The sequence below is a fragment of the Camellia sinensis genome, chromosome 8 (assembly GCF_055761805.1).
Source record: "Camellia sinensis isolate YWXY chromosome 8, ASM5576180v1, whole genome shotgun sequence".
NCBI lineage: Eukaryota > Viridiplantae > Streptophyta > Magnoliopsida > Ericales > Theaceae > Camellia > Camellia sinensis.
In genome coordinates, this window is record NC_138968.1 from 65,201,210 (window position 1) to 65,273,298 (window position 72,089).

General features: G+C 42.2%; 1 protein-coding gene across 1 annotated transcript; it reads right to left on the reverse strand.

Moving 5' to 3' along the window:
- Window positions 1–15,002: 15,002 nt before the first annotated feature.
- LOC145796961 (WAT1-related protein At2g39510-like) lies at window positions 15,003–26,502 on the reverse strand. The gene is made up of 7 exons (XM_082882785.1): window positions 26,170–26,502; window positions 25,997–26,059; window positions 25,756–25,872; window positions 22,007–22,253; window positions 16,229–16,390; window positions 15,992–16,143; window positions 15,003–15,607 (listed from the first exon to the last, which is right to left on the reverse strand). The coding sequence occupies exons 1-7, from the start codon at window positions 26,436–26,438 to the stop codon at window positions 15,400–15,402; spliced, it is 1,218 nt and encodes a 405-aa protein (XP_082738911.1). The 5' UTR covers window positions 26,439–26,502; the 3' UTR covers window positions 15,003–15,399.
- Window positions 26,503–72,089: the final 45,587 nt, after the last annotated feature.

A 72,089-nucleotide genomic window follows, 5' to 3' on the forward strand; every position in this document is an offset into this window, starting at 1 on the left:
CGTGTAGGGTACACGTGCCATCTTTTCATTCTCTTCTAGAGTCTTAGGACCCATATCAAGGCTTAGGCTCTTGCCTCTCGCAACAGGAGTGTCAATGGGTTTGCAGCTTTACATCAAGAATCGCTCTAGGATAGTCGTAATGTAAGTCTCTTGAGACAAACCAAGAAGTCTCCTAGTGCAATCCCTAAGGATCTTAACATTGAGCACATAGCTCACTTCACCTATGTCTTTCATCTCAAATATAGAGAACAACTACTTTTTAGTAGCGACAATTATCTCCTTATGATTTCCAGCCAATAATATGTCATCCACATATAATGACAATATCAGAAAAATGTCATTGGACTGTTTAACGTACACATAGTGATCTTCATCGATCATCGTAAACCCATTAGAAACAATGGCTCGATGAAATCTCAGATTCCACTGTCTGGATGATTGCTTTAAGCCATAAATAGATTGTTGAGGCTTGCAAACTTTGCGATCCTGACCTACTGCCACAAAGACTTCTGGTAGATCCATATAGATCTCTTCATCCAATTTTCCATTGCAAAATGCAGTCTTAACGTCCATTTGATATAGCTCTAAGTCCAACTGAGCTACTATGGCCAGAGTTAGGCGAATAGAGGCAAACCTCATAACTGGTGAAAAGGGTTCCTCATAGTCCACACCCTCTAATTGGGTGTAGTCTTTCGCTGCCAGTCAAGCCTTATACCTTTCTATGGAACCATCCGCCTTGCGCTTGATTTTAAGAACCCATTTGTTCTCAATAGTCTTGCGCCCTGGTGGCAAATCAACCAAGTCCCAGACATGATTTTTCTTCATAGACTCTATTTCTTCATCCATGGCAACACTCCATTCTTTACTAGTAGGGGATAAGAGAGCCTCTTTGAGATTCTTAGGCTCCATCTCATCACTCGGAGCAATCATGAATGCTTCCCCCTCAATCTCAAAATGATGACGGGGTATAGCTCCACGTTTGCTTCTACGCAGCTGAGAGTCCTGAGAATCCTCATATATTGGATCTAATCCATGGGCAGGTAAATCGCTCCCACTGTCCCTAGCAGCTTGAGGGATTATTTCCTCACCTCTACTAGGGAAGTCCTCCTCTAGGAAATCCACGTCACGTGACTCAATTTTAGTCACACTTCCGTTTAGATGCTCCCCAATAAACACATAGCCCTTAGAATGCTCATTATAGCGAATGAAGATACACTTCTTTTCTCTAGGGCCCAACTTTCCAAACTTATGAGAAGCGTTGTATATATAAGCCACCAAACCCCAAGGCCGCAAATTGCCCATATTGGGCTTTTTGCCAGTCCATATCTCATATAGGGTGGAAGGAACTAATTTTGAGGGCACACAGTTAAGGATGTAGGCAGCAATCAACAAAGCATCTCCCCAATATGAAATGGGAAGATTAGTTTGCGCCATCATAGATCTAACCATGCCAAGCAATGTGCGATTCCTTCTCTTCGCTACACCATTTTGTTGCGAAGTCCCAGGAATTGTCAATTGCCTGATAATTCTTTTTTCCTCACAGAGCACTTTAAATTACTCAGATAGATACTCGCATCCCCAATCAGTCCTTAGAGCCTTAATGCTCTTGTCTAATTGATTCTCAACCTCATTAACATACCATCTAAAGAAATCCAGCGCTTCTAACTTGTGAGAAATCAATTAGACATGGCCAAAACGCGTGCAGTCATCTATAAATATGATAAAATAAGGGGCTCCATGCCTTGCCCTCACATTCATTGGTCCACGTATATATCAGAATGAATAAGCTATAATGGGATAGATGCCCTTTTGGCTTTCCCAAATAGTTTCCTTGTTGCTTTTCCAGCAAGATAGTGCTCACAAGTAGGCAAAGTGACTCTAGCAAGTGGGCCTAAAAGGCCTTCTCTAGCAAATCTAGTCATCCTGTCTTTCCCTATGTGGCCTAATCTAGCATGTCATCTCCTAGAATCATTATCACAAATAGATGTAATATAAGAAACATAGCCATTGCCATTTTTATTAAAACTAGAATCATCCATATCCAAAACTGAGAAACCATCTAAAAGATAACCAAAATCATAAAAAATTGTTCCCAAATAAATGCTACCACTATTATTCTCAAAACAAAAGCTAAAACCAAGGCTCATCATGCTAATAACTTGTGGGAGCCGAATAATTTTGGATCAACAGGAGCGGACCAATCCAGTCCAGAACATAACTTCTATTTGACATCGACCCTATCCAATTGAGGGGCCGAATAAAAGAGCCGGCATTCCTGCCAGTGAAACAAGGGCCGTGTAGAAGTACATGGCAAGGACTTGGAGTGGGCCAGGCCCCAAGGCCCCAAGAGAATACTATAAATACAAGATCTTCAGTCCTAAAGAGGTATGTGAGAATTACTGTGCTTAACTTAGAATACAAGCTTCCTCGAGTGTAGATACTAACTTGCCCGTCGGAGTGCTAATTCCGGCACCCCCGACTGTAGTGTTTATTCTTTTTCAAGTGACCAGAAGAGGATCACGAGCGTTCCCCAGGATCCTGAAGAGTATTTCCAATCCACATCCCCACAATTGGCGCCGTCTGTGGGAATACTCAAGCACATCCATGGCGAGCGTGACGGAAGATCCTCCGACAGTCACTGTCGACCCTATACCTCATGATGAAACTACTTCAACAAACTTGCTTGGACCAGAGACTATCACCGCACGACGTGCCTTGAATTTCGCCTCACCCTCGACTTCAGAGCACGAGACAATATAGGCGATCATGGAACAAGCAAAGCAAAATGAACAGAGGCTGGAGAACATGATCGCCGAGAACGAACATCTTCATGAAGATTTGGCCTTGAAAATGGCGAAGTCCAAAAAAGCTGCGCGCCTAAATTCGGAACGATCTCCGAAGGCAAGTGGTCGACAACCTCGAGCATGACAAGACACTGATAGCGACTTCGACTCATTATCCCCGGGGCCTAAGAAGAAGGGATGACATGAAACCACCAGTTCTTCCAAAGAAAGTCCCCATACAATGCAGAAGCGAAAAAGGAAAAGTTCGGACGAAGACCAACACGATCCCTTCGTATGATGGATCGCAAAGGCTGTGCTACCAAAGAAATTTAAAGCACCGTTGTTCACCCTGTACGACGGCAAATCAGACCCCACCGACCACATCCGCCACTACAAACAGGCCATGACATTGCATGCAGACGACGAGGCCCTCATGTGCCGAATATTTCCCAGCAGTTTGGGACCGTTGGCGGTCCGGTGGTATTATAAACTGGACCCGGCTTCGATCAAAACCTTCCACCAACTACAGAAATCCTTCAGAGCCAGATTCATTACCAACGAAGTCTAGCCAAAGCAAGCCGACTCCCTCTGGGCAATGCAAATCCTACCAGGAGAAACACTAAGAGCTTATTCGGCGCGATATTGGGAATGCTTTAACCTTGTCGATGATGCTTGCAACGACTCCATGGCCATCACCGCCTTCAAAATGAGACTACACCCAGATAGTGCCCTCCACAGTTCCTTAACTAGAAGACCCCCCAAAACAGTCTGGGGGTTGATGAAGAAAGTAGAGGAATACTGCAAAGTGGAAGACGACGCCTTGCTGGTTAAAGCCGGACACATGGTCGACAAAACGGCCCCTCCCGAAATCGCTCAGCCAATAAGTTCCGCACACCTCAAAGCCCTGAACTACGACAGCGGGCTAAACGAGACAAGAGACGGGATTCTCACCGATCCAGCGATCGCTGCCCACACCAAGCCAATGAGCAACTACAGGTCGATAGCAGGTGCACAAAGCGCGCCGACAAGAAATATACGGAGCTGTCAGAGCCAATCAGCTCAATTATGCCCAAGATCCAACATCTTTCATTCTTCAAATGGCCGTCCAAGATGGTGGGACCTCCTGACACGAGAAGGCGGGACAGACGTTGTGAATATCACAAAGATCACGGTCATGATACGGACAGTTGTTATGCCTTGAAAGACCACCTTGAGGAATTGGTCCAAGATGGTCGGCTCCAGCAACACGTCCGAAAAAGCACAATCAAAACTGTCGCCCTTCGGCAGGAGTCACCTCCCCTCGGCGTTATATATATGATATATAGTCTTCCAATGCCACGTACCGTGCATGCAATCTATTCCGCCCCCCAAGAGCAACGCGCACAAACGAAACAGCCCCACCAAGCGCCGAGCATTATCTTCGATGATTTCGATCTTATCGGCATAATACTACCCCATATTGATCCATTAGTCCTTGAACTACACGTGAACCGGTTTACTGTTGAACGTGTCCTCGTTGACTAGGGGAGCACTTTGGAGGTCATGTATTACGAGACCTTCATCAAACTCGGCTTCAACGAATCAGACCTGTCTCCGGCTCCTCGTCCATTGTTCGGCTTCAACATGAATTCGGAGTATCCGTTGGGGAAAATCATGTTACCCGTTCGGGCGGGCTCCCAAACGGTGGAAGTGGAATTCCTGGTCGTCAAGCTCCCTTTGCCATATAACCTCATCATGGGGCGGACTTGCTTGCATACTATTCGGGCTGTACCAAGCACCTATCATCAGCTGCTACGCTTTCTGACCGAACACGACATTGAACAAATCTGGGGTTCCCGGCAATCCGCACAAGCATGCTATCTCCTTTCTGGAAAGACACCAACGGAGACACAGGTCAACTCCATTGAAGTGTCAAATCGAGAGTCTCGACAAAGTCGGATGGCTTCGTGATAAGAAGTCACGGAAACTGTAGGCGATACCAGTAGCAACTTCTCAAGACGTCTGATCAACGCATCCAACTGCGCCACTGCACGTCGATAAAGTTGCCCCTGAAGGTATTTTTGGACGATAGAAGGCTGGTTGATGGAGAATTAGGCACGCGACCTTGCTCCTAACGCACTTGCACGAATTCTATCACAGAACTCGACTTGTGGGAATGATATTGGTTCTAAACGGCTCACCATGTACAGTTCCCACTTCTGTAATGCAAAGATGCCTGTTTACTGACTCTGCAATCCAGTTCAAAAGCCTCCGGATTCGGAGCACCCTTCGTGGATGTCACGATTGGCCAAATCAAGTCTCCGGATTCGGAGCCCCATCGGTGCATGGCATCCTTGGGCCGATAAAGCCTCTGGATTTGGAGTGCCCTTCGTGGATGTCACGATTGGCCAAATCAAGTCTCCGGATTCGGAGCCCCATCGGCGCATGGCGTCCTTGGGCCGATAAAGCCTCCAGATTCGGAGCACCCTTCGTGGATGTCACGATTGGCCAAATTAAGTCTTCGGATTCGGAGCCCAATTGGAGCATGGCGTCCTTGGGCCGATAAAGCCTCTGGATTCGGAGCGCCCTTCGTGGATGTCACGATTGGCCAAATCAAGCCTCCGGATTCGGAGCCCCATTGGCGCATGTCGTCTTTAGGCCGATAAAGCCTCCCGATTCGGGGCGCCCTTCGTGGATTTCACAATTGGCCAAATCCAACCTCCGGATTCAGAGCAACCTTCGTGGATGTCACGATTGGCCAAATCCAACCTCCGGATTCGGAGCTCCATCGACACGTGACATCTTCGGGCCGATAAAGTCTCCTGATTCAGAGCGCCATTCTAAAATGAAAATATTTACACATCTAAGCAGGGATATGTAGGCTGAAACTAGTACAATCGCATGAACAAGACAAAACGTGCCAGCATTCAAAATAAGATGCTCAAATTAAACATACAAAAGTTCAGAATAAGATAAACTTTTAGAAGGAAACATTTTATTCAATTAAACAGTAATTACAAAAAACATTATCCGCATTCGAAGCATTACAACATCTATTCTCATACGACATCGCGCTGTACAAGCGGCAGTGCCAAATCAATGCCCGCTGATCAGAGGGCACCCGCAACTTGAAAATGCTTTGATCTGACCGCGCTTGAGTCCACGATTCACACCAACGAGATAATCGCCCTTGAGGCGGAAACCATTGGCACCATAGACAATGTCAAGGCCAAGATCCAAGACAAGAAAGGAATTCGCCATGAAAACAGTAATACTTAATGGCCGCAGAGCTACGTCGGTCCAATTTCTCGGCCGCGGTTGCGGACAACTTCGCCATCGCTGTTTCTCCTTTCGAGGTGATCTACTTTGACGACTTCAAGGTTGATGTTTCTTGAGCGCCTTGTCTCCCGTGCGAGTGTTTTCCCCGCTATGATTCGTCGCAATATCAAACTCGACCAGAGTCCGAGCTTCTTCCCTGCTGAAGAAAAGCTCCATTCGACGATCACACTTACGTAACCCCGTGCAACAAAATCGTTTTAAAACAAATCTGTGCACAGAAAGCGAAGTCACTGGAGCGACAAATCCGAGGCATTTTATTTCTAAAATCTTTACAGTGGCCCCGAAGCGATTTCATTAACACTGAACTCCAAACGACGAACACCAAGCGACATTTGCCGCAGCCACTTCATGCACTAATTTTTTCCTTGTTAAAACGGCCTAATTATATAGACGGCAATTATGGGTGAATGCCTTGAAGTCCTTGTACTGGCTGGGGTAAGGGCAGATTTATTAATCTAACCGACCGAGCATCTTGGCCCCATGCTGATCGATACGTGCCACAGCCACTTCATGCACTAATTTTTGCCTTATTAAAATGGCCTAATTATATAAACAGAAATTATAGATGGGCCGACTGTCTTCGGATTCCGAGCCCCATCGGCGCAGACGTCTTTGGGCCGAAAAAGCCTCCAAATTCGGAGCCCCATCGGCGCATGACGCCTTCAAGCCGAAAAGGCCTTCGCAGAAAATATGTGTGTGCCAAATAAAATTTTCAACGAAGCAAAGGTGAAATAAAATGAGTACAGCCTCCATAAACGAGGGCCGAAAAATGCAAGTATTCAAACAAGAATGTTCGGAATAAAATGAGTACTAATATAAATAACTAGTGCGCTACAGATTGAGAACTAAGCATTTTATTAAATTCAGCGAATAAATACATAATTTCACTTTCAATCTACGTAAGCATTACAAGGATTTCTTGGGTTCGGCGGCTTCTTCGTCATCGCTCTTCTCAATTTCGAATGCGGAGAAGGGAAAATCATTCCGTTGATACAACAGAAACGGCGAATCCAACCCTCCCGATTGGAGACTCGCAGCTTGCCGAAGCGCCTTGATCTAGCTGTGCCTAAATCCATGATATTCACATCGGCAAACTTCTTCGGCGAGTTTCTTCTTGGTCCTCTGAATTCCGACCTTTCGGCCATCATGGAAGCCTTTTTCGTAGGCCGTACCCCTCGCAGTCTCGATCGCGAACATGCTAGCCATATTACGATCGGCGATCGCATCGCTAATCAGCCTCTGAGTAACCCTCTCTTCAACAACCGGATTGGGGTGGCTAGTTGATTGGGGCCCGGCAGACTTGATTTTCCTTAGCTCGCGTTCGGTCTTCTCGGCGCGAGCTTCTAACTTCCGAATGCGTTCATCTCTCTGTTCTATGTCGCGGCGAGCAACGCGGAGACGCATGCCAATCTCATAAGCCGTGTACAGTCCCCTCACTGCCTCGTGAATGCCTTCACGAAACACTTCAAAATCCTGTCAACCTACCATGGCTGCTGAACTTCGGGCGGGAAAATCTATCGAGCAAACTCGTCTGCCTCTGTCATTAGTCTATTACCCACGAAGACTGCAAAACTCAATGGGCGAGGAGTCGCGTCAGGTTGCTTGTCGAAACCAAGCTGAGGAGACTTACGCTGTGGCTGTTTGTCCCTCTTGGGCGACCTACTTTGACGACGAGGAGATTGGCACCTCTCCTGATCCCTCGAAGTCCTACTGCCCATGCGTGGAGGTTCACTGCTTCGACTCATAGCTCCTCTTAGCTCAACTAGAGTCTTCGCTTCGCCTCTGTTGTTAAAGAAAAGTTTATTTGACATTTGCGCTTGTTCAATCTTCCTCAAACAGCTGGACTAAAATGCTTAATGAGCACATAAATAGGACCCTCGTGCACGAAGTACACGCCCATTTATTCCCTACGGGGGCAACACCTCCGAGGCAATCCCCTCAATGTTGAAGCGCCAACTACCCGGCGCCGACCGAATCATATGCCCCAATCGCATCTATTCGGTGTTCTACGATCGTGAACCCGCTGGGGTAAGGGCAGATTCATCAATCTAGTTGGCTTAAGTGTCCTAGCTGTTCCCCGAATCGATGCCTCATCACAAGGTTCTTATGGACGTGTTATTCGGCATTCTACGATCGCAAACCCGCTGGGGCAAGGGTAGATTCATCAATCTAGTCTGCTTAAGTGCCCCAGCCGTTCCCCGAATCGATGCCTCAATACAAGGTTCTTATGGACGTATTATTCGGCGTTCAACTATCGCGAACCCGCTGGGACAAGGGCAAATTCATCAATCTAGTCGGCTTAAGTGCCCCAGCCGTTCCCCAAATCGATGCCTCAACACAAGGTTCTTATGGACGTGTTATTTGGTGTTCTACGATTGCGAACCCGCTGGGGCAAGGGCAGATTCATCAATCTAGTCGGCTTAAGTGCCCTAGCCGTTCCCCGAATCGATGCCTCAACACAAGATTCTTATTGGACGTGTTATTCGGTGTTCTACGATCATGAACTCGCTGGGGCAAGGGCAGATTCATTGTTTTAATCAGATCACTAAGCTCAGTCGGTTTGTAAGTCTGTCGTCTCACGTAGTCTTGGAATTTTGTCCTAACCACTGATTCTCCTAATTGTCTACTCATACAACAAACAATACGAGAAATATCTTGAAAGCATATGAAATTTTCATTCATAAATTGGGTGCTAACAGCGGACATTTTACATATGAAAATCCAATACAGATGAAAATCTACTAAACAAAAACAGACATTGAAATTGAAAAAAATCTAACAAAACTAGAATGTCTCCCAAATCAAGTCTCAGGGTCAGACTTAAGCAGCTCAATGTCCACTTGCTCGTAGGGAATTGGTGTGGCCAATGTAACTCCAGCGGCGGCCAGGGCTGTGAGCCAGCCATGTTTGAGCCCCCGATTCTCAAATTTGGGGACTTCTTCTACATAGTCCTTAAAGGCGAAGCTCTTCCCAGCCTCGAACACTGCCAAGGACTCAGAGTTAGTTTTCTTTTTAGCCTGCTTCAACTCTCCAAACTCGGCCTCCAGCTTGGCAAGCACCTCCCTGGCTAACTTGAGCGACTCCTCGCTCGTATTTTCCCTCTCCTCGACGTCAGACCTGAGTTGATCAGCAGTTTTGGCCCTTTCCTTCTCAGCCTTGGCTCGTGCACTTTCCTTCACGGCTCTCATTGCCTCGAACTCCACCCTGCTCCTTTGACCCTCGACTTCAGATTGCAAACGGCCAATCCTTTCAACAGCGTCATGCTGGCGGCGACCCAATTCTGCGATCCTTCCAACCGTCTGCAAAACAAAGGATTGTCATGTGCCAAGAAACATCAAATGCAAACCAAACCAAAGATTTAGTCACGTATCAGAAAAGCCAACTGGGCGCCTAATGCTATTGTCGCCAAATCCGGCACGGCACGAAAGGTCGCCTTTTCAGCCGGCAAGGAGACCGAGGCAGCCAGGCTTAGTGCCATAGCTGCATCTTTCAAAGCCAACGCTTCAGAGGAGATCGGCATATTTTTTATCTTTGGCTCAATAACAAAAGGAGCAACCAAAGCCGACTCCTCCAAGTGTGGCCATTTTTCAAAGGGGCCCCCTTCGGAGTCGTCCTCACCCTTAGCGCCTCGTTTTTTGCCCCGATCCTCTGAAATCGGCCGAACTTCCGTAATCAGGCGCTCGACCTCCTTTTCTGTCTCGGCTACCACAACGTGAGCCGTTTCTTGTATTACAACGGGAGCAATAGATTTAGTCAGGACAAGTCCGGAACAGATGGCTATGGCCTTTTGTCGGGTGGCCATGCATTCGGCTTTCCTTTTTCGTGCCATCTGCATAAGATTATCCCTGGCCATATCCTCAAAGAAATCACCGGGAAGATCTTCCAAGTTCGTAAAGATATCTTCGGTGTCCCCTCGGCCTGATGTAGACGGAGGGTCCGAAGAGTTCAACCTGGCTTCCTCAAAGGCCGAATTGATGGCTTCGTCAACTTTCGCAGTGAACTCCTCTGGGTCCTCGGCGATCGGTTCGCCAACTTGTCCTTCCACGTGCTCAGAATCAGAAGATTCGAGACCAATCTGCCTCAAGTTTTTGAAGTTAGGGAAGATGAGGGCCGTCAGTTGGTTATCGCCTCGCGCGATGGGAATATTATCTGCCGCCGAGAACATCGTGTAGGTTGGCTCGTACCGCAAGAGAATGTGGGTTGCCCTCCCTTGTTTTTGAAGGTCTAGACGACCGACGAACTGTAGAACGGTTTTAATTTCTACGAGCACAACTTCGTTGTCTGAAGTCAACACTCTCTTCAAGTCGCTGTCTGCGTAGACAAAACGATTAGGTGAGCTAAAGTGCCAAATACATGCATATGTAAGTAACAGAAACAGTGATTTGGTCGGCCATCTGGTTCACCTTTTTACTTTGGCACAAGATCTAGGCGATCTTCCCCCTAGCCGAATTCCCAATTATCACGGACAACAACCATCACGTCATCGACACGCTTGCCAGAGCTAGCGAGCATGGTCACTAAGTGGTGGTCAGTGTCCTTGGCTCTAAGGAAGTAGCGTCCCAGACGGCCAGTAGACTTGGCTAAGACATAACAGTGCCAAATAGCGGGAATACCTAAATTAACTCTAAGATGCCGATTTATCTCTACAATGCCCATTATGATGCGGAAGAAGTTCACATTGGGCTGGAAAGGAATGAGGCCCCAGTACCGAAGAACGGCCCTCAAAAGTGGGTGAAGAGGAAAACAGACGCCGCCCTCAGCAATTGATAGGAGAGGAAAGACGATTGTGTTCTCGTCTTCCCTCACCATATCAGTAGTGTTGTCTGCCAAAAGTGATAGATGGACGTCGTCAGGGATGGAGAAGTGGCGTCGAAAGCCGGAGATTCAATCCATAGAAAGGAGCTCCTTCAAATGTTTCACCATTCTTGCCGACTCAAGGATTACGAAAAACTAAAAGCAGATAAAGAGGGGGGATCAAAAAATGTAGTAGAAGAAAACTTACAGGAAGCGAAGGAAAGATCGAGAAACAAGGGGTTGCAGAAGCCGCGGAATGCAGGAGTCCCACTAGAAGACGAGCCAGATATCTTCGAGTACTCAGAGCATACATTCGAAGAGACAAATTCAAATCGTATTAAATGGAGGCAGCGTACGAAGGGGCGGGAAAGCGCTATAATGACCAAGAAGTATATACGCGTTCTGATACGCATCAGGAAGAGGAATAACCGCCGGATTTCTTACCTCCAAACTAGAAGCCAAACACGCCGACTAACTGGTGCTAGTGTGTCGGCGTGTTTGGGGGGCAATTGTGGGAGCCGAATAATTTTGGATCAACAGGAGCGGACCAATCCGGTCCAGAACATAACTTCTATTCAGCATTGACCCTATCCAATTGAGGGGCCGAATAAAAGAGCCGACATTCCTGCCAGTGAAACAAGGGTCGTGTAGAAGTACATGGCAAGGACTAGGAGTGGGCCAGGCCCCAAGAGAATACTATAAATACAAGATCTTCAGTCCTAAAGAGGTATGTGAGAATTACTGTGCTTAACTTAGAATACAAGCTTCCTCGAGTGTAGATACTAACTTGCCCGTCGGAATGCTAATTCCGACACCCCCGACCGGAGTGTTTATTCTTTTTCAGGTGACCAGAAGAGGATCACGAGCGTTCCCCAGGATCCTGAAAAGTATTTCCAAACCACATCCCCACATAACTGAAACTATGTTTTGCCGAATATTCAGAGCATAAAGAACGTCATGAAGATACAAGGTGTGCCCTCGTCGCATTTCCAGCTTGTATGTGCCAATGCCAAGCACCTTCACACTAGACTTGTTTCCCATGTATACTTTTGTGCTCCCAGTAGGTAGTCGACAATACTCAACAAACCCTACTCTAATCCTCATGATGTGGTTTGTTGCTTCTGAGTCTACAACCCAAAAATGAAGAGAATGAGCAATTAATGCTTGACTAGAAACAAAGCATTGAATGAGAAAAATTAAGTAAAGGAGTACCTTCTTCTGCTCAGGGAAATCTCGAGCGAAGTGTCTTTCTTTGTTACAGTTAAAGCATGTCATTTTAGCTTTTACCTTCTTGCCACTTCTCTTATCCCTACGCTTGAAATTTCTAGCGCCATTGGGCTTTAGCTCAGCTGCTGCTTGCTTCTTGGGAGCACCTTTTGCTTTTCCATGCTTAAGCTGAGAAGTCCTACGTGAGCTTGACTCAACCACCATAGTAGAACCATCAAACTTAACTGCCTCTAGGCTCTCAGCCTCTAGCCCCAAATGAAGCGTTATGTCCTCGAGTGTTTTCACACTCTTATTATGCATCATGTTTTCTTCATCTACTCCCAAGAATTTGGCAGAAAGTGAATCACAGCTTGTACTTGTTGCTCTTGAGTTAAATTATGCCCAGCAGCTACAAGCTCACGTATCATGATCATAGCTGACATGACCTTCAAATGTTGCTTCATCGAGTGATGCTCCTTTTTTTTGAAATCTAGTTGAGCAATGCTCAAACTCACTAATCAAGTCGTTGTGCATGTTGCTCAACATGGTAAAGCGCGCACACTGATCTTTATTACTCAAAGTCTGATAGAATTCAAGATCATGACGATGTTGAGCTGTATTGCCCTGCTTAAGCTCAACCATCACTTGTTCAAGTGTGTTCAAAACTTTTTGCTCATTGAGGAGGTATTGGATCTTACGACGCCATATGTCATAGTTATCGCCATCAAATTTCTCTTTCTTAGTTAAGTCTACTACCACTATCTTAGCTGCCATTTCTACATACAAAGTAAAGAAAGAACAAATGCGCGGGGATATTAATGACAACACAAAATTATTTTGCAGCAAAAGAATCTAAATTAAATAATGATAACATTACATGTCTCAAGATCAAAAATTTTCTATGCTCGTAGTCATCTCTTACGCCTCTAGTGACAATTATCAAAATTTAGTTTAATTCCATGCAAGAAAAAAAAAAAAAAAAAAAACCTCCCACTTCTTATGGCATGTACAAAGCTTGATAATGAGTCTAATTCCATACAATAGCATCTTAATGTAAATTTACAATTAACTCATGATATATTCATTTAATAATGGAATTAAATAAAATAAAACTAATCATGTTTCTCTAATCACAACATATTGCAAACTCTCGGCACAAACAACAATATGCTGTGTTTAATGTTTAGATTATGTCATAACAGAAAGTACATCACTTCTGAAATTTTTTTGAAATTTTCTAGTATTTTCTGAAATTTTAAATAATTAACAAACACACATAAATCATAAATAAATATTCCAAAATCTGAGAAAAATCAACATTCATACCAGTAAATAGTAAACCATTACAATAGTCTACAGTAAAAATTTCAGCCCTAGAAACTTAGTCATGCAACACCAGAAGCATTTTAAAGCAAAAATAATGAATTATTATTTTAGGAAAAATATTTTTTATATTCATAAAATTTTAAAAATTTTACAGTAGATAAAAAATTTAATTTTGAGTCTAACAGTACTAACCATGCTTAAAACAAAGCTATAACGAATTACTTATGACCATTTAAAGCAATTCTGGATTTTTTAAAACAAACAAACAGAGCCTTACATCCAGCAGCCAAGTCAATCAATCCGGTGTGAAAAACAGCGCGAGGTGGCTCGGCGAGCATGTGGGCAGGGCGCTAGGCATGCGCGTAGGAAGCACGAATAACCTGCGTGGAAAGTACGCCTAGCGCGTGCGACCTGGCGGTGACGCGTGGTGCGCGTGTGGGCGGCGCTAATAGCGTCATTTGGCGCATGCTGCTCACACGCCGCCTTCCAAGGTATTTTTTGGTCCCATTTTGGTACTGTCGGATTCCATTTTTCAAAATAAAAACATTGGTAGTCTCAAAAATAACATTTAACAAACATAAAAAATGGGGTGTATTATAATCTCTCTCTAATGAAAGTGGAAGTGCAGAAACTCTACATTTCATCTTCTTTCTTAAGCCACCAAAAAATCAAAACGAATCCAAATTAGGGTTTGATTTTTCTTATCGACCGTAAGTCCAAATCTAACAAATAATATATGGTTTCGAAGGTCTCAAAATAATAATTCTAAATATATAAGATTTGTAGACTGAAATTAAAACATGTAAAACCATTATGCAAACAAAGTTTCAAGAATATAAAATGGGTCTTCATTTTTCTTGCAATCTAGCCATTGTATTTTCATGAAACTTTGCAGATATGTTTTACATGAAATGTACTATAACATATGTAAATTTCAGGTTGATCGGAGAAAGCTCGAAAAAATATTAATTTTTAATGCATATATCATGTATATATATAATTATATACATATTTTAATGCACAAAAAAGCAAGCACAAAAATACTCATTTAAGGCTCTAATACCAATGTAAGATACAGATAACACAATAGGTAAAAAGATTCAAAGCATACCTTAGGTGCTAGAATCCAAAACGAAGAACATTGTACGTAAATCACGTGCTTCACAAACCACGAACTAAGAACACCCAACAATGGAGTGATACCACAGTATGAGTATCACCCACTCTAGTCACAGTGCAAATGTTTGATCGTTAATTTAATGGAAGAGAGTTAAAGAGAGAATATGAGAAAAATCATTCGTTATTGGATTCATTCCACATCCCACATACCATATCAGATATATAGACTCACTATCTAACCATCTATCCATATCTCTTGATAAGATAAGATAAATATAGATATTGATAGTGGGTTATCCAAATAGGATAGTGATTAAATTCAAATTCAAATTAAGATGTGTAATCTAAATGGGTTATGGATCATGGCACATGGACGCCCAAATCCTGGTATCAAGAGTTGGTCAAGAATCAACCAAGGAAGAAAACAAAACCCAAATCAAAGAAAAAAACAAGAGACACTCAACAGAATATATCAATCTCTTGAACGCAGACCAAATAGCCATAGAGATCCACAAAATGTAGCCGCTTGAACAAGAGAATATTATTCCAGGTCCATTTGAAAGATAAATAAGTGAAACTTGAACACATATTTCGAAACTTGTTAAACTTTGAAGCCAAACTTAAACAACCTGCTATTTGGCTCAATTGAATCATTTACAATCCTACCTCAAAAATTAAAACTCTCCAACTTGCTAAGGTTCATTGACACAAAATTTGGAGGGAGTTACCCAAAAAGGGAACGACAAGGTAAGAAACCATATGAAAATTAAGGTTGCATATATAGAACTTGTACCTTGTTTAAAAAAAGAAAATCAAATTACATACATACATTTTATTTGTTTTGTTTGGCTCTTCAAACAACTTCATCCTCAGGCACCACTCTGGTAATACCCTTAACAAATTCAGGATCTGAAGTCTCAGTCTCCGTGTTATGATTCATGCAATCATGTTGATCAAATGACACTCTTTGGTCATTGTCTGATTTAGATGAATATTCATCTTTGCTTTTTCCCCATATTACAAGATATAAGCCGATCACTATGACAATTGCTCCAACAACACTGTAAAAAAAATATAAAAAAATTAATCAATAACTTTAGTTAACCATTTTAGTACTTCCATTTTCTTTCATTAGCATGTATTATTCTGAATATTTGTAATAAACGAATAAAATTAAACAGGTTGGATGGAATACATAAATCGATGAAATAAAAATGAAAGACTTAAATTTTTTTAATTTTTAATCTTTTATAAAGTGTCTAGAATGTTGTGTTGGCAGAGCCTCATTTACTCTTGAAGGAGCCCACGACGACTTCGTGGAGGATTGCAATATTGTTACATTGTATTCGATCTTGACATTTTTTTTATAATTTTTTTTCCAGAATTGTAATATTGCTGTCATAAAATTTATGTGATGCTAGTGGAGAAAGGACATTGATACTTACCTTCCCACATATGTTTGCTCAGCTAAAACAAAAGAGCCAATGATGGCAATAATAACCAAGCTTAGAGGATTGAATGCAGTTACAAAAACGGGTCCTTTCTCCTTCATTACTACTCCGGAAATATAATAACTAACTCCGGAACAGATTATTCCCTGCATCCAGACATCATCTATGAGTTCAACTGTAAAATCTGAAACAAGTACTATCTATATTGTGTTTGGAATAAGAATTGCTTACACCATAAAGTGCACATATGAGTTTAGTATCCCAACTCAAGGACCATATGGCCTTGTTGCCCCTTTCGACAAGGAGGGTCAATATAGTTCCTTGCAACGAACCCAACATACATATCAGAGTGGTGAGAGAGAGTTCTGCTGGGTATGACTTCAATGTGATTGCCTAACAGACATAAAAAAACCACTTTATATCTTACTTGTCATTATATCATTGGTCATTAGTAAAGTAATAATGGTTTTTTTTAAAAAAAAAGTACAGAAAATGAAATATGTAGAGTAGATTTATTTTGGTTGTGCCCCACCTTCACCACCTTTAAATTAATATTATACACTTTATTTTCTATAATTTTTTTTCTTGAATTGGTTGCATTTTCAATGGTAAAGAGATGCAACGCTTGTGAAACGAAATTCTTGTTCACTAGCTCCAAATGAATGACTTTTATGAAGCATGGATGATCTGATCAATTTAAAAATTTGCTTGTTTCGAAATATTAACTCAACACATTGACATAGTACTACTCTCAAACTAGAAACATGAGATGGTAGAGCTTATCGGATGACTAGGTTGGAGATATGTTGTCCCATTTATTCCATTTTGTAAACCATGTAATGATGCCAGCATGCAAGATTGGCTCGCTCTCAATCGCCAATGGAGATTGCTCATATGAGTGAGCCAATCTTGCATGCTGGCATCATCATCTGCTAATCATTATGAAGCAAATCGTAATAGCATCAATTTCCCATAATCTCACAAAATAAGTGATCGATTAAAAAATCACAACTATAATTTGCGCAATTCTAGATTTCAAGCATAGGTCCTATCAGCACCTTTTGCGATAAGGATATACAACGGAATTCACCATATGCGCCTCACATGAAAAGGTTCAAGATCACTACATCTTGCGCAATTACCTCTCTAAAGATATTTTAGTGACCAATTTGCGTTCATTCAAGCTGCGTCTAACTAGTGCATTGAATCTTACATGTAGCAAATTTATATACTACTAGTAGAGCATCTTATCCACTGTCTAATGTGTAAGGTCAATGTCCAAACTACTAAGTTAACCATTTATAAAAGATAATACTTATCATGCTAAATACGAACACATAAGGCACTTCAAGCTCCCGCAACAAAAGATCCAGGAATATACGTGATCTATTTATCCTAAAGACAATCTAAGAATTATCCATGGATTTGATTTGAGCATAAAAGGTATGTTGAATCCGTTTATTTCCGCTGTGTGTTATTTCTTATTTTTCCTACACCTCTCCTTGCAAAACCCCCCTATCTATCTCCCTCTCACTTTGTAATTTTAGGTTATTTTTTAATTTTGCTAACGAAATTGATGTTTTGTTAAATTTTTTAATTTTATTTTATTTTTTATTAACAAAAGAGAAATTTTATTATCACATTTCGGGTTAATAATGACGAAGGAGAAAGCTTCATGGAAAAAGGAACATCCCAAGAAGTTGGCATGCACCCTAAACCAATCCTAAGCAAACACATAATCACAAGATGGTAGAGCTTATCGGATGACTAGGTTGGAGATATGTTGTCCCATTTATTCCATTTTGTAAACCATGTAATGATGCTACTGTGATATTCCATGAATAATTTTTAATGAGGTCCTCAAATGATAGTAGCAGAAATTAGATTTTTTTGACGGTGCCACTAGCAGAAATTACCAAACGAGTGACATATGACGGTGCCACTAGCAGAAATTAGATTTTTTTGAGACAGTTTTATTTGTGACCACAAATTTAATATTGTAAATAAACTTTTTTTTTCTTTTTTGAGACCCGATAAATTTCCATTGTTAATTGCACTTTTTGTAATAGAAAACACCATCATAAATAAAACGATCACAAAAAACAACATATTTGCTTGTGATAACAATTGTACCATTGCAATTATTAGTCATAAAAAGTCCATTATTTTTCTTGTGTCTACAACCATTTTTATCGCAAATAATGAAAAACAATACTACCATCGCAAATAATGTGTATGAAAATAATGGTAATTTGTCTATTTAGTTCCCAAGTCTGACCTCTTATCTCTCTCTCTCTCTCTCTCTCTCTCTCTCTGGCCACCATTAGTGTTCACTGCCACCATTCTACTTCCCTCTACCATCTCTCTCCACCATCCTGCTACTCCTCTCCACCATCTCTCTCAACTCTCTATCACACATTTGTTTTGGCTTTTCTTGTGCCTCTACCACTAGAGCACGACTACCATTACAAAAGCTCCGCCTTGCACCTTCACTTAAGCACTGCTACTAATAGGGAGACAACCCGGTAATGTCTAGGTCTTCCCTCTCTCCTCTCCTCTCCTCTCTCTCTCTCTCTCTCTTAATATGTTTCAACAACATGAATTTAATTTTTTTTATTGTGATTTTGATTACATGTTTTCCATTAGCACCCCTTCTATGATCCATGTTTACTCTATTTGAGTTTTGACCGAGGTGGCGAGTATTTATTTGAATGTTTTTTAAAAGCTCTGTGAAGAGAAAATGATGCTTAGAAAATTGATTATTCCTAATATTCAGCAACACAATTGTATAGTAGAGATAAGAAATTAAGTATTGTTTATATTAGGTGAATGATGGCAAAATATGTTTCTCAATTGAGAATTGCACTTTAGTTTGTTGTGGGCGATCTGTAATCATCAAGTAGCAGAGAGCTATTTGTGGGCGATCTGTAATCATCAAGTAGCATAACTTTATTTTACTTCTCATAAGGTTGCAAAGTCATGACCTAAAGTTCTATGGCGCATTATTGTATGATGTCTTGTAAATGCTTAGGGTCATGTGGCGTATTGTTGTATGATGCCATATAAACCCTCCTGGTCACGTGCTTATAGGTGAGCAGTTTTGTGAGAGTGTAACTAATTTACGTAAACTTTTCTTAGTAAATGTGACATGAATAGAGTTTTGAAACTTTTTAAGATAGATAATTCTAAATATAGCACTTTATATAGCCTAGCTGAAAATGAGAAAAAAAAACTTCCAACATCCTAGGGACAATGGAAGCAACATGCCTACTGACGGATTACTCCATTAGAGAAGAATACTCTACATTCTTAACTACTCGGTGGTGAATATGAAAATTTTTCACGTTATCATTAGGTGAAAATTTCCTATGATAAAGAGTCTAGCATAATGCCAAAGGCTCCCTAATCCCCTGCTTTTAGAAAGTGAGTTAATGTTGGGCATTTTAAGACAATGTCTTTGAAGATTAACCATTTCTAGGATTTGGTTGACTTTCCGCTATAACGCGAAATTGTTCTAAAGTTATGCGTGATTTGGATAGTCATTTTTTAATTCAAATGGCTCGCTAGATACCAAAAAGTCGCACCATTAAAGAAGGTGCATACCATGAGAAGACTTCTTTCCCGAGAGTGAAGCTTACTTTGACTTAGGCTATGATTGACACAAGTTCGGAACTTTACTTTGTACACATTGTGACCCAACTTCTCATTGAAAAATTGGATAAGTAGATTCGTAGGGATTTACCTTCTGGTTTTATGGCAAAAAGATAGGAGTGCAAAAAATTGCTAGTTCTAATAAATCTTTTATGGCCTAAAACTGTTATCCAAATAGTGATTCTTAGATTTCATCGAGCCATGATGGGCCAACGATGATCAATGAAGATCACTAAGGCATGATCAATGGTCCAAAAGAAGTTTTTCCTCACTTGGTCATTATAAACCAGGAATTTATAGGGTTATCGCCACCTAGGGTTGGTAGTTCGCTATTTTAGACATGATAGACATTGGTGATGTAATTTATATGCTTAGATGCACGATCCTTAGGGATTTTTCTAGGAAAATTCTCGATTTTTCTTTGATGACTCACAAGGAATATCCTAAAATGATTCTAAATACGAAATTACAAACCCATTGACTTACCTATCTGCAAAAGCTAGATCCTTAGCTATTGAATAAATCCTCAGATTGTCTTTAGGATAAATAGATCACGTACATTCCTTGATCTTTTGTTGCGGGAGCTTGAAGTACCTTATGTGTTCGTATTTGGCATGATGAGTATTATCTTTTATAAACGGTTAAGTAGTTTGGACATTGACCTGACTCATTAGACAGTGGATAGGATGCTCTATTAGTAGTATATAAATTTGCTATATGTAAGATTCAATGCACTAGTTAGGCGTATCTTCAATGAACGCAAATTGGTCACCAAAATATCTTTAGAGAGGTAATTGCTCAAAAGGTAGTGATCTTGAACCATTTCATGTGAGGCGCGCATGGTGGATTCTGTTGTATATCCTTATTGCAAGAGGTGCTGATAGGGCTTATGCTTGGAATCTAGAATTGCGCAAATTATAGTTGTGATTTTTCAATCGATCACTTACTTTTGTGAGATTATGGGAAATTGATGCTATTATGGTTTGTTTCATAATGATGCCAGCATGCAAGATTGGCTCGCTCTCAATCGCCAATGGAGATTGCTCATATGAGTGAACCAATCTTGCATGCTGGCATCATCATCTGCTAATCATTATGAAGCAAATCGTAATAGCATCAATTTCCCATAATCTCACAAAATAAGTGATCGATTAAAAAATCACAACTATAATTTGCGCAATTCTAGATTTCAAGCATAGGTCCTATCAGCACCTTTTGCGATAAGGATATACAACGGAATTCACCATATGCGCCTCACATGAAAAGGTTCAAGATCACTACATCTTGCGCAATTACCTCTCTAAAGATATTTTAGTGACCAATTTGCGTTCATTCAAGCTGCGTCTAACTAGTGCATTGAATCTTACATGTAGCAAATTTATATACTACTAGTAGAGCATCTTATCCACTGTCTAATGTGTAAGGTCAATGTCCAAACTACTAAGTTAACCATTTATAAAAGATAATACTTATCATGCTAAATACGAACACATAAGGCACTTCAAGCTCCCGCAACAAAAGATCCAGGAATATACGTGATCTATTTATCCTAAAGACAATCTAAGAATTATCCATGGATTTGATTTGAGCATAAAAGGTATGTTGAATCCGTTTATTTCCGCTGTGTGTTATTTCTTATTTTTCCTACACCTCTCCTTGCAAAACCCCCCTATCTATCTCCCTCTCACTTTGTAATTTTAGGTTATTTTTTAATTTTGCTAACGAAATTGATGTTTTGTTAAATTTTTTAATTTTATTTTATTTTTTATTAACAAAAGAGAAATTTTATTATCACATTTCGGGTTAATAATGACGAAGGAGAAAGCTTCATGGAAAAAGGAACATCCCAAGAAGTTGGCATGCACCCTAAACCAATCCTAAGCAAACACATAATCACAAGAAAAGAATAAAAAAGAATGGGTAAAGTTGGCAAGAGACCAACAAAGCACCTAAAACTATTACATAGCATCTACCTGACCAATCAACAACAAAGTCTTCTACTGAGCAACAAAGCAACAAAATCCAGCCAGTTGAAGGTCAAAATCCAGCAACAAGGGCTTTTGTTAATGAAATTGAAATTGATCTTTCTGCTGGGTTGTTGATGACAGTTGATGGTTTGATTGTTGATTTTGTTAATTTTGTATATGGCTGTTGATGAAATTAATATTTTAACATTAGAAAGATTTATATGTTGTGTGAGTTGTGAGTACAAAATATATTTTGTTTAGGCTTTAATTATTACCAATCAAACGTTGAATTTTTTTCTTTATTCAAATCCTGCAGTTAGGATTGATTTTGGATAATCATTCCCATTTTTTCTCTCTTTTTTCTTTGGGTTAGGGCAGAAAAATCCCTTACTTGCAGAATGACGAAAGCAGCCCAGCAGAAACAACCTGCAGTGATCATGAGAGAACCCTTGATGAGGTCTTGTTGGTTTGCAGAAGTTGAAGTATTAGTTATTGGACCATGGCTTTTCATTTTGGTCCATGGCAATCCAATTAGTGCTCCTTTGATTAATGTCATAATCATTGCTCCGCCAACAGTTACAAATGTCCCCACCACCTTAGCCTGGCTATGTGAGCTCCTCAGATTAACCTTTTGAAGCCTATAAATCACACCATTAAGTTGTATCACTTGGACATTGATCCCCTATGAACATTAATAACACGGCATGCCTATAAATGCCAGCAATGTTAGGTATCAAGAAAAACTTTTCATGAAAATAATCATGAAAGTTTTGTGACCCTTGGATTACACTTAATATAAAACACCACATACTAATCAAGGGAATCCAATGATCATAAATTTTTCATGAAAAAATTTTCATGATGCCTAACTTTTCCATATAAATACACAATAATAGCATATATCTAAAAATTTTATCCAAAATTTTTAATATTTAATTCAAATTAATTCTATATATGAAACCCCTACAATATACCAATTCAATCTCTAACTTGAATTCTGGGCAAAAATTTAGGCCCATTTTATAAGTTCTCAGACTTACTAATAAACACATGGATATATATGTGTGCATAACGTACGTACGCATGGTTTTATGTGCAAACCTACTATATGTGATTTAAAAAAGTTACGCATATATAAGGTAAAAAAAGAAGGATAAAAAAATTAATTTTGTGAACCAAGTGGATCTAATTGGGGCTGATCAAAATTTTGTGCCTTGTTAAGAGTCATAGATTCAAATCTCGCCACAAGGAAGATTTCTCCTTCCTCGACTATGACCTCCAACTTCCAATATATATATAGAATTGTTTGATCTAAATTCATTCTAAGTGACATTCATTTAGGTCACCCTTTTTTTTTTTTTTTTTTTGATCGGCAAAATAAGGATTTATTGATGATAAAGCAAGATACAATCCACAATACATCAACAAATCATGGGAGTGCACTATGCACTTGACCCATGATTGGCGAGAAGCCAATCAAACACCCAAACTCCAACAAATTAGCAAGATACAGGATACAATCCACAATCTACAATACAGCAGCAACCGCCAAAGCTTGGCCCCTAAACAGCAGCCAAGCCAGGCCACTTAGCAGACTGAAAATGCACCTAGCATCTGGCAAAGTGCGCTACCAACCCGCAGACTAATACAAGCTTGAGCAGTAGCTGAAGAGTGGAGCATGTTCTGCTACTCAGATGCAGAGTATGAAACAGTGGCAGCTGCAAAACAGAAGCAGATTAAGACCAAACCGATCATGCAGACAGCAGATGCACACAACAGAAGGACACTGCCAGCTGCAACCTTCCTCAAACACATGCCTTTACCTGATCAATGTTGTTGATAAAATCATTAACCGAGTACATATTCCCTAACCTGGAGGCCTTACTCCATAAGGCAAATCGAACCTTAATGAGCTCACTGAGATCAACTCCACAAGGCTGCACCCCATTAAATATACAATCATTTCTACACTTCCAAATGGACCATAGAGCAATCAGAGGTAAAACCCTCCATAATCTCCTAACCTTGTTCTTAAAATGGCCACCTAACCACCAATAAAACAAGCGGTCAACAGACCTAGGCACCACCCACAGGCACCCCCACCATTGTAACAGATCTGACCAAACTTTCCAGGAAAATGGACAATGCAGCAACACATGGGCAGCAGATTCATTCTCATTTTCACAAAAGGCACAAAGAATTGAAGCACTACTGTTAAGAATGCCAATATGGTGGAGAAAACCTCTAGTTTTCACTCTATTCCTCCAGGCTAACCAGCCAAAAAACTGGACCTTAGGAGGTAAATCGGTGTTCCACACAAACTTACCTAAAGACAGATGAGGGCCAAAAGGAGTGTCACTGAACTTGTATAAATCAGATACCTTGAGGCAGCCAGCTGTTCCATTCCATGTAGCGCAATCCTCCACATTACAGCGTAAGGGAGGGGCATCTTTTAAAACAACAACCAATCGATTTACTTCATCATTTTCCCAATCATAGAGGTTTCTCCTAAAGATAAAATTCCACTCCTCCACAGAAGATCTCCTATCATAGAAGCTTAAGAGTGATCCCCCTTTATCAATGGACAAACTAAAGATTCTAGGGAACTCAGCTTTTAGACATCTGCTGCCAAGCCAACGGTCATGCCAAAACTTGATCCTAGTCCCATTCCCAACCCTTAACCGAAGCTTCTCTACATAGAACTCCACTAACTGTTGATGATGCTTAGCCACTGTGATAATATCAGTCCACACTCTAGAGTGACTATGAGACACACTCGCCAATGGGGTCCAGCTACCCTCCTCAATCCTGTATTTGCTACACAACAATCTCCTCCAAAGGGCATTTACTTCCTTCCCAAATTTCCACCACCATTTAAGGAGAAGGCTAGAATTGACATCCTTGATTCTTCTAATTCCCAGTCCACCTTGCTCCCTATTTTTTGTCACTTCAGCCCATTTTACTAGGTGAACTTTCCTTTTCAGATCGTTACCTCCCCACAGGAAAGCAGCTTGGAGTTTTTCAATTTCTCTAACCACTCCATTGGGCATTCTGAACAGAGAAAGATAGTAAATAGGCAGACTAGACAGGGCAGACTTGATCAACGTTAGCCTGCCTGCAAAAGATAGAGTTCTTCTCTTCCACCCCGCCAACCTGGCTTTAACCTTATCCAACACAGGCTTCCAGGTTGATTTCCTACCTGGATTAGCACCTAATGGAAGGCCCAAGAATTTCATTGGTAATCCTTGGACCTTGCAATTTAGAATATCAGCACAGGATAACAAGGCCTCAACATCCACACCTACACCACACACTACACTCTTGTGATAGTTAATCCTCATTCCAGAAAGTATTTCAAAACATCTTAGGACCCTCTTTACATGAACTATTTGTTCCAAGTCATCCTCACAAAACAACATCGAATCATCTGCAAATTGGAGGTGAGAAATCATCACTTCCTTCGCCCCGACTTTTACCCCCTTAATGATCCCTAGTTCATGAGCTCGGTGCATCAATATATTCAGCCCTTCTGCCACTATAATAAATAAAAAAGGAGATAGAGAGTCACCTTGTCTAAGACCCTTTTGTGGAGAGAACTCCTCTGTTGGTGAACCATTCACAAGAACAGACAACCTTGCTGTGGAAACACACGCCCTCATCCAAGAAGTCCATTTTGACCCAAACCCAAAATTGGCCAACATAGAAAATAGAAATTCCCAGTTAATTGAGTCGTACGCTTTTTCAAAATCAAGTTTAATAAGAATCCCTTTCTTTCGAGCTTAATTAGGTCACCCTTAATGAATCTATCACGTATTGAATTTGTTTGCCTATATTTCTATAATATATATATATATATATTCCGTGCACATATGTGAACTTGGGTTGTCATAATAGAATACTTAATAGGAAATACTAACCATCTCCGTTGGACATGATTAATGTTCATATATATGTGTAAAAATTATATTAACATATATAAACAAAATGTAAAAATATGTGAAATATATAGTGAACTATTATTATTATTATTTTACCTTATTTAATGCATAACAAATTTCAGATGAATATTATTATTGTTATTTTACCTTATTTAATGCATAACAAAATTCCAGATGATAACAAAATCCATAGGTAATTTACCTGAGTATCCAAGCCATTAGAAAAGTTATGGCAGGAACAATGTTACACATGGCAGTGGCAAAAGTAGCTGTTGTGTACTTCATCCCAGTATAGAACAAGTTCTGGTCTATCACAGGCCTGATTACAATTACATAACAATAAGAGTAAAAACATTAGGCACCTGCATTAGATTCACCTTAAAAGCATAATTAAATTAATTTATAAGTATTTTCTTTTTGAGGTGGAAAGATAAATTAATTACTCCAACAAGCCCAGTAACATTATCTTCAAGAAGACAGAAGTGGTCATCCTTGGCCTTACTTTCCTGTACATTTGTTATAGTCAATAACATAGTATGATTAGTTTAAAATCTTCTCTCATAGAGCAAAGAACAGGGAGAGAGAGAGAGAGAGAGAGAGAGGGAGGGAGAAATACCTTTCCAAGAGGAGAGCAAAGGGAGCAAAGACAAGAGCGGCGACAGCATTCCGGTAGACAGCGAAGGTGTAAAGGCTCATCCCTTGGTTTAGACCAAACTTGGCTATAATACCTAAACCCGCATACCCAAACTGCAACAAAATCATTGCCAAGTATGGCTTTGCTCTCTTATACACCTCCATTGACATATTGCTCTCTCTCTCTCTCTCTCTCTCTCTCTTGCTCTCTTTTGTGAAATGTGAAGTGCTTATGGGCAATAGCAATGACATACCTAAGGTTATATATAAGGGTTGGCTTAATGAATAGAAATTATCTCAATTTCACACGTCTCCACTCTATGTGTGTGTGTGTGTACTGATTGGACTTGTCCAGTGAAAAGCCCTAATAAATTAACTATTCCTTTATTTTTTGAGTTAAGCATTTAAGAACAATATATTTGTTTCCAAGAGTCACATATAAATATAAATAAACCGTTTTCCTTCTTATAAAATAAAATAAAATAAACCTATCGCCCTATTTTGTATATTGATGATGCTTGAAGAACAAAAAACAACTATTCTTTATTATTTTATGTATCTGCTTTTATACTAATATATATAATATTTACAATTGTCCACTATGGATCAAATCACTATAAATAGTTTTGATTGAATCTTAAAATTTTATGCATTCGTTTGAATCTAAGCAGAAGAAAACGCATGCGTTTTTAAAATAGAGATTTGTGCAACATTTCAAAATTTTGCAAGTTATCTTCATAAGATTGGTGAATTAGTGGATATAAATTAAAGTTTTAGGTTTTCCCTATTTTTTATAGTTCATAATGGTGATACTTGGATTGTATTTGTTAAAATAAATATTTGCAATCCATGTCATACTTTCACAAGTTCTGCGGATATAAATTAAAGATTGAGGTTTTTCATATTTTTTATTGTTGATAATGGTGATACTTGGATTGTATTTTTTTTTATAGTTGATAATGGTTCTGCGGATTGTATTTTTTTTATAGTTGATACTTGGGTTGTATTTCTTAAAACAAATATATGCAATCCATGTCAAACTTTCACAAGTTCATGGAATGCTGTGATGCAGACTTTACTGTACATGCAAGATTTCTCAGCCACAAATTTGAAATCCAATAATCAAGAAGCAGCCTACATTCTCTTTCTGATCCTTGTAGTAGGAAGAAAGATTTTTGCAGGCTCTTTTGTAGTTTTATTCCTGTACTATTTCAAGATTCAACAATGGTACAGATCATTAAATTTTTATCATTAATATCATCACTAATGATGTGACAAGTAAAAAAAAACAAAAACAAAAATTAAAACACAAAACACATGTGACAGTGAGTGGAATTCCCTGCTACATCCCTAATACAATTACTAATTAGTGGTCGCAATCATTTTTCTTCAAGATTATTGCTTCTTGCTTTTCATATAAAAGAATTTAAAAAATAAAATTCTCTCTCTCCAATTATGTTTCTTCATTTATTTTTACTCTATTTCTTTTAAGTTAGAACATCTTCGATCACTTATTTTTATTATTATTAAATTTAAATTTAATAAAATACATTTAAAAATCATTCACAGTCATTTCATTAAATGTTTGTGAAATTAAAGTGGAATCATTTTTTAAATCAAATTAAGAACTTATTAAATTTCTTGTCAAATTTGAATTTGATAAAAATTAAAAAAGATGAAACGTTTGAATTTTATTTTATTTTTTTCTATCAAATTTAATAAAAAGTGAAATTTAGAATATGAGATAGACTTTCAAAAAGATTTTGATAAAAATTTGATTAAACGATTGAAATAATACATATCAAATCAAACTTTTAATTTAAATTTTGAATCAAATTAAATGAAAAATTTAGTAAACGAATGAAAAACTCTTACAAAGTAGATTATTTCCAAGCATTTTTATATATCAACGGTCAAGCTAACTCTTAACCATACCATGAGTAACTCTCAATCAAACTAACTATCATTAACTATCCGCACTCTAAAACAAATCCAACATATTATTTTGCTTTACATCCCCTCAAACAAATGGGTACGTCAGAAACCATTAGTTTGGTTTTCAAATAATAAAGATGTGTAATGGGAAGGGATTTTAGTGAAGATATTGTAGTGTCCCGGATTTTAATTCTAAGCTGTTTATGTTAAGTTGTGACTGTGATTTTATACTTACATTTTATTTTTATTTTTTTGGATTTTTGAAAAGTTATGGGTTGCAGGTGGAACTTTTAGCTATTATAATTTAAATATCCTCCTCATTGTTTGAAGCCTTTGATTGATGAGTTGACTTGTTGGTTGGGCAAGATTAGACCAAAAATGTGAGATTCAAATATTTGTTTTGAATAGTGTTCACTATTTACCTTTTCTTTCTCCACATTTTAAATCTTGATGTGAGGCTAGAACTGTTGGAAAATTTATTTCCAAGACTTCAATTTAGACACAAAATTGACCATATTCCGTTTCCAAACGACGCTTGTTTGAAGTCATCCAGCAAAAACTGTCTGGTCAAATCCACATGAGTGGAAATTTGAGTTCCACACAAGCAAATTTGGCGAGAAAACCATTTTTTTCCAAAGTTGATTCGCACGAGCGGTTTTAAAATCCGCATGAGCGGATTTTGCACGTCCAAATGTCAATTTCTGTGCTCTTTTCACTGAAATCAGATCCTTCTCTCTCTTTTTGACCATTTCTCATCACACACACACTCTTTCTCTCTCTCTCTCTCTCTCTAACTTTTCTTTTCTCTCCCTTCTCTATAAACTCTCACTAAATTTTCACATTTTCTTCAATCCACAAAGATCAAGCCAGATTTTGATACTAGTTCCTTATACAAAAATGACGAGCGTCTCAAGGGCTACGTTTTGACCGGTGGAGATCAACTTTTGGCAAAGTTGATTTTTAGAGTTTTCTCCTCTTCTCTATTTGAGATAGGGATTACTTTACTCCTTTTCAATACCTCATTATATATAGATATGTGGTAGTTTTTATTGCATTAAAAACTTGATTTGTTGGGTATTTTCGAAAAGCATGTGATGAGGGTTAGGATTTTATGATCAAGACTTAAATCTTATGTTTTGTTATGAATATATGAGATTGTAATGTTTGAGGAACATGTTTAAAAGGATTAGAGTAAAAAGCCCTAATTAATTGTTTATAGGTTATGAGAAAGAGCAGAAAATTTGTGATTTGATTTTATTTGAACCATATGGGTTATTGTGTGTTAAAAATGTGAAAATGGGTATATAAGACAATAAAGAAACTCAAAGTTTAATTTGTATTCATTGTTATTTATGGTTTTATAATTGTTAAGTTATAATAATTCTCAAAAAATCAAAACATCAGAGAAATAAAAAGGGTATTGGTAAATATTATGTGCATTGAAAGATTTGTCGATTGGTTAATCTCATTTATGGGGGTTGTGATTATAGACTCCATTTTGACCAGCCCTAAGACTTGGGCATTTTTTTTTTGATTACTCGATGATGAAAACAGGAAGGCATTTCTCACAATATCCCCAGTAAGAAAGACAAAATTTTTGCTTCATTTCCAAGCCTAAGCCTAAGCCTATTTTGGCCAAATGATTACGTCTCGCTCAAAACTCTCTTTCGAAACTTTCATTCCGCGCTTTGTCTCTAATATTTTCGTAGTGTTCTGAGACTCATTTTTAAACTTCAAAATGAAACATGTTCTCAAGAAATTAAGCAAAGAACAATATGGAAATAAGAGGAAATGACGAGAATTCTGTCGAAAAAAACCTGTTTCAAGCAAAACAGTCAGCTACAGCCAACGTTTTTGGTTAGCCGACTAGCCAAGTAATTGGCAGGCCAGCTAAATTAAATGGCCGGCCAGCAAAGTAATTGGTCAGCCAGCCAAGAAAAACAGAGTAGTTTTACAAAATTCTTGCTAGAAGTGTATGGAACATGCTATTCCAAATATTTCTTGATACATGCATACACGAGATGCAAAAGAATTTTGAATTTTCAAACTAAGAACTAAGAAATGCACTCCTAAAACCTGAGGGTGATCAAAAGAAAGTTTGAAAATCAAATCCTTTCCTTGGAAGGTGAACCAGCACACTTTTCTTCTCTTTTACTTTCTTTCTTATTTTGAGCTTTTTGATTTCATTTCATATTATAAGCTCGTTATACTCTAACTGAAAGTGGTTAGTTAAGCCACCCACATATTCCCTGATTGTTTCTGTCTTTCGTGCTTGAAAGGTAGAAAACAAAGTTTTGGCCTGGTTTGATTGGCTGACCGGCCAACAACTCATCTTTTGGCCGGTTGGCCGGCCAACCTCTTATGGACAGAACCCAACAACCTCCTTGTGTTGAGCAGAACAGCCTTTGGCGGTCTCTAAGGCCACCCTGAAGCTTTTGTTTTGTTTTGTTTGTTTGTTTGTTTTTTTTTTTTCTGGTTTTCTTTTAATTTCAGAGAGATTTGTGAGGATTTTTTGTTGTAATATTTTCTTTATTTCCCCCTATTCAGATTTGTAATATTCAAATGTTATAATAATTTCACACCCCGCTTCTTTCTACCCCATTCTTTACTTGTTTTCTATATCTATACATATGTTGTATAGTTTGTTTATCATCATATCCATGCTTTACATCCATGTTTGATGCATCGTGATTCGGCTAAATTTGCATTTGTGAGTTTAATCGATCATTACATGATTTTGTGCGCAACTTCATGTTCATGATATCACATGTCATGTTTTAGAAGCCGAATCACTAGTTGCATATCATGAATGAATTGCATTAGAATCTTGTATATAGGATCATACATGTTTTACTAACTTTAATTTGTAATTGCTTACGGGACACTAGTAAATATATAATGCTTCAGCATTCTGTTTGTATGCTTTTTTCTTACTATATTTAGCATCCTACCATGCAGCTATGTACTTATTTGATATATCTCTATGAATGCCTGTGGATGGAGGTTGTGTTGTTCATTTTGGAACAAAATTGATTTTCATGTCGCAAACTCAAGTTTCCATTGAGTTGCTTAAAATGCTTTCAAAAATACATTAAATCGAATTATTCCAAACAACTTTGGTTATGACGAGCAGTGGCCTTAACACGAGTCACGAGTTTTTCAATTTCTCAAAAATATTAGGTGGTGACTTTAAGATCTAGTGATGTAGTCTATTTCGGACAAAGATTTTTGCAATTAAATAAATTTTTATAAAAGTTGCCAAATCTGGACTCTCATCTACATTTCACATTACATTCGTGAGACTAGATTGAAGATACCTAGGGTCCAAACTGTTAACATGCACGGGTACCTCCCGGACATGTTATAGTTTCTGGCAACTCTACTGGGGATATTAAGAAACCTTGACTCGAACTCCATGATATGTTTTTTATTTTCAATTATAAGTTCATTGCATTGCATGCATTGGTGCGCCTAAGTCCCGTGCTCATCACCTATTATCTAAGATGGCTATTCGGCTTCGGGCGGATAGACGAACATGGGCTCTAATATTGTGGGAGCACAAACCTTGGAATCAGGATCACCACGTACCGCTTGATCCTCCAGATTGGGTATGTATATCGGTGTCTCGCTAAGGTACCCTTTTTGACCAAGACTGACTTAGTTCATATAGTAAGTGTAGACGCGCCCCGAGGGCCTCATGCTACAGTTCAGACTCAAATGTCACGGTTCTGAATCTGATCTCGCAAAGTGCAATGCAAGAATGATAAATCACCAAAGAGTCCAAATCCGGCAAATCGTTTTGAAAAACTGATTTTTGTAAAGAAGTGCCAAACATGGACTGCTTTTCCAGATACAGAGTCGCTATCTAAATATTTTATTTTGAAAAAATTTAGGAAACCCTGACTCGTGCCTAAGGCCACGTGTCCGTTATCACCAAAGTTGCCTCGGCTCGGGAACTTGGGTAGGATTGGGGAAGGTCATTTATGAGCACCCCCGCTCGCCCGATCAAAGATCGGTCACTGCTAAACATGATATCTAGTTTTTGAAAATACATGTGTTCTTATTCCGGTTAATTAGTTAGAATTACTATGTGATGCGCACAGCAAAACAAGTATAGACTAGATCGCCAGATTTGAAACAAAGTATCGCATATCCATTCGCTTTGGAAAATGGTTTGAAGTTTGCTACTCGTAAGTAGGCTAAAATGCGGATTTCAATGAATTGTTCCACTTCAAGTAATCCAATCTTCACCCACAGGCATTCAGGCAGTTAAACACATAAGCAGTTAGCCTCATGGCAAGCATGCTATCATGGCAATCAATGACACACATGTAGTATGCTAAAGCATAAAAGCTTACCTAGTACTCCGAGCCAAAACAAGAGCTAGTTAGTAATCAATGCATGATCCTAGTTCATGTTAAGATGGCTAATGTAACGCATGCAAAATGCAACTAGAAATAGGCTCGGCTATCCTAAAATGGCATATAAGATGCAGTAATTGATACATGTATTCAACTTTGAATTGAAATACGATGCAGTTAGTATGATGCGCTGAGCCCAGTGCATGCAAGATAGATGAATGGATGCAAACATGCAGGCATAAGTATGCTAGGCAAATGAATGGATGTAAACATGCAAAGCATAAGTATGCCAATTGAAAAATGACCTAAAACTAACCAACAAAAGCGGGTAAGTAAAAGGGAGAAAGATGTGGGGTTGGAAGACATGCACACACGCACACACACTTATTACAAAATTGGCCCTCTCAACGGAGGGTCCGAATAAATAATACATGCCGGCTAATTAACTAACTAACAAGCTAATTAATTATTACATAACCAAAAATGAATAACTAGCTACAACTAATTATTACATCACTTAATTAATTAACAAATTAACTAACTACAAAATGAAAAATCAACAAATAAAGCCGCTCCAACTCTGTTCACAGAAGCAAAAGGGTATGCATGTTCGCATTCGCTTTCTTGCCTCGAAACGCTCTCTGGTTGCACTTTAGAGGCTTTGTCTGCAGGGTGTCCTCAAGGAATTCCCGCTAAACCTTACCAAAAACATGCTGGGGAGTGCGTCAGTGACCTATCGGCCATGGGAAGCCACTGCCGACCAAAAATGAAGGGGTGCCGGCCAACAAGAAGGCACTGCCGGCCATTTGCAAGGCACTGCTAGCCACTGATGTGCTGGGACACCAAGCTGTAGTAGAGCACAAAACAGAGAAAATGGAGGGTCTTCCAAGGGTATGTACGCACTATGCCACCCCATATCATCTTAAAACATCAAGGGAGAGGCATAGTCAGATCTACGACCATCAATCACGCATCCCGATGCATGATGGCCAAAGATCCAATTTGTGCAAATCAATATGAAATGAATGTACAAATAAACACATAAAGCCTAAAACTCTATCATGAATCATCAAGAGCGTCGGCGATCGAGAATTGAGACACGTTTCATCACTTGAAGTATGAAACACCCCTCGTTCTTCGTGCTCGGATTAACACTTTAATCCAAACGACAATGCAAAACAAGCATGGCATAGACAATGCTAACTCAAACATACAATTATGCAATATGACTTAAGCATGAAAAATGTAGTGTAATAAACATGCAACAACATGTAATGGAACCAGCATGCGACAATATGCAAAGGTAGAGCATGCATACAACAATATGCAAGATGAGCATGCAACAACATGTAGGGATGGACTTAAACCAAGATGGGCAGACCTCAACTATGCCCAAAGCAGTGGCCATAAGGTGCTGAATTGATGATACAAAATGCTAGACAAGCATGCATGCCAATGGGCCCAAGAATTAAGGCATCAAGATGCAACTCTTAAGCACACTTGAGGAATGAAAAGCATACAAGTATGAGAATACTACATCCTCTGAAATCTCATGTAAATTGATGCCAAATCAACTGAACAATGCAAGCATAGCATGTTAGAAAGCTTGAAGCTCAAAACTAACAAAGGGATTTAAGCCATGACCATGCAAGGCAATCCCCAAAGGGCTAAGGGAACCTAAAACAGTCTCAAGGCAGGTCTAAACAAGACCAAAAACAAGCTCGAAGCTAGCCAACATAAGTTAAAACACAAGGCCAAAAACATGGAGCATGCAAGGCTACAAAAGAGGCAATGCCCTACACCTATTAAAACCAAACATGACATGACTTGGACAACATAAAACGGAGTTACATCATGGTATAACAAGACAAAAAATGCACTGATATGATGACCCAAAGGCCTAGGCTTAATGGCATGCACGATGATCCATTCATGAGGCATAAAGAGCCAAGGCTCCAAGGCATTAAAAGCATGTCAAATGCAAGTGAATGGCCACATTTCATGGACTGAAATAACATTTAGAATGATGGCAAAGCATGCAAACATCACATGTACGCCATGGTGGGGGCCTCAAAACCCAAGGCTAGCCTAAGCATTTGTACTATAGCTATACAAAACATGAGTGATATGGCCATGGCCGCCCAAAACAGTCTAAGAACAACCCAAAATAAGAACAAAATCATGCTGGACCAAAGCCAAAATATGCTAGGATGATGAGTCAAGACATCATGCACAAAAAGCTAGTAAGTAAGATTTGTTCTACAAGTATATGGAGAATGCAAAATAAGACCAAACCAGCAAAAGATAGAGTCATGACATGCCAAATGATGACCAAATACATGCTGAAATGGACTGAACATAAGCTAGGATGACATGCTAAAGCAAGAAACATATAAAGCTAGTTTATGAGATTTACACTACAAGTGTATTGCACATGCATGGAGTGACAAAACCAACCCAAAACAGATCTAAGGCATGTTAAAACATCACCAAAAATGTACTGAAATGGACTCAACACAAGCTAGGCAAACATGCTACTTCGATGAGCTACAAATGGGATTACACTACACATACAAGATGCATGCAAAAGGTGACCAAACCAGCCATGGACAGAGCCAAGGCAAGTCCTAAAAGTCACAAAAAATGGCTTGAACCAAGCCTCAAAAGTATAGAGAGGCATGCTCCTTTGGAAGGCCAAAAATGCAAGCAAATAAAAACCAAAAGAGAGGGGGCCAGCCCCTCTGATTTGAGGCCTCAAAACCACATGCCTACCACTGAAAATCCGCTGGATTTCAGTGGTTAGAAGGCCAAACCAAGGCTAGCTTGGAGGCCTTAAGGCATGTCTCAAAACAAGGCCAAACAAGGCCAACAAGAGGGTTGAAGACCCTCAACAGCCAAAAGACCTTAAGCAAACTTCAAAAGAACTTAAATACAAGACTTTTTTCAGTTGAAAGCAAGGCCTAAAACAATATGCAAGGATGGCCAAAATGAGGTACAAAAAAGTGCTAAAAAGGGGGGAATAAACTCACACTTGAAGATCAACTTCGAAACCAGCAACTTTAGGGGGTGAATCCTCACTTTCAAAGCTCAAGAAGTCCTCCCAAGAACCTCAACCTAAAGATGGTGGTGTATCTCTAAGTGTTGTAGTGTAAAAGTACAAGGAAAATGGACTTCAAGGCACAAATGAACAGCAATAGAGAGAGAGAGAGAGATATTTTTTCACAAAATGCTGAACCTCTGCTAAGGTGAGAGGCTCTCTCCTTATATAGAAGAAAAGCAATGCAAAGCTTCTTCAAGAAGCTTGGCAAGAGCTTCATCCCTCCATACACGTGTATGGAGGGCAGATAAAAGGATTCCAGCTGGCTCAAAAGATCTGGAGTGAAACCTGCAGAGACAGGGGTGCTGGCCGGTAGTGGCTCATTGATGGTCGGCAGGCTCAATCAATGGCCGACAGTAACAAAGTGAAGGCCGGCAGGGCCAAAAGGTGGCTGGCAGTACACCAAGAAACACATTCTAAAAGGACCAAGTCATGGTCCAAGAATGGGGCAGAAAGGATATAGGGTTTGGACAGCTCGAACCTATGACGTTCCGCCGCAAAAGTCGAATACCCGATGAGCAATCGAACTTGTGTCCGAATGTACCTACAAACACAACCAAGTCTTGAGGACGGTCAAAAATGGGGTGTCTACAGTTGCCCCTTTTTGACAGAACTCGAAAGTCACAAAGTGATGGGAGTGAGTGTCAAAGCCCAGAGACGACCCATTTTTAACAAGGCCGAACACTCAAACAAACAATCAATATAAGCATGCAGAGATGCGCCCGTAGGCTGGGGCATAATGCAAATGATATGCAAGATACAAGAGCATAACTTATGATTATGCAAAGGAAAACTATAATGAAGCGGTTATGCAAAATAAATGCAACGTTTTAAGCGAATGAATAACAGTCCTACATATTTCAATAGAAAGAATGCAAGAAAATTATGCAATTCTCACCACGTCTATCGTGGAGTGCATACAATACTGTCCGGTTCGTCTGGTCACGCCGACTCCAAATGAACCGCACGTACAATATCGTGCCTGTAAAAGAAAGAAACTCAACATGTACAATATTGTTAGAAAGATGCATAGCAATGCAAGTGAAAAGTACATGACAACGCAAGTGAAGGGGTGCAAGACAATGAAATCCTGAGGGTGCGAGACAACGCGGGTGGAACATGCGTGACAGCGTAAGTTAAAGATAGTATGCGTAACAGCGCAAGATAAAGACATGTGCGTAACAGCACAAATAAGACATGCGCAACAGCGCAAGTAAAATATGCGAAACAACGCAAGTAACGAAGTGCGTGAGTGATAGCGCAATATAAAGAAGTGCGTGACAGCGCAAGTAAAGAAGATAAGCATGCGTAACAGCGCAAGTTAAAAGAAACAAACATGCGTAACAGCGCAAGTTTAAGGAAATAAAACATGCGTAACAGCGTAAGTTAAAGAAATAAGCATGCGTAACAGCGCAACATAAGAAAACAAGTGCGTAACAGCGCACATAAGCTGCGTAACAGTGCAAGTTAAGATAATAAGCACATAACCTGCATAACAGCGCAAGTTAAGAAAAACAAGTGCGTAACAGCGCACATAACTAGCGTAACAGCGCACATAACTAGCGTAACAGCGCAAGTTAAAAAAATAAGTGCGTAACAACGCACATAACCTGCGTAACAGTGCAAGTTAAAAAAATAAGTGCGTAACAGCGCATATAACCTGCGTAACAGCGCAAGTTAAAAAAACAACTGCGTAACAACGCACATAACCTGCATAACAGCGCACATAACCTGTGTAACAGCGCAAGTTAAAATAAGAAGTGCGTAACAGCGCACATAACCTGCGTAACAGCGCAAGTTAAGATAATGAGCTGCGTAACAGTGCACATAACCTGCGTAACAGTGCAAGTTAAGAAAAGAAGTGCGTAACAGCGCAAGTTACGATAATGAGCTGCGTAACAGCGCACATAACCTGCGTAACAGCGCAAGTTAAGAAAAGAAGTGCGTAACAGCGCACATAACCTGCGTAACAGCGCAAGTTAAAAAAGAAGTGCGTAACAGCGCACAAAACCTGCGTAACAGCACACATAACCTGCGTAACAGCGCAAGTTAAGAAAAGAAGTGTGTAACAGCGCACATAACCTGCGTGACAGTGCAAGTTAAGAAAAGAAGTGCGTAACAGCGCACATACCTGCGTAACAGCGCAAGTTAAGAAAATAAGTGCATAACAGCGCACACAACCAGCGTAACAGCGCACATGACCTGCGTAACAGCGCAAGTTAAGAAAAGAAGTGCGTAACAGCGCACATAACCTAGGTAACGGCGCAAGTTAAGAAAAGAAGTGTGTAACAGCGCACATAACCTGCATAACAGCGCAAGTTAAAGGAGTAATGCGAGATGCAAAACAATGCAAGTTTAATGAGATGCAAAACCATGCGGGTTTGATGAGATGCAAAACAATGCAGGTTTGATGAGATGTAAAACAATGCAAATTGGATGAGATGCAAAACAATGCAGATTTGACTAGATGCAAGACATTGCAAATATAAACTAGATGCAAGACAATGCAAATATGAACTAGATGCAAGATAATGCAAATATGAACTAGATGCAAGACCATGCAAATATAAAAAATGGGTGTTTAATTTAATAAGCGAATGCTAGATGACAAAAAAAGACATGCTTAATGAAGACATCTTGAAAGGGGACTTTTGACTTACTTCCTGGAAGGTTTGTGATGCGTCAAAAAGGATACACCTTGTGCACGTTGATGGGCGACAACCACCGTACATTGAGGACATGATTCCTGGGTTTCCACGGAGGCGTTTTGAATCAAATTTTGAGCATTCCTCGGGATTGTTGGAACCCAGGCACACATACCAAGACAAAATAGGATGAGGAAGCTGGTGGAGGACTGCTGGCCATCAGGGAGAGCCGCCGGCTGCTGCCGGCCATTATTGGCCACTGCCGGCCATCGATAGAGTTGTGTCGGCCATCGATGTGCCCCTACCAGCCATTGGTGGCAGATTCAGGAAAAATGATCTTTTCAGCCATGGGTCTTTAAATAGGCCCAAAATTAACCCATTTCCCCACAAACCCTTGCACAGAAATCATTTCCCTTGCCCTCTAGGTGTGCCTTCTCTCTAGATTCGCGCGTTCTACGCATTTCTCAACACCCTAAACAATCTTGAATCGTTAAAACCTCTTGGTTTTCTTCGATTTGAACCAACCAGAAATTGCATCTGAGGCCTCTTTCATCAATTCCTGCATTCAAGGATCATTTCCTCCGAACTTCTCTCGAGGTTAGTTTACTTTCCCTGGGTTTTCAACTTTTCTTGAATTTTCTCTCTCTTAGGGTTTGATTTGTTCAAAATTTCATCATTTGCTCATTTTTGCTTATTTTTGCATCTATCTCAGATGGCTGACAATGTCCCACATGATGAGGGCTTCCCCGTACTCTCTCCAGTAAAGTTGGCGGCAGACTTTGCGGTTGAGCCAGAGGTCGAGCCTCAGCCTTTACCATTGAGCATTCGCCCATTCGACCACGTGAGGTATCACCCGGGGACTCACATCATTCTTGTGGCGGGAGGCATCCATACTTTTACTGATTTTGATGAGGGCGTGCCAGACGACCTCTTACTGAGGGAGTCGATGTCTCATTTGCCGGCCATTGCTGTAGAGGTACGAACTCTGCTTTTCTACAGTATTACTTTCCACTATTTGTATTTCTTGCATTGTTTCGATCTGATCGCATCACATGCTTTGACCTGACTGTATTTCATACATTATTGCTCTGCATTGAACTGTACTTCGCGCATCACTGCCCCATATGTACTGTATACGAGCGCACCTCAGGTGTCACTATTCAGAATTCAACTGTATCTTTGATACACCACTGATTTGTATGCAACTGTATTTTCAATACATCACTGATCTGATCTGAACTGCATTTTCAATACATCACTGATCTGATCTTGAACTGCATTTATTGTTGTAGGATGGATCCCGCTTCTTCAGGGGTTATGGCGCTACGACCGCTCAGGAGTGGTACGATGTACTTCCTGCGAAGGTCCACCGGATCATCGATGGGACTGGCTTTGGTGTATTTTGCTGCAACTTGATGCGGGTTACAGCGAGTCACCCTCTCCTAGGGGCTCTTCTGGAGAGGTGGTGGGACACCACGAACTCTTTCCACTTCTCCATGGCGGGAGAGATCCCCATGACTCCTCTCGACTTCGCCATGATCACCGGCCTGGGCGGAAGAGGTGATCCGATTCCCCTTGAGCCCGACATGGGAGAGTGGGTGGCTGCACGGGACACATTGCTTGGAGCACGTCCACCTACTCTTCGAGCAGGCATGGTTAGATACACTTGGTTCGAGGAGCACTACAGAGGGGTGGATCCCAATACTAATGAGGAAGCAAGGCAGTACGCCAAGGGCTTCCTCTTGTTCCTTTTCGGTACCACCTTGTTTTCGAACAGGTGGAATACCGTAGGTTTATACTTCTTGGGCGCTCCGGTGGTACTCCAGCGGGTCCGTTTCTATGACTGGGGCGTGGCCGGCCTCACTACTCTTTATGGATACATGAGCTCCACCTCTCGGATGCGTGGGAGGTTGATCGGCGGCTACTGGCGAGGTTGGGAGGTACACAACCTAGTTTCCCCTTTTTATTGCTTTACTTAGCATTTGTACTTTTGCTTTGTTCAACACTTGTACTTTCTGTATTTTCTGCATCTGCTCTTGTACTGTATGCTTTCTGCCTTGCATTTTTTGTACACCATACATTCTGCACACTACATACCATACACTGCACACACACAATCAAATATTTGCTCTTGGCCTGCAACCTTTATTCATTGTACTGCTTTCTATTTTCTGCATGTTCATACATTGTACTGATCACATCTTTCTAACAACTGTGGGTATACGCATACTTCCCGAAACTTGCTCCAGTGCCTGTGGAGGAGACCCCAACGACGGTCCCATTCTCTGATATATACGACGGTCCGCTCCGTCGTAGGACCCGAGAGAGCTTCATGTTCTTCCGGCAGTATTTTGACACAATCATGGCGCACGAGGTAAGTTTGCAATAAGATTATTTTAATTAACTCGATGCACCCACCTTAGTTGTTTGACGACTAGTCATCTTGTCGGTTTTCTTTTCTCAGATTACATGGCAGCCACGGGATGCGATCCTGTCAGGACTCCGAGATCGGTACCACACTGCCCGGACTATGTCTCAGTACCACATTTTGTTCGAGGACTCGATCTGTCGTGCCTGGCTTTTGAATGAGCGCTTCGTGTGTCAAACTTTAGGAGCACCTGCTCCATTTGTCCCGATGGCACCTCCACCATCGATGAGGGAGACACACCGGTTCTCCGCCGACCAGGTGATTCAGTTCATGGTGGGACTGGAGATGGAGTACTTCCACGCAGAGGGCGACTACGTGACCTTTATTCAGACACATCTGATGCCTCCTTTGTTCGGTATGCGAGAAGAAAAAGAAGCGAGGGCTCCAGCTGAGAGAGGGAGAGGCGGGGCGACTAGGTCTCGTAAGAGGAGAGGTCCTGAGGGGAGACAAGGGACTGCATAGCCCGTGCTGCCTGCTACTATGACATGCCGAGGGCAGGTTGCAGAGACTTATCAGATTCCCTTCGCTCCTCCTCCAGCTGGTCATGAGCTTGTCGGAGTTTACGGCTCGACCCCGGTATGTGCTATACTTTTCATTTTGCATAGACATTTCATTTCATTGGATACCCTGTAGAATACTAATGACTTCAACATTTTTGCAGGCTGCCATTGAGTACACTCGTCAGTCTCTGGAAATGACGGCTTCGGTGATGGAGATGCTGCAGACGAGCATGGACTTGCTCAGTATTTCCAGTATTCCGGTGAGTTCTTTCAAACTACACTTCATGCCACACAGTCTTTTCTCGACATGCCATCATTTGCACAGTTGCACACTACGCTGATCTGATACATCGCCCCCATATACCGTTCACGGTACATATTCACTGCAAATCATTCAATGCTCACAGCACATTATTCTTTGCATCTGATACATCTTGATTACAAATGCATTTTGGTGGATTGCCCTTTTTTTATATTCCTTTCTTGATGCCAGGCCCATCCGGTACCTCAGCAGGAGTACGGACGGGTCCTTCAGCACCTCCCCGAGCAGCAAAGGGAGCAGGACGAGGGACTAGTTCACGGGGGCCTGCCCAGAAGATGATGAGTCAGACGAGGAGGCAGTGAGTCCGCGGTTAGAGTCATCTCAGGACAGAGATGGAGCTGGGGATGGCTCGAGTTCGAAGTCAGGTGCTGACGGTGGCGATGTTCCAGAGTTCTCTCGGTCGACGAAGAGGACGAGGAGGACCCTTCAGTCTTGTGGCGATTGGCGCGGATCCAGACATTTTGCTAATCCAGACGTTGCTCTTCTTTTTGCTTTATTTTTCTTTTTACTAGTAGTTTTTCACATTATACTGCATCAGGGAGATTTACTTTTTAAAACTATGCTCTTTTGTAAAATGAATCTATGATGGAGTGAAAACAACATTTTGTTGAAAAAGTGTTTCATTTGTACATTCTATGCATCGCATCACTTTACACAACAATATAAATGAGTTCAAACTTTTGTTTTGAAAACCAAACACTCGAATTGCACTAATCAGGTAGTGAACCGAATAACAACAAAACAACTTGATAAGCAAAACAAAGTCTTAACAAGTTTGCAACTCGATAAGCAAATTACCACAACTCGATAGATAAAAGGAAGATGATCACAAACTGACACAAAAAAGAAACTAATACGTCTTAAACGAGACACGACAGAGTCCAAAAGGACAAAGCAAGACCTTAAAAGACCTAGGTAACATGACTTCTCTGCAGCAAACAACTGGGTTTTTAACAAGAAGGTCAGTGAGAATGAGGGAGAGACTGCCGGCCATCAGTGTGCCACTGTCGGCCACTGATGAGCCACAGCCGGCCATCAATGGTAGACTCTCTGAAATATCAACATCTGTCCTCCACTCACTGCCTTATCTTCTATATGAGTTCCAGCTTCTGGATCCTCCTCATTTCAGCTCAAATTTGCACCAAATGGAAGCATTCCTTGCTCAAAACCTCACAAATTGGATTGCGAACTTAGATGGCTCGAAAAAGCTTAATTTCCGGGGTTTTGGCATAAGCACACTATTCACGTTGAGTCGCACCCCGCTGCGTTTTCCGTGTCTTCATGCCGCGACAAGGTTTTGGAATCCGATGACACACGTCTTTAGCTTTGGCGGGCAAGAGATGTGTCCCACTTTCGAAGACTTTCAATCTTTAATGAAATCCGAGCGCGATGAAAAAATCTTGCCAAAATTCTGCTTAGGCCACGTCCAAGCATTGGGGCGGATGTGTGGGCTCAGTTTGCATGATGCTTGATCATTGATTCATGATAGATATTTAGACATTCTGAGCTTGGTTTGTCGGTTTTCTGATGCCGGTGACCGTGGCGACCATCATTGGCAGGGTTATCGGCGACATGCGCTTTGCTTGTGCATGTTATCTCATTTCTTACTTGCTCCAAGCTCCGATGGATTTAGCACTCATTTGATTGAAGTTGCTGAGGGCTTGAGGGAGGGCAAAAGCTGCATCGCCATGACGCTTGCTGAGACGTTGATAGGCTTGGACGCTTTTCATCGCCGGGAGATAGCTAGCTTGACGGGGAGCCCACTACTGTTGCAGGTAAGTTTCCCACCCTTTCTCACATATGTTTCTCACATCACTCGGCCCTCAGGCTCGGTTTTTTCTCTCAAAACCCTTTTTCTCACTTTTCTCTCAACATACACCTCTCTATTCTTTAATCTCGCATTTTTCATCCCTTCCCAGATATGATTGATGGACAAATTGAAGATTGTGGACTCCTTCCCCACATATTCAGCTCGCAGCTACTTCTTCCGACAACGTCTAGTCGATGCCTCGGATGAGGGATGGTGGTTTAACTGGATGTGCAGTTTATCTGCTACTGACATTGTTTGGCGCTGCCCTTGGCTCAATCTACCAGCAATGAGTTACAGTGTGACCCGTTAGCCCGAGATTCAATTGGTTGGCCTAACACACTGCGTGTTCTACTTTCCGTTCTGATTCTGGCGCCAGTTCGGACATGATCAGACTTGCCCGGAGGAGGGGATAGAGTACCCTGCTACATTTCCGGTCTGAGACACGCAACTAGCTCAGTATGCCACAGCCTAGAGGACAAGAGAGCTTCTGGCTCCCGCTCCTACTTTCAGATGCACCCTTTCTGATGAGTGCCTAGATTGGCTCAATGAAGAGGCACATGTAAGGCCCACTTTGGCGTCAGAGGCTTCCACAAGCTTTGGGAGGGAAGGCAGGAACACCTGACTTATGCCCTAATTTATTTGCTTTAATCAGAACTTTCAAGTTTTCTTTTGAATGTAATAAAAAAAAGTAACTTCAATTTGTATTCAAGAGTAGGAGAACTCTGTATTGAAATCAACGAAATTGAAGATTGTGGGTACTAAAAATTTTCTGTTTGGTCCAAAAATGGTCTAAGTTGTAAAAAGATTAATTTGAACAAAATCAACTTTTATTAAAACTTTTCAAAACCATTTTCGATATGGATCAAAACTGGACATGCCCGAGATCTATCACTGAGTTGTACAACCCTGGATCCTAGCAACTGGAAAGTTGTATAGCGATCCCGGTATTTCCTGTTGTTATTGAACTGTAATCCGGACTTGGTTCCGTAGATTTGTTGTTGTCTTATCCTCTTTTCTATCCCTTACTCTTTATCTTAGAGTTTTGGGTTGTGTTGGACTTGTTGGGAATAAGTTGGTTATGTTTTAAGACTTAGAATCTTTGCCCAGTTTTTGCGTCTCCGCTCGAGCGGGCCTTTGTTGTTGCTTATCCGCTCGAGCGGGGAGTTTGACGCTCGAGCGGGGACCTGTTCTGCAAAACTTCTGGATGGTTGTATCCGCCGCTCGAGCGGAGGTTTTGGCGCTCGAGCGGGAGTCTGTGAGTGACGCTCGAGCGGGGGTTTCCACGCTCGAGCGGGGCGACCTGTATAACACACCGAGATTCAGCTTTTTGAATCACTTTTTGATTTCCTTTCTCTCTCTTACTTTTCCGAAAAAGCCATTGGAGAGCACCTCACTCTAAAACCTAACTTCTCTCTTAGGATTGATCTAGTTAGAGTGTTTTCCTCACCTTGGGCCTTTGTAAGAAGTGTGTTGATCGTCAAGGGCTTCGTTGTGATCCAAGAAATTTGGGATTTGGAGCACTTTGATTTCTGGTCATTTTCTCTATTTGAGTTCTCCATTTGAGGTAGGGATTCTCCTTGTTCTTTTTTCAATACTCCGTCTATAGATAGACATGTGGTAATTTTTGTATTGCATGAAAATTGTATCATGTTGGATTTGATTGAAAATCATGAAATAAACCTAGGGTTGGTTGTGTGGAGAATGGTTTTGGCTTCATTGATTGTTGTCTTGGCTAATTAAAATATAAATTAGCATGTTGTAGTTAAATGAAGAAAAGCCCTAAATTATATTTTGGTTGGGTAAATTAAAATGGGGGTTTGTTGACCATTGTGTGTAAATCTCTTTTGTCAAAATGAGTGTGGTAAGCGTGTTAATGCCTAAGGGATTAACCATGGCTTTGGAGTTGATTTTATGGAAACAAGATTAGTGGAGTTGGTTTTGTGATAACAAAAAGGAAATGGAATCGTTTTGGTGAAAATGAGGGGAGTGTTTTCGAAATAAGTTTGAGAATTGGATTGCTGTATCTTGAGTGTTGAACACACATGTAGAAGTTGTATGTTTAACTACCATGTTAATATTGTTGTTGGGTTTGTGATTCATGATATTTGAGTCTTTTAATAGATGTACTAACTATATGCATCTAGAGGTTTTGTCCTTGGTCATCGGTGGAGGATGACACGGTTGTGTAGAATTGTCGGGTATGCATTTTACCATTGATTAATTGAACATCGTATGTGATGAAGTGCTAGATACATTATATATATGTATATTTGCTCGGAAGGAGATAGTCATGTGTTCATATACTTTAACACATTGCTGGTGTCTTGATAGTTTATGTATATGCATTATACATGTTGGTTATGCCTTGATGTGCTGTGATTGTTGGTGTTATACCCCGCGCTTAGAATCAAAGGTACCGTTACCTTCCAGCTAGTGCCTGGAGAACTGACCGCACTAATAATCAGAGGCACCATACCCTTCCAGCTAGCGCCTGGTAAACTGGCTTGTTGTTAATGTTGTTGAGTGGGGTGTATTGTTGGCTTACTACGCACATAGCTAGTAGAGCGAAGTTGGTTGTAGTTATTTCAGTATATCTTTGGCTTACTAAACACATAGCTAGTAGAGCAAAGTGGGATTGTTGTTGTTTCGTTGTAACTGAAAATATCATGGATTTAATTGGTTACAGTTCGGAGGACCGAGTTACTCCATTGGTTGATTGTATACATGTTGGTGGGTTGTAAATTTATATTTTTACAAAGATATGCATGTATAGTTATGATAGTAACGGAAACGAACCAAAATGTCCTTTTTGTCTTTTGGAAAGTGTGGAGGAGAACGAATGTTTTAAAGATAAACATGTCTAAAATGGTACATCTGAGTATGTATAGGAAATGGAAGATAGTATCGGGCTTAGTGAGATTACTTCCTAAGTATTTGTTAATGTTATGAAAGATTGGGAACGGGGGTTAATGAAAGGAAAAAGGAAAGACAAACCACTTGTAGCGTTGAATGAAACGGTTGTTTTCGAGAAAAGTTCATACATATATATTTTGTATAAACTGTCACATTACTATTCTAGTATGAGAATGAGTGTTCATGATCATAGCTATCTGTAAGTTGTTATTGTTGAGGATCATGTTGAGTTCCCTACTGGACTATATGTTCATCCCACGTTGTTGAATCTTTTTCAGGTATTAAGCAGGTTGAGCTGCAAGATTTGGATCTACTTATTTACTGGCCACGGGGCCTCAGTTATGTTGGCGGAATGCCATTGTTGTAAAAGGGTTACACCCTTCTTCTTGTACCTTAAGTGATGTAAGCCCAAGGGCAATTTATTAAGTATGTTCATGTAATATTTACTTTGCATACGAATGAGAGTATTGTTAATCACTTCTACGGATTGAATGTATGAGTTTATTTTCGCATGTTATCCTTGAAATTGAATTAAGTTAATGAATTTGGTAATGACTTCGAGTAATAAAAAGTGGGGCGTGACAAGTTGCCCCTAGTCTGAATAGCACAGCACTGGAGATCACAACCGAGCTCTTGAATGCTGAACAAAGATGACCAAACATGATCACATAGACAAAGTTGATCGAGGAAGTGTTTATGGCTAGACTTCAGGATGAAGTTGCCTACGTATCCCAAAGATGGGAATCAAGCCTTACGTAGTTCAGCCTGGGTTCACTCGTATATTTACTCTCTCCTTTTGCGCTCTAACTTTTGCCAAGGCCACCCTTTGCAGGTTTTCAACCTTGCGAGATCAGTTTTTGTAATTTCAAATTTTTCATGCTCTAACTTTTGCCTAGGTCGCCCTTTTGGGTTTTCGGCCTAGCGAGCCACTCAGGGGTAATATTTCTTCAACTTGTCCATGTTGATCAGTTGGGAGAACTCTAGGCCATCTAGGTCCATCAGAACGACAGCTCCGCCTGACCAAATAGACCTGATGATGTAAGGGCCAGTCCAATTAGGTCTGAACTTGCCCCTAGGGTCGTGAATGGGAGCTCAGTTGCCTTTGAGCACTAGATCCCCTTCCTTTAAATTCCTGGACTTAACCTTCGTGTTGAAAGCCCTAGCAATTCTGCGTTGATAACCCTGAACATGGTATAGTGCTTTCAGCCTTCTCTCATCAAACAGCATGAGTTCTTCGAACCGGCTTTGCTGCCAATCTGCCTTAACTATCTGACACTCAGCCAATACTCGCAAAGACGGAACCTCAACTTCAATAGGCAAAACAGCCTCCATCCCGTAGACTAAGGAATATGGAGTTGCTCCAGTAGAAGTACAAATTGAAGTCCGGTAGCCCCACAGAGCAAATGGCAACTTATCTGGCCAGTCACGGTAGGTCTCCACCATCTTTTGCAGAATATGCTTGATGTTCTTGTTGGCGGCCTCAATTGCTCCGTTGGTTTGTGGTCGGTATGTAGATGACTTGTGAAAAGTCACGTTGTACTTGTCCAACAAGTCAATCACTTCCTTCTTGAAGGGAACCATTATCTGAAATGATCTCATTCGGGACCCCGTAACGACAGATGATGTTGTTCCTGATGAACTTGGCAACATGTGATGCCTTCAACACTGCATAAGATTGGGCTTCAACCCACTTTGTAAAATAGTCTATCACTACCAGAATGAACTCATGCCCATTGGACCCTTTCGGAGTGACAGCTCCAATCATATCTATTCCTCAAACTGAAAATGGCATGGCAAAGTCATGTTGTATAGCTTCGACGGCGGAATGTTCATGCAGGTTGCATGGATCTGGCATTTGTGGTATCGCCGGACAAAGCCAATACAATCCTCCTCCATGGTGGACCAGTAGTAACCTTGTCTAAGGATTTTTCGGGCTAGCATCACCCCGTTCGTGTGCGCTCCGCACTCTCCTCCATGGATGGCCTCCATTAGGCGCTTCGATTCTTCAGCATCAACACACAGCTTATGCATTCCCAGATGACCTCTCTTGTACAGTTTACCCCCGTAGATGATGAACTGAGCAGCCATTCTTCGAATTGCCCTCTTATCTTTGGTGTTTGCCCCTAGTGGATACGCCTCTTTCTCCAAGAAGTTCCAAATGTCGTAATACCAGGGGTTCTCATCTTGAACCTCTTCTATGACAGCAATCAGCTCATAGGCCGACACAAATTTCTGGTTAATGATGATCGGGCGCATCCAAACTCCAAAAGGGATGTCTATCATGGAAAATAGAGTTGCTAGTAAATCTGCGAACCTGTTGTTCTCTCTTAACAGATGAGCGAAGTTCAACTTCTCAAACCTAGGAATAAGCAAGTCCAAGGTCTGGTGGTAAATTCTCATCTTTTCTTCTTTGACTTTTCAATCTCCTTTAGCTAGAGATACAACAAGGTTCGAGTCTCTGATGACATCCAACCGTTTTGCCCCTAGTTCTAGGCCAGCTTCTAAACCAGCAATGCACGCCTCATATTCTGCTTCATTATTCGATACTTTGAAACGTAGCTAGAATGCTAGAGGGATGCAGGAATTGTCAGGCGCTATCAGCAACACTTCTATCCCATACTCGTATTGGTGTGATGCTCCGTCAAAGTACATCGTCCAAGTTTCGTCTTCGACATGCAAAATGGCCTCGTCTGGGAACAGGTCCTCAACTGCTTCATCCCCTTCAACTGGGTGATCGGTAAGGAACTCTGCTACCGCTCTCCCCTTTACTAACTTCCGCGTCACATACTTCAGATAGAATTCGGAAAGCAGAAGCAACCAACGGGCTAGCCTACCCGTAAGTGCCGGTTTCTCAAAGAGATATTTGACGGGATCTAATCTCGAAACCAACATTACAGAGTGAGCTAACAGGTAGTGCCGCAGCTTCCTGGTAGCCCATACCAAGGCCAAACAAGCCTTCTCCAGTGGAGTGTAGCGGGTCTCGTAATCCAGCATTTTCTTGCTCAGATAGTAGATGGCTCTCTCCACTTTGCCGTCAGACTCTTGTGCAAGCATGCAGCCCATTGTAGTTTCAGTCACTGAAAGATACAAGATCAACGGTTTCCCCCGCTCAGGTGATGACAACACAGGTGGGTTCTGTAAGTATTGCTTAATCTGTTCAAAAGCAGCTTGGCACCAACTATCCCATTAGAACTTCGTTCCTTTCTTCAGGAGACAAAAAAGTGGTTCACAAGTCAAGGTGAATTTTGAGATAAACCGTTTTATGAGTTGCACTTTATCCAGAAAGCCTTGCACCTCCTTTTCAGTCCTTGGTGGTGGCATTTCTAAGATGGCCTTCATTTTGGAAGGGTCGACTTCGATGTCCCTTTGTGTGATCAAGAACCCCAGCATTTTCCCTACTGTAACACCAAACATACATTTCTGAGGATTCAGCCGTAACCGAAATTCTCTTATCCTTTGGAAGAATTTTTGCAAGGCGGTATAGTGACCCTCTCTTTCCTTGGCCTTGACAATCATGTCGTCCACGTACACCTCAACCTCTTTGTGGATCATGTCATGCAATATCGTGGTCGCAGCCCGTTAATATGTAGCTCCAACATTCTTCAGCCCAAATGGCATTACCTTATAACAATAGGCCCTCCACGGGGTGGTAAAGGCAGTCTTCTCCCGGTCTTCAAGTGCCATTACAATCTGGTTGTAGCCTGAAAAGCCATCTAATTCGTCGATATATGGCAGAGGAAAGTTGTCCTTCGGACTGGCTTTATTCAAATCCCTTAAGTTCACACATACCTGAATTCTGCCGTCTTTCTTCAGCACTGGAACGATGTTGACCAAACAAGTTGGGTATTCAGATACCAGCAGGAATCCTGCGTCAATTTGCTTGGTGACCTCTTCTTTGATCTTGATAGCCCAATCAGGGCTGATCCTTTTGAGTTTCAGCTTAACAGGTTGGGCCTCTGGGTCGAGAGGGATCCGATGCTGTACAATCTCAGGATCGATTCCAGGCATGTCTTCGTAGGACCACGCGAAAACATCTTTGAAATCTTTTAATAAAGCGACTAAGTGCTTGCGCTCCTCCGAAGACAACGGGGACCCGATTTGGACAGGCTACGGGTCCTTCTCAGTGCCAACATTAATTTGGGTGATTTCATTAACCAGCGGTTTTACAAACCTCTCCTGCTCTTGTTCAAGCAAATATTTCAAAATCGGAGGAATTTCTTCCTTGTCGTTTTCATCGAAATTTTGAAAGTCCTGATTAATACAGTAAATCAAAGGCACAGAAAAGTACTCAGAAGCCACAGCTATTCCATTCTCATTAATCACTTCATCCAGTCCATCTGATTCTTCTGTTACAACAGACTCAAAAGAGAAAGAAAAAGACGACCTGGACAGGACAGTGGCATCTGGGTTATCACCCCCAAGAATACTGAACATAGACTCAAACGAGCTGGAACCTGATTCCGGCCCTACGGACTCAGTGGAAGCAAATTCCGGCTCACTACCTGACCCGGTGCTGTTCGATAAGAATCCCTTCTCTTATTTCCAGACGAGGGAGTGTGCGACGGATGCATCCAAAATGTTTGAAGGTGGGCTCGCAGCCATTTCATTCCTGATCATAGGCACTAAGAGATCATCCCCCAAGCACTCATGGACGATCGGAGGATCTGATAGTAGACAGGCCAGTGCTACCCCTATTTCAAACTCGGCGTTCTCGGAATCCACTTCCTTACACTCCTCGACCTCAGCTGATAGATCTCTCTGCTCCTCGGCGACATCATCCCCGGATAACTACAAGTCGAAGAAGACTTCAAATCCCGGCATGCGCTTCTTTTTTGCCTTCAACTACGGTTCTAGGAAACCGTAGAATGGAAAGTCTTCCCCCTCTCAAACGAAGCGTCTATTTAGGGTGCCCTGAATAGGCCGATGCATCAAATCAAAACGCTTCCCGGTGTTCTTGGCTTTGGCCCTTCCAACCATTTCTTTGCCTTTCCTTACCCAGTCCTCTTTGGTAGGCAGATAGCCTAAGCCAAAGGTATGCGGGTTGTGTGGCACTTCGGCCAATACTGCAATGCCTTTCCAGCCACTTTTTCCTAATCCCATACTGGGGATGTGCTGAAGCTTGTTCATGAGGTACACTGACTATGCGCTGACATACAATCCCTCATCAATAGCTAAGATGTTCTGAACTACCTGGGCCTCGGCTAAGGTGAATCCTGATAGGAACACATCCTCCATGCCATGCTCGATTTACAAAACCGGTGCAGACACATCTAGTGGCGGATGAATTGATGAATTCCCAAAAATAATAGCTACCCCCTTCCCATAGGGATATTTCAACATCTGATGTTGGGTGGAAGAGACCGCCCTCACCTGGTGCAATCACGGCTGCCCGAGGAGTAGATTGAAGGTTACGGGAACGTCCAGGACATGAAAGTTAACATCATGTTGTCCTGGACCAACCTAGGTCTGAATCTGCACAGTCCCCTTTACCTCTCTGCTTGTATTGTCATATGCCCTTATCACCTGGATGGTTGGCACAAAGTCTGCAGGCTTCAACCCGATTGCATATGTTGTCCTTAACAGGCACACGTTGATGGCGGATCCTGTGTCGACAAGAACTACCAGTACCCACTTGTCTCTACACTCCACAGAGATGTAGAGTGGTTTATTGTGATCTGAGCCCTCAGGCGGCAGTTCCTTGTCAGAAAAGGTCAACGTCAGGGAAGCTTCTCCCGGAAAGACCAGCCCTACCAGCTGTTCAGGTGTGGTATCTATTGAGAGTTTGGCCTTGTCCATTGCCGAAAGGACAGCCTGTCTATGAACTCATGAAGCCAGAAGCAGTCCCCAGATGGAGATGTCTGCCTGTATCTTCTTCAGCTGTTTCAGCATAGCCTCTTCTTCGAGTAACTTTTCTTTTTGTTTCTCCACCTCCTTGTCCTTCCCAGACGCTTCTGGTTGATCTAAGTGCGCGGGCTTAAAATACCGCCCGCTCCTAGTCATGTGGTCTACTTCACCCACATACCAGGTATCATCTGGCTGGCTTTGTCCCCAGTCGTCATTTGTGTAGGCAAGACGCAGGTCGTCATCTTCCCACCACATGCCATCGGCAACCAACAGGCACCTATCCGGCTCCATTACAACTATTCCTGTACCCACAGTGCCTTTCGTTATCGTGCTCACAACACGTACTGTCCCCTCAGGGGCTTTAGCTTTCCTGACTCTTTCAGAATCCTCGGTCCTTTCTTGCCCGAACTGTTTCAGTGCGGCATGTTGTTCAATATCCTCTATACTCGAAATGCTCTGGTCTTGAGCAAAATTATTATCACCGGTGCTCTCCGGCGGTGTATTCTGATTCCCGGCCCTTTCGACCATTGTTCATGTCTTTGTCCCTGGCAGACTCTACTCTAACTGAGGTTGTTCCACAACATGTGGTTGGTCGTCAAGCCATCCAGTAGTTTCTGCTGAACCATCAAACCAATTGACTGTCACGTCCCCTGAATCCTACTCTTCAAAGAATTGCAAATTTACAAGGTCTTCTTCCAGATCCGCTAGGTCATCTAGCCCTTGATCAAGTCCATCCTCTTGTGCTACACAAATCTCTGCGCCTACTGGCAATTCCACATTCGACCTAGCCTGGCCTACTGATGTAATGTAACCGCTCGAGTTGTACTTGAAACTCGTAGACCCCTCAGGTTCTGACTGCTCATCCTCATCTGTTCTCACAGTTGACCCAAGATCACGGGTCGTAGTCTTTATCTGTGTATTGTATGAGTATTGAGCTATGAAGGCCTCGGCCATCTCCTCTCAACTCCTCTTGACGGAATCTTCCAATTTTGTATACCAAATGGCCGCTACACCTGACAAGGTCCGGCTAAACAAGAAAAGCTTCTATAATCTAGAGAGGCCCATCGGCCTCAGAATGTCTAAAAACAGCCGCAAATACACCATAGGGTCCCCCGATCTGTCAAAGCGGTCAATATGTGACATCTTAAAACGGTCCGGCAGCGTCACGACCGAGTCGGTGTACCCATCCTCAATATCCGAAATGGAATGAGCCCCTTGAGACTTCTTGAACAGCTTTTCGAGCTTGCTTACTTTCAGTGCTGTGGGGTCCGTCTCGAACTCAAAAGGAGAATCTGGCAGGTTGGTGGGTGTTTTGGACAGCTAGAGTAAAATCGGGGATCTGGAATGTCCGTATCATCCTGGATGTTAGTTGTCTCCCCGAGTATGGGAACTCTTGGTGGGGGAGGAGCCTGGTGTGAAGCAGATGCTCCAGTTTGCTACTGTAGCCTAGTGATTAATTTTTCCTGTTGGGTCATTATCGCGCCCTATTGTTTGGCAGATTCTACTTGACGGGCAACGTCCTGCTGCATAGTTTTCATGCTTTCTTGGAGGTGACATGCCATCTTCTCTAAGCTTTCCATATTGCACGAATCTATCTGAATAACCGATATATCTGTCCCTGCAATAGAAACTGAGACCTCAGTCTGACTGTTCACTAATAGGGTAGACCACTGATCTGGCGACTGTTGTACTAATACACTGCGCCTAGCTATCCTCCGCCTGGTAACAGGGGGTAAGGAAAGAAACACTGCTTGTCCGTCTATCAGATCCCTGGATCGATTAAGTCTACGACCTCTAACCCAGAGTGCTCGGGGAATATCTACCTGGTCGGATGCAATTGTGCTAAACTACCTTGCAAAAATATAAATAAAGCATAATAAGGAAATGATAAGCAAAAAAAAGGGGCAGCATAACAGCTTAAATAAAGACAACACACGGTCGGCACACACAAGCTGAAAGAACTGTCCTCAACCACTGATCACTGTTCCCCAAATTACTGCTCCAAAACTGAATCTGATACCCGTGGATATAACTGAGTCTCAAAATATTGATACTGATGCCCGCAGGCGTGATACCCAGACTTGCAAATTGATACATGCGTGCGCATAGCAAGCAAATGAGAGCCAAAACACCCCTATGTTGGGGTAGGGTTTCCCTGTCCTATTTTGTCAGGGGCTAGGGTTTCACTATGCACACAGCGGTTTTAAACAACCTGTCCTAGTTTGGAATAGTCACTATGGATTCCGAATATGCACTAGGTCGATTGGTCAAAAGGGTTCCCCGGTAAAAACTGAGGTTTGTGTTCCCGTCGTGGCAGAGCCCGCAACCGGTCAGCCTTATGGCACGCTTTTTAATGCGTGCCTCTGGCAAACCGTTTAGGAATAACATACGGCAAACACAGTGTCCTAGGCGCACCAATGCAAATGCAATGCAAAGAGACACATAGGTGTAATCAAAACAGGATATCATGAGTTCGAATCAAGCTCTCCAAACTCCCCAGCAGAGTCGCCAAAAATTGTAGACGCGCCCCGAGGGCCTCATGCTACAGTTTGAACTCAAATGTCACGGTTCTGAATCTAATCTCACAAAGTGCAATGCAAGACCGATAAATCACCAAAGAGTCCAAATTCGGCAAATCGTTTTGGAGAACTGATTATTGTAAAGAATTGCCAAACATGGACTGCTTTGCCAGATACAGAGTCGCCACCTAAAAATTTTATTTTGGGGGAATTTAGGAAACCCTGACTCGTGCCTAAGGCCACGTGTCCATCATCACCAAAGTTGCCTCGGCTCGGGAACTTGGGTACGATTGGGGAAGGTCATCTATGAGCACCCCCGCTCGCCTGATCAAAGATCGGCCACTACTAAACATGATATCTAGTTTTTGAAAACACATGTGTTCTTATTCCAGTTAATTAGCTAGAATTACTATGTGACGCGCACAGCAAAACAAGTATAGACTAGATCGCCTAATTTGGAACAAAGCATCGCATATCTATTTGTTTTCAAAAATGGTTTGAAGTTTGCCACTCGTAAGTAGGCTAAAATACAGATTTCAATGAATTATTCCAATTCAAGTAATCCAACCTTCACCCATAGGCATTCAGGCAGTTAAACACATAAGCAGTTAGCCTCATGGCAAGCATGTTATCATGGCAATCAATGACACACATGTAGTATGCTAAAGCATAAAAGCTTACCTAGTACTCCGAGCCAAAACAAGAGCTAGTTAGTAATCAATGCATGATCCTAGTTCATGTTAAGATGGCTAATGTAACGCATGCAAAATACAACTAGAAATAGGCTCAGCTATCCTAAAATGGCATATAAGATGCAGCAATTAATACATGTATTCAACTCGGAATTGAAATACGATGCAGTTAGTATGATGCACCGAGCCCGGTGCATGCAAGATAGATGAATGGATACAAACATGCAGGCATAAGTATGGTAGACAAATGAATGTATGCAAACATGCAAAGCATAAGTATGCTAATTGAAAAATGACCTAAAACTAACCAACAAAAGCGGGTAAGTAAAAGGGAGAAAGACGTGAGGTTGGAAGACGTGCACACAGGCACGCACACTTATTACAAAATTGGCCCTCTCGACGGAGGGTCCGAATAAATAATACATGACGGCTAATTAACTAACTAATAAGCTAATTAATTATTACATAACCGAAATAAATAACTAGCTACAACTAATTATTACATCACTTAATAAATTAACAAATTAACTAACTACAAAATGAAAAAGCAACAAATAAAGCCGCTCCAGCTCTGTTCACAGAAGCAGAAGGGTATGCATGTTAGCATTCGATTTCTCACCTCGAAACGCTCTCTCGTTGCTCTTTAGAGGCTCTGTCTGCAGGGTGTCCTCAAGGAATTCCTACTGAACCTTACCAAAAACATGCTGGGGAGTGCATCAGTAGCCTGCCAGCCAGGGGGAGCCATTGCCGACCAAAAATGAAGGAGTGCCGGCCAACAACAAGGCACTACCGGCCATCTCCAAGGCACTGCCGGCCACTGATGTGCTGGGACACCAAGCTGCAGTAGAGCACAAAACAAAGAAAATGGAGGGTCTCCCAAGGTTATGTACGCACTATGCCACCCCATATCTTCTCAAAACATCAAGGGAGAGGCATAGTCGGATCAACGACCATTAATCACGCATCCCGATGTATGATGGCCAAAGATCCAATTTATGTAAATCAATATGAAATGAATGCACAAATAAAGACATATAGCCTAAAACTCTATCATGAATCATCAAGAGCGTCGACGACCGAGAATTGAGACACGTTCCATCACATGAACTATGAAACGCCTCTCGTTCCTCGTGCTCAAAACTAATAAAGGGATTTAAGCTATGACCATGCAAGGCAAGCCCCAAACGGCTAAGGGAACCTAAAACAGTCCCAAGGCAGGTCCAAACAAGACCAAAAACAAGCTCGAAGCTAGCCAACACAAGCTAAAACACAAGGCCAAAAACATGGAGCATGCAAGGCTACAAAAGAGGCAATGCCCTACACCTATTAAAACCAAACATGGCATGACTTGGACAACATAAAACAGAGTTACATCATGGTATAACAAGACCAAAAATGCACTGATATGATGACCCAAAGGCCTAGGCTTAATGGCATGCACAATGATCCGTTGATGAGGCGTAAAGAGCCAAGGCTCCAAGGCATTAAAAGCATGTCAAATGCAAGTGTATGGCCACATTTCATGGACTGAAATAACATTTAGAATGATGGCAAAGCATGCAAACATCACATGTATGGCATGGTAGGGGCCTCAAAACCCAAGGCTAGCCTAAGCATTTGAACTATAACTATACAAAGCATGAGTGATACGGCCATGGCAGCCCAAAACAGTCTAAGAACAGCCCAAAATAAGAACAAAATCATGCTGGAGGAAAGTCAAAATATGCTAGGATGATGAGTCAAGACATCATGCACATAAAGCTAATAAACAAGATTTGTTCTACAAGTATATGGAGAATGCAAAATACGACCAAACCAGCAAAATATAGAATCATGACATGCCAAATGATGACCAAATACATGCTGAAATGGACGGAACATAAGCTAGGATGACATGCTAAAGCAAAAAGCATATAAAGCTAGTTTATGAGATTTACACTACAAGTGTATTTCACATGCATGGTGTGACAAAACCAACCCAAAACAGATCTAAGGCATGGTAAAACATCACCAAAAACCTACTGAAATGGACTCAACACAAGCTAGGCAAACATGCTACATCGATGAGCTACAAATGGGATTACACTACACATACAAGACGCATGCAAAAGGTGACCAAACCAGCCATGGACAGAGCCAAGGCAGGTCCTAAAAGTCACAAAAAAGGGCCTGAACCAAGCCTCAAACGTACAGAGAGGCATGCTCCTTTGGAAGGCCAAAAATGCAAGCAAACAAAAACCAAAAGAGTGGGCGCTAGCCCCTCCGATTTGAGGGCTCAAAACCACATGCCTACCACTGAAAATCCACTAGATTTCAGTGGTTAGAAGGCCAAACCAAGGTTAGCTTGGAGGCCATAAGTCATGGCTCAAAACAAGGCCAAACAAGGCCAACAAGAGGGTTGAAGACCCTCAACAACCAAAAGACCTTAAACAAACCTCAAAAGAACTTAAATACAAGACTTTTTTCAGTTGAAAGAAAGGCCCAAAACAATATGCAAGGATGGCCACAATGTGGTACCAAAAAGTGCTAAAAAGGGGAAGAAACTCACCCTTGAAGATCAACTTCGAAACCAGCAACTTCAGGGGGTGAAACCTCACTTTCAGAGCTCAAGAAGTCCTCCGAAGAACCTCAACCCAAAGATGGTGGTGTATCTCTAAGTGTTGTAGTGTAAAAGTGCAAGGGAAATGGACTTCAAGGCACAAATGAACAACAATATAGAAAGAGAGAGAGATATTTCTTCTAAAAATGCTGAACCTCTGCTAAGGAGAGAGGCTCTCTCCTTATATAGAAGAAAAGCAATGCAAAGCTTCTTCAAGACGCTTGGCAAGAGCTTCATCCCTCCATACACGTGTATGGAGGGCAGATAAAAGGATTCCAGTTGGCTCAAAAGATCTAGAGTGAAACCGTGGCTCATTGATGGCCGGTAGGCTCAATCAATGGCCGGCAGCAACAAAGTGAAGGCCGGAAGAGCCAAAAGGTGGCCGGCAGTGCACCAAGAAACACATTCTGAAAAGACCAAGTCATGGTCCAAGAATGGAGCAGAAAGGATACAGGGTTTGGAAAGCTCGAACCTATGACGTTCCGCCGCAAAAGTCGAATACCCGACGAGCAATCGAACTTGTGTCTGGATGTACCTACAAGCACAACCGAGTCTTGAGGACGGTCAAAAATGGGGTGTCTACAGTTGCCCCTCTTTGACAAAACTCGAAAGTCACAAAGTGACGGGAGTGATTGTCAAAGCCCAGAGACAACCCATTTTTAAGAGGCCGAAGACTCAGGCAGAAAATCAATATAAGAATGCAGAGATGCGCCTGTAGGCTGGGGCATAATGCAAATGATACGTAAAATGCAAGAGCATAACTTATGATTATGCAAAGGAAAACTATAATGAAGCAATTATGCAAAATAAATGCAACATTTTAAGCGAATGAATCACAGTCCTACATATTTCAACAGAAAGATGGTAAGAAAATTATGCAATTCTCACCACGCCTATCGTGGAGTGCATACAATACCGTCCGGTTCGTCTGGTCGTGCCGACTCCAAATGAACTGTACATACAATATCATGCCTGTAAGCGAAAGAAACTCAACAGGTACAATGTTGTTAGAAAGATGCATAGCAATGCAAGTGAAAAGTGCGTGACAACACAAGTGAAGGGGTGCAAGACAATGCAATCCTAAGGGTGCGAGACAACGTGGGTGGAACATGCGTGACAGTGCAAGTTAAAGATAGTATGCCTAACAGCGCAAGATAAAGACATGTGCGTAACAGCGCAAATAAGACATGCCTAACAGCGCAAGTAAAATATGCGAAACAACGCAAGTAACGAAGTGCGTGCGTGACAACGCAATATAAACAAGTGTGTGACAGCGCAAGTAAAGAAGATAAGCATGCGTAACAGCGCACGTAAACATGCATAACAGCGCAAGTTAAAAGAAATAAACATGCGTAACAACGCAAGTTTAAGGAATAAAACATGCGTAACAGCGCAAGTTAAAGAAATAAGCATGCGTAACAGCGCAAGATAAGAAAACAAGTACGTAACATCGTATATCACCTGCGCAATAGCGCAAGTTAAGATAATAAGTGCATAACAGCACACATAACCTGCGTAACACCGCAAGTTAAAAAAAACAAATGCTTAACAGCGCACATAACCTGCGTAACAGCGCAAGTTAAAAAAACATGTGCGTAACAGCGCACATAACCTACGTAACAGCGCAAGTTAAAAAAACAAGTACCTAACAGGGCACATAACCTGCTTAACAACGCAAGTTAAAATAAGAAGTGCGTAACAGCACACATAACCTGCGTAACAGCAGAAGTTAAGAAAAGAAGTGCGTAATAGTGCACATAACCTGCGTAATAGTGCAAGTTAAGATAATGAGGTGCCTAACAGCGCACATAACCTGCATAACAGTGCAAGTTAAGAAAAGAAATGCGTAACAGTGCACATAACCTGTGTAACAGCGCAAGTTAAAATAAGAAGTGCGTAATAGCGCACATAACCTGCGTAACAGCGCAAGTTAAGAAAAAAAGTGCGTAATAGCGCACATAACCTGCGTAACAACACAAGTTAAGATAATGATGTGCGTAACAGTGCACATAACTTGCGTAACAGCGCAAGTTAAGAAAAGAAGTACGTAACAGCGCACATAACCTGCTTAACAGCACAAGTTAAGAAAAGAAGTACATAACAACACACATAACCTGCGTAACAGCGCAAGTTAAGGTAATGAGATGCGTAACAGCGCACATAACCTGCGTAACAGCGTAAGTTAAGAAAAGAAGTGCGTACAACGCACATAACCTGGGTAACATCGCAAGTTAAGAAAAGAAGTGCGTAACAGCGCACATAACCTACATAACAGCGTAAGTTAAAGGAGTAATGCGACATGCAAAACAATGCAAGTTTAATGAGATGCAAAACAATGCAGGTTTGATGAGATGCAAAACAATGCAGGTTTGATGAGATGCAAAACAATGCAAATTGGATGAGATGCAAAACAATGCAGATTTGACTAGATGCAAGACAATGCAAATATAAACTAGATGCAAGACAATGAAAATATAAACTAGATGCAAGACAATTCAAATATGAACTAGATGCAAGACCATGCAAATGTAAAGAAAGGGTGTTTAATTTAATAAGTCAATGCTAGATAACAAAAAAAGACATGCTTAATGAAGACATCTTGAAAGGGGACTTCCGACTTACTTTCCGGAAAGTTTGTGATGCGTCAAAAAGGATACACCTTGTGCGCGTTGATGGGCGACAACCACCGTACATTGAGGACATGATTCCTGGGTTTCCATGGAGGTGTTTTGAATCAAATTTTGAGCATTCCACGGGATTGTTGGAACCCAGGGACACATACCAAGACAAAATAGGCAGATGAAGCTGGTGGAGGACTGCTGGCCATCAGGGAGAGCCGCCGGCTGCTGCCGGCCATTATTGGTCACTGCCGGCCATCGATAGAGTTGTGCCGGCCATCGATGTGCCCCTGCCGGCCATCGGTGGTAGATTCGGGCAAAATGGTCTTTTCGGCCATGGGTCTTTAAATAGGCCCAAAATTAACCGATTTCCTCACAAATCCTTGAATAGAAATCATTTCCCTTGCCCTCTAGGTGTGCCTTCTCTCTAGATTCGCGCGTTCTACGCATTTCCCAACACCCTAAACAATCTTGAATCGTTAAAGCCTCTTGGTTTTCTTCGATTTGAACCAATCAGAAATTGCATCTGAGGCCTCTTTCGTCATTTCCCGCATTCAAGGATCATTTCCGCCGAACTTCTCTCAAGGTTAGTTTACTTTCCCTGGGTTTTCAACTTTTCTTGAATTTTCTCTCTCTTAGGGTTTGATTTGTTCAAAATTTCATCATTTGCTCATTTTTGCTTATTTTTGCATCTATCTCAGATGGCTGACGATGTCCCACATGATGAGGGCTTCCCCGTACTCCCTCCAGTAAAGTTGGCGACAGACTTTGCGGTTGAGCCAGAGGTCGAGCCTCAGCCTTTACCATTGAGCATTCGTCCATTCGACCACGCGAGGTATCACCTGGGGACTCACATCATTCCTGTGGCGGGAGGCATCCATACTTTTACTGATTTTGATGAGGGCGTGCCAGACGACCTATTACTGAGGGAGCCGATGTCTCATTTGTCGGCCATTGTTGTAGAGGTACGAACTCTGCTTTTCTACAGTATTACTTTCCACTATTTGCATTTCTTGCATTGTTTTGATCTGATCGCATCACATGCTTTGACCTGACTGTATTTCATACATTATTGCTCTGCATTGAACTGTACTTCGCGCATCACTGCCCCATATGTACTGTATACGAGTGAACCTCAGGCGCCACTATTCTGAATTCAACTGTATCTTCGATACACCACTGATTTGCACGCAATTGTATTTTCAATACATCACTGATCTGATTTGAACTGCATTTTCAACACATCACTGATCTGATCTTGAACTTCATTTACTGTTGCAGGATGGATCCCGCTCCTTCAGGGGTTATGGTGCTACGGCCGCTCGGGATTGGTACGATGTACTTCCCGCGAGGGTCTGCCGGATCATCAACGGGACTGGCTTTGGCGTATTTTGCTACAGCTTGACACAGATTACAGCGAGTCGCCCTCTCCTAAGGGCTCTTGTGGAGAGGTGGTGGGACACCACCAACTCTTTCCACTTCTCCACAGCGGGAAAGATGACCATGACTCCTCTCGACTTCGCCATGATCACCGGTCTGGGCATATGAGGTGATCTGATTCCCCTTGATCCCGACATGGGAGAGTGGGTGGCTGCATGGAACACATTGGTTGGAGCACGTCCACCTACTTTTCGAGTAGGCATGGTTAGATACACTTGGTTCGAGGAGCACTACAGAGGGGAGGATCCCGATACTGATGAGGAGGCAGAGCAGTACGCCAGGGGCTTCCTCTTGTTCCTTTTCGGTACCACCTTGTTTTCGAATAGGTGGAATACCGTAGGTTTATACTTCTTGGGCGCTCTGGTGGTACTCCAGCGGGTCCGTTTCTATGACTGGGGCGCGGCCGGCCTCACCACTCTTTATGGATACATGAGCTCCACCTCTCAGATGCGTCGGAGGTTGATCGGCGGCTACTGGCGAGCTTGGGAGGTACACAACCTAGTTTTCTCCTTTCATTGCTTTACTCAGCATTTGTACTTTTGCTTTGTTCAAGACTTGTACTTTCTATATTTTCTGCATCTGCTCTTGCACTGTATGCTTTCTGCTTTGCATTTTCTGTACACCATACATGCTGCACACTACATACCATACACTGCACACACACAACCAAATATTTGCTCTAGGCCTGCAACTTTTATTCATTGTACTGCGTTCTATTTTCTGCATGTTCATACACTATACTAATCACATCTTTCTAACAACTGTGGATATACGCATACTTCCCGACACTTGCTCTAGTGCCTGTGGAGGAGACCCCAGCAACGGTCCCATTTTCTAATGTATATGACGGTCTGCTCCGTCGTAGGACCCGAGAGAGCGTCATGTTCTTTCGGCAGTATTTTGACACGGTCATGGTGCGCGAGGTAAGTCTGCAATAAGATTATTTCAATTAACTCGATGCACCCACCTTAGTTATTTGACGACCGGTCATCTTGTCAGTTTTCTTTTCTCAGATTACATGGCAGCCATGGGATGCGATCTCGTCAGGATTCCCAGATCAGTACCACACTACCCGGACTATGTCTCAGTACCACATTTTGTTCGAGGGCCCGATCTATCGTGCCTGGTTTTTGAGTGAGCGCTTCGTGCGTCAAACTTTGGGAGCGCCTGCTCCACATCGGCACCTCCACCATCGATGAGGGAGACAAACAGGTTGTCCGCCGACTAGGTGATTCAGTTCATGGTGGGACTGGAGATGGAGTACTTCCGCATAGAGGGCGATTACGCGACCTTTATTCAGACACATCTGATGCCTCATTTGTCCGGTATGCGAGGCGAAGAGGGAGCGAGAGCTCCAGCTACGAGAGGGAGTGGCGGAGCGACCAGGTCTCGTAGGAGGAGAGGTCCTGAGGGGAGACAGGGGACTGCATAGCCCGTGCTGCCTGCTACTATGACATGCCGAGGGTGGGCTGGAGAGACTTATCAAATTTCCATCGCTCCTCCTCCAGCTGGTCATGAGCTTGTCGAAGTTTACGGCTCGACCCTGGTATATGCTATACTTTTCATTTTGCACAGTCATTTCATTTCATTGGATATCCCACAGAATACTAATGACTTCAACATTTTTGCTAGCTTCCATTGAGTACACTCGTCAGTCCCTGGAGATGATGGCTTCGGTGATGGGGATGCTGCAGACGAGCATGGACTTGCTCAGAATTTACAGTATTCTGGTGAGTTCTTTCAAACTACACTTCATACCACACAGTCTTTTCTCAACATGCCATCATTTGCACAGTTGCACACTACGCTGATCTGATACATCGCCCCATACACCGCTCACGGTACACATTCACTGTAAATCATTCACTGCTCACAGCATATTATTCTGTGCATCTGATACATCTTGATTACTAATGCATTTTGGTGGATTGCCCTTCTTTTAGATTCTTTTCTTGATGTTAGGCCCATCCGGTACCTCAGCAGAAGCAGAGGTGGGTCCTTCAGCACCTCCTCGAGCAACAGGGGAGCAGGACGAGGAACTAGTTCACGAGGGCCTGCCCTAGAGGATGATGAGTCCGATGAGGAGGCAGTGAGTCCGCAGTCAGAGTCGTCTCAGGATGGAGACGGAGTTGGGGATGGCTTGAGTTCGGAGTCAGGTGCTAACGGTGGCGATGTTCCAGAGTCCTCTCGGTCGACGAAGAGGACAAGGAGGACCCTTCAGTCTTAAGGCGATTGGCGCCGATCCATACATTTTGCTGATCCAGACGTTGCTCTTCTTTTTGCTTTATTTTTCTTTTTACTAGTAGTTTTGCACATTGTACTGCGTCAGGCAGATTTACTTTTTAAAACTATGCTCTTTTGTAAAAAGAATCTATGATGGAATGAAAACAGCATTTTGTTGAAAAAGTGTTTCATTTGTACATTCTATGCATCGCATCACTTTACACAACAATGTAAATGAGTTCGAACTTTTGTTTTGAAAACCAAACACTCGAATTGCACTAATCAGGTAATGAACTGACTAACAACAAAACAACTCAATAAGCAAAACAAAGTCTTAACAAGTTTAAAACTCGATAAGCAAATTACCACAACTTGATAAATGAAAGGAAAATGATCACAAACTGACACAAAAAAGAAGCTAATACGTCTTAAACGAGACACGATAGAGTCCAACAGGACAAAACAAGACCTTAAAAGACCTAGGTAACAGGACTTCTCTGCAGCAAACAACTGGGTTTTCAACAAGAAGGTCAGTGAGAAAGAGGGAGAGACCGCCGGCCACATAGGAAGGCCTGCCGGCCACTGATGAGCCACTGCCGACCATCGATGGTAGACTCTCCGAAATGTCGACATCTGTCCTCCACTCACTGCCTTACCTTCTATATGAGTTCCAGCTACGGGATCCTTTTCATTTCAGCTCAAATTTGCACCAAATGGAAGCATTCCTTGCTCAAAACCTCACAAATTGGATTGCAAACTTTGATGGCTCGGAAAAGCATAATTTTTGAGGTTTTGGCATAAGCGCACTATTCACGTTGAGTCGCACCCCGCTGCGTTTTCCATTTCTTCATGCCGTGGCAAGGTTTTGGAATCCGGTGACACACGTCTTTAGCTTTGGCGGGCAAGAGATGTGTCCCACTTTCAAAGACTTTCAATCTTTAATGGAATCCGAGCGCAATGAAGAAATCTTGCCACAATTCTGCTTCAGCCACGTCCAAGCATTGGGGCAGATGTGTGGGCTCACTTTGCATGATGCTCGATCATTGATTCATGATAGAGATTTAGACATTCCGAGCTTGGTTTGTCGGTTTTTTGATGCCGGTGACCGCGGCGACCATCATTGGCAGGGTTATCGGCGACATGCGCTTTGCTTGTGCATGTTATCTCATTTCTTACTTGCTCCAGGCTCCGGTGGGTTTAGCACTCGTTTGATTGAAGTTGCTGAGGGCCTGAGGGAGGACAAAAGCTGCATCGCCATGACGCTTGTTGAGACGTTGATAGGCTTGGACACTTTTCATCGCCGGGAGATAGCTAGCTTGGCGAGGAGCCCACTACTGTTGCAGGTAAGTTTCCCACCCTTTCTCACATATGTTTCTCACATCACTCGGCCCTCAGGCTCGATTTTTTCTCTCAAAACCCTTTTTCTCACTTTTCTCTCAAAAGGGATGTCTATCATGGAAGATAGAGTTGCTAGTGAATCTGCGAACCTGTTGTTCTCTCTTAACAGATGAGTGAAGTTCAGCTTCTCAAATCAAGGAATCAGCAAGTCCAAGGTCTGGTGGTAAATTCTCATATTTTCTTCTTTGACTTTCAAATCTCCTTTAGCCTAAGATACAACAAGGTTCGAGTCCCCAATGACATCCAACCGTTTTGTCCCTAGTTCTAGGGCAGCTTCTAAGCCAGCAATGCATGCCTCATATTCTGCTTCATTGTTCGATACTTTGAAACGTAGCTTGAATGCTAGAGGGATGCGGGAATTGTCAGGCGCTATCAGCAACACTCCTATCCCATACCCGTATTGGTTTGATGCTCCGTCAAAGTACATCGTCCAAGTTTCGTCTTCAACATGCAAAATGGCCTCGTCTGGGAATAGGTACTCAACTGCTTCATCCCCTTCAACTGGGTGATCGGCAAGGAACTCCGCTACCGCTCTCCCCTTTACTAACCTCCACGTCACATACTTCAGATAGAATTCGGAAAGCAGAACCAACGGGCTAGCCTACCCGTAAGTGCCGGTTTCTCGAAGAGATATTTGACGGGATCTAATCTTGAAACCAACATTACAGAGTGAGCTAACAGGTAGTGCCGCAGCTTCCTGGTAACCCATACCAAGGCCAAACAAGCCTTCTCCAGTGGAGTGTAGCGGGTCTCGTAATCTAGCATTTTCTTGCTCAGATAGTAGATGGCTCTCTCCACTTTGCCCTCAGACTCTTGTGCAAGCATGCAGCCCATTATAGTTTCAGTCACTGAAAGATATAAGATCAACGGTTTCCCCAGCTCAGGTGATGACAACACAGGTGGGTTCTGTAAGTATTGCTTAATCTGTTCAAAAGCAGCTTGGCATCAACCGTCCCATTAGAACTTCGTTCCTTTCTTCAGGAGACAAAAGAGTGGTTCACAAGTCAAGGTAAATTTTGAGATAAACCGTCTTATGAGTTGCACTTTATCCAGAAAGCCTCGCACCTCCTTTTCAGTCCTTGGTGGTGGCATTTCTAAGATGGCCTTGATTTTGGAAAGGTCGACGTCGATGCCCCTTTGTGTGATCAAGAACCTCAGCATTTTCCCTGCTGTAACACCAAACATACATTTTTGAGGATTCAGCCGTAACCGAAATTCTCTTATCCTTTGGAAGAATTTTTACAATGCAGTGTAGTGGCCCTCTCTTTCCTTGGTCTTCACAATCATGTCGCCCACGTACACCTCAACCTCTTTGTGGATCATGTCATGCAATATCGTGGTCGCAGGCCATTGATATGTAGCTCCAGCATTCTTCAGCCCAAATGGCATTACCCTATAACAATAGGTCCCCCACGGGGTGGTAAAGGCAGTCTTCTCCCGGTCTTCAGGTGCCATTACAATCTGGTTGTAGCCTAAAAAGCCATCCAAGAACGAAAGCAATGCGTGCCCAGCAGTGAAGTCAACTAATTCGTCGATATACGGCAGAGGAAAGTCGTCCTTTGGACTGGCTTTGTTCAAATCCCTTAAGTCCACACCTACCCGAATTTTGTCGTCTTTCTTCGGCATTGGAATGATGTTGACCAACCAAGTTGGGTATCCAGATACCAGCAGGAACCCTGAGTCAATTTGCTTGTTGACCTCTTCTTTGATCTTGATAGCCCAATCAGGGTGGATCCTTCTGAGTTTCAGCTTAACAGGTCGGGCCTCTGGGTCGAGAGAGATCTAGTGCTGTACAATCTCAGGATCGATTCCAGGCATGTCTTCGTAGGACCACGCGAAAACATCTTTGAAATCTTTTAATAAAGCGACTAAGCGCTCGCTTTCCTCCGAAGACAATGTGGACCCAATCTGGACCAGCTGCGTGTCCTTCTCAGTGCCAACATTAATTTGGGTGATTTCATCAACTAGCGGTTTTGCAAACCTCTCATGCTCTTGTTCAAGCCAATATTTTAAAATCAGAGGAATTTCTTCCTCGTCGTTTTCATCGAAATTTTGAAAGTCCTGATTAATACAATAAATCAAAGGCACATAAAAGTACTCAGAAGCCACAACTATTCCATTCTCATTAATCACTTCATCCAGTCCATCTGATTCTTCTGTTACAACAAACTCAAAAGAGAAAGAAAAAGACAACCTGGACAGGATTGTGGCATCTGGGTTATCACCCCCAAGAATACTGAACTCAGACTCAGACGAGCTGGAACCTGATTCGGACCCTACGGACTCAGTGGAATCAGATTCCGGCTCACTACCTGACCTGGTGCTGCTCGGTAAGAATTCCTTCTCGTATTGCCAGACGAGGGAGGGTACGATGGATGCATCCAAAATGTTTGAAGGTGGGCTCGCAACCGTTTCATTCCTGATCATAGACACTGAGAGATCATCCCCTAAGCACTCATGGACGATCGGAGGATCTGATAGTAGATAGGCCAGTGCTACCCCCGTTTCAAACTCGGCGTTCTCAGAATCCACTTCCTTACACTGCTCGACCTCAGCTAATGGACCTGTCTGCTCCTCGGCGACATCATCCCCGGATAACTGCAAGTCAAAGAAGATTTCAAATCCCGGCATATGCCTCTTTTCTGCATTCAACCACAGCTCTGGGAAGCCGGAAAATGGAAAGTCTTCCCCCTCCTAGATGAAGCGTCCGTTTAGGGTGCCCTGAATAGGCCGATGCATCAAATCAAAACGCTTCCCGGTCTGCTTGGCTCTGGCCCTTCCAGCCATTTCTTTGCCTTTCCTTTCCCAATCTCCTTTGCGGGTTGTGCGGCACTTCGGCCGATACTGCAATGCCTTTCCGGCCACTTTCTCCTAATCCCATACCGAGGATGTGCTGAAGCTTGTTCATGAGGTACACTGACTGTGCACTGACATACAATCCCTCATCAATAGCTAAGATGTTCTAAACTACTTGGGCCTCAGCTAAGGTGAATCCTGATAGGAACACATCCTCCGTGCCATGCTTGATTTACAAAATCGGTGTAGACACATCTGGTGGCGGATGAATCGACGAATTTCCAAAACAAAAGTTACCCCCTTCCCATGGGGATATTTCAACATCTGATGCAGGGTAGAAGAGACTGCCCTCACCTGGTGCAGCCATGACCGCCCTAGGAGTAGATTGAAGGTTGCGGGAACGTTCAGGACATAAAAGTCAACATCATGTTGTCCTGGACCAACCTGGGCCTGAATCTGCACGGTTCCCTTTACCTCTTTACTTGCATTGTCATATGCCCTTATCACCTGGATGGTTGGCACAAAGTCTACGGGCTTCAACCCGATTGCATATGCTGCCCTTAACGGGCACATGTTGATGGTGGACCCGTGTCGACAAAAACTACCAGTACCCACTTGTCTCTACACTTCATAGAGATGTAGAGTGGTTCGTTGTGATCCGAGTCCTCAGGCGGCAGTTCCTTGTCAGAAAAGGTCAACGTCGGGGAAGCTCCTCCCGGAAAGACCAGCCCTACCAGCTGTTCAGGTGTGGTATCTATTGAGAGTTTGGCCTTGTCCATTGCCGAAAGGATAGCCTATCTATGAACTCGTGAAGCCATAAACAGTCCCCAGATGGAGATGTCTGCCTGTATCTTCTTCAGCTGTTTCAGCATAGCCTCTTCTTTGAGTAACTTTTATATTTGTTTTTCCACCTCCTTGTCCTTCCCGGACGCTTCTGGTTCATCTAAGTGCGGGGGCTTAAAATACCGCCCGCTCCTAGTCATGTGATCTACTTCACCCACATACCAGGTATCATCTGGCTAGCTTTGTCCCCAGTCGTCATTGTAGACACCCCATTTTTGACAGCCCATAAGACTTGGGCATTACTGATAGTTTACTTGGTGATAAAAGGTGTGCAAGGCAAAGATCCAGTTTCTTCGCCAAAGAGAGAGCCAAATCTCAACTTCACACCCCATTTTGGACCAAAGCTATTTTGGATGGTTTTTAGACCTTAAAACCCTCTCTTTCAAAACTTTTTTGAAATAAAGTTTCTGCGATGTTCCGAGGCTCGCATTTTGTCAAACGTTGCACTTTTCGGTAAACCGAACAGGGACAAAGTGGAAATGAATGAAAGAGAGATGAAATCTTTGAAAAATATTTCAAAACACCTTGCTTAGGGGTTTGAAGTTGAAGAAAAGAGGAGAAGAGGGGAGAAAACAAGTTGGAGAAGAAGTTCGGCAAGGATCCGGGTAGAAGAAAGTCGAGCAACCCTCGCTAAATCAGGCTTATTCATCTGCATACTTGGATTTTAGCTATGAGGCCACCACTGTTGGAAAGCTTACTTCTGGGGCTTCATTTTGTACTCAAGAATCTCCTAAAGCCAAGTCTAGGTGGGGGAGATATGGTTGGTTGAAGTTGGGCATCATCCCGGTTGGATAGAATCTGCGCGGCTTCACCAAAAAGGGCATAACTTTTTGCACAGGAGGAATTTTAATGTAAGGTTTGCGGCATTGGAAATATAACTTCTGGGGCTTCAATTTGGACACCCACCAGCCACTTGTTGACCTTGGAAGCATCTATCGACAATATATTTAGCAGACCGGAAATTTATTGTTCCGACTGGCCATTTATTTTGGCCGACGACCTCCTTTTCTGGCCGGTTTGACCTTTTTACACCTTCCAGGCATGGTGCATGCCAGCTGTGCTAGCTGGGATGCACAAACCCGTCCCCCCATACACATAGGTGGTTGTTTTGAGCCCTTGACCCCTTTTTTTGCACCCTTTGCTCAAGGCTTCTTGAGGAAGCCTTGACCCCTTATCTTGGCTTCCTCAAGAAGCTTACCAATTGTCCTAGCTTCCTCAAGAAACCTTGTCCCTCTTGCCCCCCTTGACCCTTTCCCTTAAGCTTGTCTTATAAGCTTAGAGCCATTTCCATTGCCTATTTAAGGGCCTCTCCTCCTCCATTGTTAAGGGTTGATGGGTTGAACAAAAAACCAGACCTATACATATTTATATCTGATATATACACTCTCTCTCTATATATATTTTACTCTCTCTCCTCCCTTGTGTATGTTTTGTGGCCTAAAAGTGCATTTTTACCTTAGTTTTGCACTAAGACACACACTACCACACCTTGCTTCGAGTTTGAGAGACATTGAGGGTTGATTCTTAAGGTTTTGGACTGATTTTGATCAGAAAAGAGTGGCTGGACCAACTGTTCTTGAAGTGTTCTTCAAGGGTGAGTTTCTTGCTTTATTTTCCCCAATCTTGCATTGGATTTTCACCTATCTTGCATATTGATTTGAGCTTTGTGTATAACTAAAGAAGTCTTGTTTTTAGCTCCTTTTCAAGTTTGTTTAAGAACACTTTTGTGTTTGGGGTTGTATAGCCCCTCTTGGGCCTTGTTCGGCCTCATTTTTATGCATTTTTTGTGAGCTCCGGGACCACCTTGTTTAGGCCTCCTCACCACTGAAATCTTAAGGGATTTCAGTGGTGAGGAGGGTGTCTTAAGGTCCTAAGAAGGAGAGGGTCATCCCCTCTCCTTATTGTCTTCATTACTTGCATTTTTGTCCTTACAAAGGGGCCTATGTTTGCACACATCTTGAACTCGGTTCAGGCATTTTTTAGTGGGTTTTAGGACCCTCAGAACTCATTTTCAGAGTTGATTTGGTCTTGCTAAATGTCTATCTTGCATGTGCTTAATAACTCCTTGCATGGCCCTCTAAAGTAACTCATCATTTTTGCATGCCATGGTTGCATATTAGTGGTTATTTGGGCCTATTTTCACATGTTTTATTCACTGATTTTTGATGGTTTGGTGAGATTCCATGTGCGTCATATACTTGCCATACAACCCATGTTTGCTAGTCAAAGTTGCATGCTATTTTAGTCCATCTTGCTAACATCTTTTGGCCATGCTTTGAACTGAAAATATGCATGTTTTGGGACTTCCTTGACTCTGTCTTCATGCTTCATGATCAAATAATGCATGCTTTGTATAGCTGTAAGCCATCATATGTGCCTAGTTTTGAGTTTCGGGGCTCATCTCATGCATCGGGTGTCATATTTCCATGATTCGGGACTATTTTGTATCATATTTTAGTGCTGAAATTTTCATGTTTACATACCATATTCCATGCCTTGCCATGCTTTGGTAGAGTGGCATTTGATGCTTTAGGTTCGGTCCTCGATTTGCGTGCATGCATGCACGCATTTCGAGTGTCTCATTTTCATCTAATGGCCACTGATTTTGGCATGTTTGCGAGCTATCCATATTAGTTTAAGTCCATCATCGCATGTTGTTGCATGCCATGTTTGCTTACATGTTTAGGTTGCGCGCCTAGTATACATTGCTCATTTGCATGTTCATGTTGCATACTTAGCCTCCATGCCTAGGTTGCATTTCATTGAGCATGCATCCCTTGCCTCTTGATCAATCATGATAGGGGTTGGGGCCCTTTGATGTGTTTTGTGCTTGCCTTTCATTTGATATCGAAGTTGCAAAACTTGGCCTCTTAGGCCATCATGCATAATTGATGGCCCGAGGGTCGAGGGGCATACTCCC

Bases quoted from the DNA above. Each gene is read 5' to 3' on its own strand.
- LOC145796961 (XM_082882785.1), bottom strand. From the start codon at position 26,438: ATGTCATTGCTATTGCCCATAAGCACTTCACATTTCACAAAAGAGAGC. The intron at 26,060-26,169 runs GTATTTCTCCCT...ACAAATGTACAG, and splicing joins TTTGCTCTCCTCTTGGAAAG to GAAAGTAAGGCCAAGGATGA. The intron at 16,391-22,006 runs GTAAGGGATTTT...TATGTCTGTTAG, and splicing joins CTGCTTTCGTCATTCTGCAA to GCAATCACATTGAAGTCATA.